The sequence below is a fragment of the Bufo bufo genome, chromosome 2 (genome assembly GCF_905171765.1).
Source record: "Bufo bufo chromosome 2, aBufBuf1.1, whole genome shotgun sequence".
Taxonomy (NCBI): Eukaryota; Metazoa; Chordata; class Amphibia; order Anura; family Bufonidae; genus Bufo; species Bufo bufo.
Genome location: NC_053390.1, coordinates 224,202,413 through 224,274,501, shown reverse-complemented (window position 1 = coordinate 224,274,501; position 72,089 = coordinate 224,202,413).

Genomic DNA, 72,089 nt, shown 5'->3' with positions numbered 1-72,089 from the left:
TTCCATCTGTACACATGATTCCTCCTTGCTTCTTGCTTGTGGTCCAATGAGTCATTGGCCCACAAGCGACTTAAGCAGGGAAAAATCATGTCTTCAGATGGAAAAAAATGACGAATATTTTTAAAAAAAACAAATATATAGCACTATATTGAATATAGTGTTATATATTCGGTTTTTAGAATATTCGTCATTTTTTTCCATCTGAAGTGAACACTAAACACTGTTCACTTCAGATGGAAAAAAATGCCGAATATTCTAAAAATCAAATATATAGCACTATATTCCATATAGTGCTATGTATTCGTTTTTTAGAATATGAACAATGTTCACATGGAAAAAAATGACAAATATTCCAAAAAACTAATATATACTGGTCAAGGTGGTGGAGGATTATAGAATGGCTGGGTATCATATTGCCATTATTGGAAGAAATTGAAGAGAAGCCTCAAACCCCTGTAGCCTCAGTTACCAAATGGATTGGCTGGTGCCAGGACACATCAGATAACACTCAATGTTAGGCCTCATGCACACGGCCGTTGTTTGGGTCCACATCCGAGCCGCTATTTTGGTGATTCGGATGCGGACCCATTCACTTCAATGGGGCCGCAAAAGACGCAGACAGCACTCCGTGTGCTGTCCACATCCGTTGCTCCGTTCCGCGGCACCACAAAAAAAATATAACATGTCCTATTCTTGCCCGCTCTTTGCGGACAAGAATAGGCATTTATATTGACGGCCGCCCTTTCCGTTCCGTTCCGCAAATTGCGGAAGGCACACTGGCAGCTTCCGTTGTTTGCGGACCACAAAAAACGGAACGGTCGTGTGCATGAGGCCTTAACCATAGTTAACACAGAGCACAAATTTTAAGAAAACCCATGATTTTTAACAAAATTGTAACATTTTTGCATTTCAGATGTCCAAAGCCTTTAAAAGTCCATCTGTGGCACTACAAAAAGTATCAATGTATCTAAGGCCTCTTTCACTCGGGCGTTGCGGGAAAATGTGCGGGTGCGTTGCGGGAACAACCGCGATTTTTCCGCGCGAGTGCAAAACATTGTAATGCGTTTTGCACTCGCGTGAGAAAAATCACGCATGTTTGGTACCCAAACCCGAACTTCTTCACAGAAGTTCGGGCTTGGGATCGGTGTTCTGTAGATTGTATTATTTCCCCTTATAACATAGTTATAAGGGAAAATAATAGCATTCTGAATACAGAATGCAAAGTAAAATAGCGCTGGAGGGGTTAAAAAAATAATAATAATAATTTAACTCACCTTAGTCCACTTGATAGCGCAGCCCGGCATCTCCTTCTGTATTCTTTCTTCAGGACCTGGGTAATGGACCTTTGATGACGTCACTCCAGTCATCACATGGTACGTCACCATGGTAAAAGATCATGTGACGTACCATGTGATGACCGGAGTGACGTCATCAAAGGTCCTGTAATTAATGCTCACCACAGGTCCTATTCAACAAAGGAGACAGAAGGAGATGCCGGGCCGCGATCAAGTGGACTAAGGTGAGTTAAATTATTATTATTATTTTTTTAACCCCTCCAGCGCTGTTTTACTATGCATTCTGTATTCAGAATGCTATTATTTTCCCTTATAACCATGTTATAAGGGAAAATAATAATGATCGGGTCTCTATCCCGATCGTCTCCTAGCAACCGTTCGTGAAAATCGCACCGCATCCGCACTTGCTTGTGGATGCTTGCGATTTTCACGCAACCCCATTCACTTCGATGGGGTCTGCGATTTTCACGCAACGCACAAGTGATGCGTGAAAATCACCGCTCATGTGAACAGCCCCATAGAAATGAATGGGTCGGTATTCAGTGCGGGTGCAATGCGTTCACCTCACGCATCGCATCAGCGCGGAATACTCGTGTGAAAGGGGCCTAAGGGTATGTTTACTTGTGGTAGATTTGTTGCAAGAAGTTAGTGTCAGGATGGTGTCACACATAGAGGTGTTTTGTGGTTTTCGGTGGAATTTGTTGGATGGCAATTCTTGTATAATTTTTAAGCAAAAAGAAAAAAAAAACACCTATGGCATGAGAAATAGTAAGCACAGGACAAACAGGTATTTTTTGTGACTCTTTTTATTTATTTATTTTTAAATTCCAAAATGCTCTGAGTCAGGTGTTTTTTCCTCCTCATTGTCTGGCATTAGAGATGAATGAATCAATTCCATAGAATCACAATTCAACCCAACTTTTTGGAAAAAATCTGATTCTACAGAATCAGAACATGAGTTAACATCATGCTATATTTTCCTGTTGCTCTGCTCCATTAGAGGAGTATGGAGACCAGGTTTCTGTCCACAGCTTTCCAGGTTGATTTAAGCACTTTTGAGTGAGGTCGGACATATTTAGGCTTTTTTGCGGCAGCCCAGTCTAAGTGCTGCACGGGTCCCCTGTGCAGTGGGCAGCGGAAAACCCAGCTCTCACATGAGAACCGCTGCCCTGCTATAACAGGCAGGAGTGTAGGAGTGCCGATCCTGGCTGTTTAACACTTTACATGCCGCTGGCAATAGCACCCATCACATGTAAAGTGTTGACAGAGGGAGTGGACTCCCTCTGTCTCCCATCGGCACCCCGCAAATGTGATTGCGGGGTGCCGATGTGTGTGAAGGCTAGCAGGGGTCTGATGTAGGCCCCAGACCAGCCTTCAGTAATTTCCAGCAGTCTGCGACACTCTCTGGCGCAGCCTGCCGGTCAATGTTAGAATAGCATTGCCATTAAAATGCAATGCACTATAGAGATAGTGCATTGCATTTTAAAAGCAATCAAAATACTGTCTGTTATAGTCCTCTTGTGGAACTATTAAGTGGTAAAAAAAAAAAAAAAACGCTTTTTTCCATTCCATATGTTTGGTATTGTCACATCCGTAACGACCCGGACTATATAAATATCACATAAATTATCCCCTACGGTGAACGTCATAAAAAAAATTAATAAAAAAAAACGGAATTGCTAATTTATTCTTAGTTGCCACCAAAAAGCGATCAAAAAGCGCCTTTTACTCCAAAATGATACCAATGAAAAACACAAGTCGTCCTGCAAAAATCAAGCCCTCAGACAATTCCATAAAAATAAAAAAATTATGGGTCTTGGGAAGCGGCAATGCAAAAACATTTTTTTCTTAAAAAAAAGGGGTTTTATTGCAAAAAAGTAGTAAATGTAAAAAGAAAATTATATGTATTTGGTATCACTGTAATTGTACTGACCCATAGAATAAAGATATTATGTTATTTATACCGAAAAATTAACGCTGTAAAATTTATAACGTAAAAACGCAGTGGCAGTATTGCTGTTTTTCCCATCTCTCTCCCAGAAAGAGTTAGTTAAAAGTTAATCAGAAAGATGTGTACCCCAAAATGGTGCCATTAAAAACAACAACTTGTTCCACAAAAAACAAGCCCTCATAAAGCTATATAGATGGAAAAATAAAAAAGTTATAGCTCTTGGAACGCGACGATGAAAAAAGGAAGAAAAACACTTGGTCAGTAAGGCCCAAAAGAGGCTGGTCACTAAGGGGTTAAGTAGAAAGTGTAATTTTAGAGCAAGATATAACACAACAATCCATAACAATACAATAAATAATATTTACAGATACCCCAAGTCTGGGGTACTGCATTATACATTTAAAAAGTTTACAAATCGGATCCTGTTACCATATAATTTTTTTTCCCCTGTTAGATATGTAATCAACAATAACTTTCTATAGTCTGAGGCTACTTTTACACTAGTCTTTTACTGGATCCGGCAGGGTTCAGCAAAAATGCTTTTGTTACTGATATTACAACCATCTGCATTCGTTATGAACGGATCCGGTTGTATTATCTTTAACATACCCAAGACGGATCCGTCACGAATGCCATTGAAAGTCAACGGGGGACTGATATGTTTTCTATTGTGTTAGATTGTGTCAGAGAAAAATAATCCGTCCCCGTTGACCTGCATTGTGGGTCATGACAGGTCCGTCTTGCTCCGCATCCGAGGATGGAAAGCAAACCGCAGCATTTTGGAGCATTCTGTTATGTTCAGTTGCGTTTTGTCCCCATTGACAATGAATGGGGTCAAAACTGAAGCGTTCTTTTCCGGTATTGAGACCCTATGATGGTTTTCAATACCGGAAAATAGAAACACTAGTGTGAAATTAGCCTTTTTAATCATTCATATTTTAACTAGTGAAATTCTTGCATGAAACCTTTTCTGTCTTGGATAATTTTAGTTCACATGCTTTGAGATAAGTCTTTAATCTTGGAAATACATGTACGAAATCCAAGGTGGTTCCAGAGCAATTCTGCATCTCTGTATAACTCATTTATAGGTGTGAAAAATGACACAGCAGCTTACATAAAAGAACGACCACATTAAATTCAGATCTAACTCCATGACAACGATGACATATTCTCCATCTCACTTAAACTTTAAAGTCTTAAAAAAAAAATTCTTACATAATGATCCCTATTACACACCCCTTCCTTCAGATGTTGTATTTATGACTAGTTCTATTGTCTTCGAAACACCATATAACTGTCAGCAGCTGATATTACAATCAATATTAAATGTATAAACCCTCATTACACACTGACTTTATTGCAAATTGGACTACAACATTAATAAAACATGGAATCTAAGTGCAAGAATTAATTCAGCTGAAGAGCTATTTGGAGTTGTCAGCTAATTAGTAATGCTTCTTCTCAACAGCAATGATTTAACTCTGCTTCCAAGTGATAGATCACTGCCAGGAACCTTGGATCAATAGTGTGCATCTTCAGCGCTAGCAGGGAATGTGGAAGGTGCTTAATTTGCTTACAGTACGTTATAGTGAGTCTTGAATAAATGTTTATGCAAAGTTGTGCTTGAATACACAATGTATGAGGTGTGAAAGACCACAGTGAATGCAATTTGCATGTCGTTTTCTTAGACATCCCATATAATAAACTGTACCATGCATTCTGTAAAAGTAGATCTAATGAAAAAGTTAAAGTGGTTTTGTTCCAAATTGAACGGAGACCACACAGCGCTTGCACAGCATCCTGTTCATTCACTGCTATGGGAGTTCTGAAAATAGCAGATCCAACATACTTGGCTATCTTCAAATTTCTTACAACAGTGAATGGAGGATAGCCATTAGAGATGAGTGAAGTTTAAAAAAATTTGATTCTGCTGCTTTGTCGAATTCCACTAAGAAACTCGCTTTGTGACTACTTCATTGCGAAGCACAATTCTTTGTAAGTACCAGCCACAATGACAGGGAACGGTGATTGGGCCACCCCTGTCATTGAACCCCTCAGATGCTGCGTTTATCTTTGATCTCAGCATCTGAGAATAATAGTGAGGGCTTTCAGGGGTTAATCCGTAAAAAAATTTTTTATCACCTTATCCATTTGAGTGCAAAGAGGCCGCTGCAGCCATCTTGATTGAAGACACAGCATACGTCACAGTGCATGAGATTTCGCGCAGGATTTTCAAATGGATGAGTTGATAGTATTTTTTTAATTTTTTTTTGCCATTTCAGGGAAAATTTATTGATTGAATCGAAGTCCACTTTGGATACTTTGATTTGCTCAGCACTAGTGGTCATGCATGCAAGGCTTGCTCATACTTTACATCGGGGTCCTTTTCTGGAGATAGGGGTGGGTCCCAGAGGTGGGATCTGCACCTATCTGACATTTATGGCATATCTTGGCAACATGCCAAAAATGTCCCATATAGGACAACAACCTCTTTAAAAGTGATGCAGCATCTGGAGTCAAAAGGATTAACCTTAAACTTCCTCAGAGCTATTCCAAATACTTTTTACTCCGGACATGCCTGGTTTGTTAAATAAGCATATTCCCCATTAAATAGCAATTCCGGAGCATCTTAAAAATTTTACATTGTGCTATTCCTCAGTTATTCCGCCTTTAAAATAAATTCATAACTAGGTGCTACCATCCCCTTTGCCAAAGAAGTGTTTTCATACAAACTTTGGAACTGTCAGTACTGATTGGACAGTGTCAGAGTGTAGAGGGATGCACTCCCAACTAGCTTCTAGTTGTCAATTTATAAAAAAAATATGGAGGAAGAACAGCATAATGCCGAGTTCTAAGAAAAGATGCTCAACAATAGTTATTATATGGGGATTACAGGTACGATATTTTCTGAAACAGATATGTAAGTACAGCTGACAAATCCACTTTAAAGGGGTTCTCTGGTCCTTAGGTTAGGTCATCATTATCAGATTGGCAGGGATCTGGCTTCTGGACCACCAATGATCAGCTGTTGAAGGTAGTGTTGAGCAAAGCATTTGAAGTGGAAGTTTAGGAAAGCTTGGATTTGCAACAAATTCAACTTTCCTTGCGCTTCGTGGTTGGTAACGAATCAAGTTTTCGTAAATTAGCAGTTGCACATGTTACAAAGCAAAACTAAGTGTAGAGAAGACAAGCCGGGAATGCAAGATCACACATAATGCTGTGCACCCAGCCAATCCGCAGACAGCCATCCTCTGTGATGTCACAGCCGTATAAAAGCTTCATCTTTCATGGTCTCCGCCATTGTCCTTTGAGCTGAGCATAGGGAGAGACATGGCAAGCGCTCATGCACTAAGGACAGTGTTGCTGAATAGTGATGGCCTCGCGGTTCGCCCGGCGGTCGGTTCAGCCGAACTTTGACCCATGACACATCCATCAGGTGGGACAGGACAGCCAGTTGAGATGTTTCAGCACATGGACACATCCCCAACCCTATAACAGAACCCAATCTGGCAGCTATTTTACATTATGTGTTTTGCCAGAATAGGGAGAGGTTGCATTTTGGAGCAGAGACAGGCTGTTAGGGACAACAAATCTAGCTAATAGGGCCACAAAAGTCCTTTTAAGGACTGGTATTGTTGTGCTATCGATAGGTGTGATACACAGAGGGGTGTGATATACTTATAATATACTTTCTAACCACCACCATAGCCCCTCCACGTGTGGTCCCCGCTGTTGCTGCCTACTCTGAGATCTCTAATGTCAGTGGTGGTGAAGGTGACGATGATGACGTGTCGATGGACGTCACATGGGTGTCCACAAGAGAGAAAGAGGAGGGGAATTCAGAGGGAGAGACGGAGCAGCAGATAGGGAGGAGAAGGAGAAGAAGCAGGCAGAACTCGCAGTGCACAGGAGGCAAAAAGCAGACTGCAAACGTATCTGGAGCGAGCCATCCACCATGCACGGTCACATCTTATGCTCCCAGGATGCCGGCACATGGCTCCACAGTGCGGGCTTTTTTTAACGTGTCAGCTGCTGACAATAGTGTTGCCATCTGTAGCCTGTGCTGTCAACGCATAAGTCGCGGTAAGCCCAACACTCACCTAGGACGACTGCCTTAAGAAGGCACCTGGCCTCCCATCACCGAGCCCAGTGGGAGCAATGCCGCCAGAACCCACAAAGCCACACAACCGGCACTCCAAGTCCTGCCTCTTCTCCTTTTCCTTCTTCTCTCTCCTCCCATTTGTCCTCCACTCCACCTTCCACCATGTGTTCGTCGCTTTCATCTGGCACAAGGCAGGCATTTGTGGGCCAAATGTTCGAGCCTAAAAAAATGATGACGCCGGATAATCCTCTTGCCTAACGGTTGACCGCTGGCTTGTCAGAACTAGCCTGCCAACTACTGCCATATAAATTTGTGGACTCGGAGACCTTTAGAAAATTTGTGGCCATTGGCACACCACAATGGAAATTCCCCGGAAGTAAATATTTCTCCCAGAAGGGCATTCCTGAACTATATGGCCACGTTCAGCGGCAATTTAATATATCTCTGGCACACAGTGTCAGTGCCAAGATACATCTGACCACAGACACGTCTAGAAAACACGGGCAGGGAAGGTACATAACTTTTACTGCCCACTGGGTGAACCTTCTTCCGACGGCCATCAAGCATGTAACCCGTGACACCCGTGTGGATTTGGTGTTACTGCCATGGATTGCGTGCAGGCCTCTTCTTTTCCTTCTCCTACTCCATCCTCCGTCTCCTCCTCGGCTGACTTCTCCTTTTCCACTACTACCGTCTCTTCCGCTGCACCCCTCAAGCTCCCCAGAACCTATTCGACGCGCTAGTTGAGACGTTGTCATGCTGTGCTGCGGCTGTTGTGCCTGGAAGCAAAGAGCCACACCGGTCCTGCACTGCTTTCAGCTCTGTGGTCACAGGCCGATCAGTGGCTAACCCGGCTCAATTTGACAGTTGGTGAAGTGGTGTGCGACAACGGTGCCAATCTGCTGAGCGCACCGAAACAGGGCAAAATGACACACGTTCTGAACTTAATCTTGCAGCGATTCGTTGCCAAATACCCCGGGGTCCAGGACGTCTTTCGGCAAGCCAGGAAAATCTCTGGCCATTTTAGAAGATCTTACACGGCCATGGCTCACTTTGCTGACGTTCAGCGGCAACACCACCTCCCCGTCAGACGTCTGATTTGTGACTGCCCGACGTGATGGAACTCTACCTTGTATATGCTTGATAGGCTGCTCCAGCAGAAACATGCTGTTAACGACTACCTGTACGAACTCTGCGGCAGGACAGGTTCTAGGGAACTTGGTTTCTTTTCACAGCGCCAGTGGCTGCTCATGCGCGACTCATGCAGATTTCTGAGGCCATTTGATGAGATAACCAAACTGATCAGTCGCAGCCAGGGGGCCATCAGTGACATTGTATCTTATTCCTTCTTTCTAGAGCGTGCATTGCGTTGTGTCATTGATCAAGGCGTCGAAAAGCAGGAGCTGGAAGATGAGGAAGTTGCAATGCTGAATGAATTCCTGGAGGGGCTACTCCATCTGAGAAAAGTTAGCAAGAGTCTGAAGAGGAGTCAGAGGAGGATGGTGGCTGGGGGAAGGAGGAGCAAGAAGAGAAGGCTTTGAGGGGGACTTTAAACTCTTCGGGGATCCCTGGTGTTGTCCGTGGCTGGGGGGAGGAGACCGAGGATTACATTCTCCTGGGCGATGAGCAGGAGCCAGGATGCTCCACTGCTTCCAATTTAGTGAAAATGGGGGCCTTCATGCTCCAGTGTTTGAAGAGTGACCCCCCGTATAAAAAGCATAAAGATCAAGGACCTGTACTGTGTGGCAACGTACTTAGACCCCCAGTACAAATACAAAATGGCGGACATGTTACCAGCATCACCGAGGGCTGTCAGAATGCAGCATTTCCAGGCCTTTCTGCGAGAGATGCTGCATTCTGCTGTTGCGGGCGCTGGCAGAGGAATTTCCACCCACAGCGAAACAGGTGCGGGTACCAACCCTACCGCGCCTGCAAAAATAGGGCGGTTTGAAGATGTGTTGGTCACTTTGGATATTAGATCATTCTTGCAGCCAATATATTGACAGCTGCCCTCCGGATCCAGCCTTATGGAATGCCTAGACGACAGGTATCCGACTACATTGGGTTAACGGCCGATGTGGATGCTCTGAGAAACGAGAAACCCCTTGACTACTGGGTGTGCAGGCTTGACCTGTGGCCAGAGCTGGCACATTTTGCCATGGAACTCTTGGCTTTCCCCTTGTCGAGTGTCCTGTCCGAAAGTACGTTCATCACAGCAGGGGGATAGTGACCGATAAGCTCACTCATCTAGCTCACGACAGGCATGGATCTCGGAGGAATTCAACACCTGTGATGACCACGTGTAATTGAAATTCCTCATGCCAGCCTACACTTATGCGCCACCACCCAGAACAGAGAATGGTCTTTGCCTTATGTATATACAGCGACATAAAAGGCATGTTATGTCAGGTGAATGCCTAATTTTTGGGGCCTGTACTGGCCGACAGTTATGTGTTTATCTTGTGACCGCCTAATGTACCTCCAGCCACAAAATCCAAAGTTCTTTGCTGTCAGGTGAATGTCTATTGCTTAATTTTGGGGCCTGTACTGGCCGACAGTCACACCCTTGTCTCACTCCTCTGCCTCTCATTATAGTGGTGTATGAACCGCATTCACCATATTGACCTTCTAATGTCACAGGGTCATGTGACTGTGCCCCCCACCCCGTACTGTGCCCCTCACCCAGTACTGTGCCCCCTTATACCCTACATTGTGCCTTCTTACCACACCCTGTGCAGTGCCCCTAATCATTCCCTGTACTGTGCCCTCTAATACCTTTTATCCGGTCACGGTATGGCAGTGTTATCCGGTCACTGTACAGAGGTGTTATCGGGTCAATGTATGGCGGTGGTATCCAATAACTCGATGGTTATAACTGTATCCCTTTCCCTGCCCACGCCATCCTTTTTTAGACCTGGCATGAGCGTGAAAAATATGCAGATTGCGGTGCTAAGGACCTTTGCGCCACAAATGACCACCTAATTGTATTATTCGGGGGTAGGGCTAATATCTTTATATTATATTCCGTAGATTCTAGTGTATTATACTGTGCCCTGTATTTCTCAGTAGAAAATGATCCTTGGAAGACACAGTCCTCATCCCTGACCACCAGGACCAGGTAGCGCTCTGTCAGTACATGGCGGCCTTCACGCTCCGCTGTGTATTGGTGCTTATTCTGACACTAGGGCTGGTTTCACATCCTATTTTTGCCACCCATTTAATGCATACCAAAAATTTATGCATTAACAGATGCCTCAGACTGATGCCGTATAGTAGCGTCCGTTTCACCATACAGTTCCATGGTAGAATTTTTTTTTACATTAACGTATGCATTTTTTAAATGGACTCTGCAGGATACAAAAATGTGGAGTGCTGCACATCTGTATACATCAAACCGATAAGAAATAAAAATTTTCTAGGCTCCAGCAGGGCACATTTTTGGGAGTTTCCCTTGAAGACGCATAAAAATGGCCCCTGATTAAAATACCAATTTTTTGTGGGAATTTTTGCCAATGATCCCCCTCTGGAATATCACTGTCCATGTTGTGGGACTATTTGTGTACTTCTAGTAAGTGTTTGCTGACTGCAAATATGACCAGAAGGTGTTTCAGGTTCGCCTGCTATTAAAGTGAATAGGGCCCACCGCAAATCACTATTGCTGAATATGATTAATAGAAGAATGCAATACCAATAAGATGGAAGCCTGTATTATTCCAGCACCAGCGTGCCAACCAATACCCTCCAGTCTGTACCCTTTAGGGGGCCAGGTCTTAATGATGACTATCCTCATCTTTTGCTGGCTTTACTTCTTCCCCATCATCCTTCAAAGTCTCCAGGTCCTAGAAAAGTCAGCAAGATGCAGAGCGAGGAGCAGCTGGATGTTCCTGATGACATATTCTCATCGATATTAGATGATGTGGAAAAGGAGGAAAAGCAGATGACAGAAGAAGGGTTCCCACCTGTAGGGCAGGAGAGCACTGGGGTTGGAGAAGTAGGTAGGCCAGCATATTGTGCCCCCACCTAACCAGCCAAACTCCATACCAGCAACAGCCCCTGTTTAAAGGTGTCGCACGGCCATTAACAATGAAAAAGGACTATACAATCTTCATCATTAAGTGAATCACTTCACTGCAGCATGACCGCAACCTGCAACACGTTTGGCCGTACCCTAAGGCAGAGTGGCCTGGGTATACCTAATTTATACTGATTCATTACAAATTCATTCCTAACAAATCAAATTTCTTGGGGAACTTTGGCGAAGCTGCAAAATCACATTTTTTAAAACTTCGCTCATCTCTCTAGTTGCAGGTGCCAAATGCAGGCACTACTGTGTAGTGACTGGGCCTGGGTACTGCACCACTGCTCTCATTCAAGTGAAGGGGTGCCTGCTTCTAGCGCTGGAACTCCTGCAAACAATTGATAGACTTTTCAAAATTCCGCCACAAATAGCATGGAAAACTACTCCTAAGTTTACACAGTGTAAGATGGGAATTTCTCTTAAGGGTAAGGCTACTTTCACACTAGCGTTCGGAGCGGATCCGTCTGATGTTTCATCAGACGGATCCGCTCCGATAATGCAGACGTTCGCATCCGTTCAGAACGGATGCGTCTGCATTAAAACTTTGAAAATTTTCTAAGTGTGAAAGTTGTCTGAGCGGATCCGTTCAGACTTTACATTGAAAGTCAATGGGGAACGGATCCGCTTGAAGATTGAGCCATATTGTGTCATCTTCAAGCGGATCCGTCCCCATTGACTTCCATTATAAGTCTGGACGGATCCGCTCGCCTCCGCACGGCCAGGCGGACACCCGAACGCTGGCAGGTGGATGCATTCTCAGTGGATCCGCCTCCACTGAGAATGCATTGGGGCCAGACGGATGCGTTCGGGGCCGCTCGTGAGCCCCTTCAAACGGTGCGCACGAGTGGACACCCGAACGCTAGTGTGAAAGTAGCCTAATATATGAAGTCAGTGTTTCTTTAATTTGTGTTGGCGTACTGTACTTTGTACCAAATTTATGAAATGTCACATGTTCTTTGTTAAATTTCACTTTTGTCTGGAATCGCTACTCCAGATTTTCTATGCCAACTCCCTAATGGAGTGAGTTTGTGTGTTTTGTTTGTGACTTTTAAAAAAAGTCTCAGTCATAAATCCAGAGTGAAGCTCATTAACAACTAACCATGCCCACTTTCCCAACCACTTTTCAAAACTAGAGTGGTGTAAAAATGCAAATACATAAGGGGCAAAAGGCTTTGTAGCAAATTGTACTGCACTTGGTGACATATCTCACTACTTAGATCAGACCAAATAATCAGTTCCCGGACCTCTTTATTTATCCCGCACAAAGATGACACTACGAATCATACACACACTGCATGTACATACAACTTGCAACATACCACTAGCAGGCATCTCAAAGCTCTCCAAGTGCCTCCAGTGCTCTCCCACATCATTATCAATAAGGGCTCATGCACAAGAACATATTTGTATTCCGTTTCCGTTTTTTTTTTTTTTTTTTACAGGTCCGTATATGGAACCATTTATTTCAATGGGGCTTGAAAAAAAAAAACTTAAATCACTCTGTGTGCATTCCGTGTCCGTATGTCTACATGTCCATTCTCCCCCAAAAAAGAACGTGTCCTATTGTTTCCCGTTTTACGGACAAGGACAGGCATTGTTACATTGGATCCGCAAAAAGTAACACGGACCTCACACGGATGTCATCCATTTTTTTTGGTGGATCTGTGTTTTGTGGACCGCAAAATACATATGGTCACGTGCATAAGCCCTAAAGCTGGGGAAACACAATAACAGGAGCATGGATGTTGCATTATATCATTTTATGTAATGTGTGTCTATAGAGTTGAGATGTGGCATGCGACCTGCGGCAACTGATACTCGACCGTCACAAAAAAATCCAACGCTGTTTAAATGTGTAAACTTGGCACATAGACCGCAGTGTGAGTTGCCAATGACTGCCACTTGCCTGCAACCTTTCTGCGATTTAGATTTTTCACTGTCATCGTCACTTTTCTAAATGGGGGCATGGCAGCGGTGGGGAAGTGGCCAGACGCCACGACAATTTTATCTCCCTTAACAATTTTCTGGCATAACTGAAGGCAGAAATCTATGGCAACTCTGAGCTGTCATCGATTTTTGGTTAGGCACATTGACTGCAGGAGGGTGCGCCTAATTTATGGTCAGGTGTGCACCTTGTCATAAATTAGGTGCATCATCGGGCCATGCAGGGGATATCAAGGCAGACTCAAAAAGCATCAGTCTTGATAAAGCTCCCTCAATGTTTGCTTCTACCTCTCAACTAATTTTACACTTTGCCTCTTGTTCTCATATTCAGTTTAACAATGCTTCTCTCCTAAACCTTATTTAAAGGGAATCTGTCACCAGCAACTTCTCTATCTGTTTTAGAGACGCATATGGAGTAATTCATCAAACTGTTCTAAAGTAGAACATAGCAACCAATCACATTCCACCTTTCATTTTCCAAAGGTGCTGTCCAAAATGAAAGGTGGAATCTGACCGGTTGCTATGGGCAACTAAACCAGTTCAACTTTACGCCAGTTTGATAAATGACCCAAATAGTTGTGGTTAACCTGATTAAAATGGCATTTTATTTCTGTTGATCTGAGGCTCCATTCCCAAGTTATGATATTTTATCTTAATATGCAAATTAGACCTTTGGTGCAAGGAGGGCATCATCTTTGCTCTTATTGCACCCAAGCTCCAGTCCTTTCTATGGCTAGCCCCTCCCTGGCTGCTTTGATTGACAGGGCCAAGGTTGATCTCTAGAAATAACTGAAGGGTTGGAAAAGACCCTTATTTTAAAATTGAACTTACTTGCTGTGAAGACATTTGCCATGAGCTGGCACAGAATTTGCAGCAAAATGGATATGAACAGGTTGCACAGATCCAAAACTTAAGGGACCATTGAGGTAAATCTTGTCATTCACACGACCGTATGTGTTTTGTGGTCTGCAAATTACAGATCCGCAAAATGGACAAAAATAGGACATGTTCTATTTTGTTTGCGGGGCCACAGAACAGACATACGGATGCGGATAGCACGCTGTGTGCTGTCCGCTTTTCTTGCGGATCCATTGAAATGAATGGGTCTGCATCCTATCCGCAGAAAAAAAAAGGAACAGACACAGAAACACGTTTCACGGACACGTTCGTGTGAATGTAGTCTTAGAAATATTTCTGCTGGGGCGAATATCTCAGTTACAGAGCCCCAAAGTGTACTATATCATGACGCAGGCAGTCCATGCGGCCTCTATGCAATGACCAGTATTGAGGTTTTAGACTGAGTCATTATCTCTAATTTGCCTGGTAGAATCCAATTTTATGCCACATCAATCCACTGAAAAATATTCAGTTACCAAATACCATTACCATGACTATTTTTTTTAGCAGAGAGTGTAACAGTAAACCTAAATCAGTTTTTTTTTTACACTTGAGTAGTCACAAGTAGGATAATTCCAAATTCTGCAATCAATTTCTATTTATCCACATTGACATTATAATACTATAAAGCATGCTTTCATATGCATAGCCTGCAAGAATTGTAAGAGCCAATAGGTTAATTTATTTCTAACAGCCAGAATGTGCAGATGATAATTGAATGTAAATTACTTCCACTGACTGATTTTTAAGAATTCTTTTTTTCTTGTGCATGCGGACAGTTGAGTGATGTATATCTCTCATGCATAATTAAATATAATCACAACAGCTTTGTTTGCAAATGATAAGAAACGAGCACTTTCTGCACTTCAGAACAACCACACTGAACCTGACCAGGCATACGGTACCTCAAATCTGGGCATTTGCAGTTGTTCATTTTGAGGCACAACTCTTCCACCTATAGACTGAACATTTGCTTTTATCTATTCTGGAGGTACTATCTCTCCCTACGGAGAGTGTCTAATTGGTATAAAGAGTCGTGTAGGATAGGCAATGCTTCTCTGGGAAAAATGTATACAAATTAGTTCACCTTATGCCTTAGGCTTCGTTCACATCACCGTTCGGCCTTTCCGTTCTCCTGCTCTGTTTAGGAAAGGACGGAGAAGGCACATAACTGAGCCAAACGGAGCCCTTAGGACCCCATAAACTATAATGGGGTCCGTTATGTTTCCGCTCAGAAGATGATTTTGAAGCGGAGACAAAAGTCCTGCATGCACAACTTTTGTCTCCGCTCCAAAATCATCTTCTAAGCGGAAACATAACGTACCCCAATTATAGTCTATGGGGTCCTAAGGGCTCCGTTTGGCTCAGTTATGTGCCTTCTCCGTCCTTTCCTAAACGGAGCAGGAGAACGGAAAGCCCGAACGGTGATGTGAACGAAGCCTTAATGTCACCAGATGTAAGGTAACTATCCTGTAAGTCAATGATTGACCTTTTAACCCCTTCACTACTGAGCCACTTTTCACCTTAAATCCCAGGCCAATTTTTGCAAATCTGACCAGTGTCACTTTATGTGGTAATAACTATAAAACACTTTTACTTATCCAGGCCATTCTGAGACTGTTTTCTCATCACATATTGTACTTCCTGACAGTGGTAAAATTGAGTCAAAAAATATCATTTTTATTTAAAAAAATTAATTAACAAACAATTTGGGAAAATTAGCAAATTTCCAAATTTCTATTTCTCTACTTTTATAATAGATAGTAATAACTCCATAAATAGTTACTACTTTACATTCCCCATATGTCTACTTCATGTTTGGATCATTTTGTGAAAGCCATTTTATTTTTTAGGGACGTTAGAAGGCTTAGGCCCTTTTCACACGAGCAAGTTTTTCGTGCGGATGCGTTGCGGGAGGTGAACGCATTGCATCCGCACGGAATCCTGACCCATTCATTTCTATGGGGCTGTTCACATGAGCTGTGATTTTCACGCATCACTTGTGCGTTGCATGAAAATCGCAGCATGCTCCTCTTTGTGTGTTTTTCACGTAACGCAAGCCCCATAGAAATTAATGGGGTTGCGTGAAAATCGCAAGCATCCGCAAGCAAGTGCGGATGCGGTGCCATTTTCACACATCGTTGCTAGGAGACGATCGGGATGGAGACCCGATCATTATTATTTTCCCTTATAACATGGTTATAAGGGAAAATAATAGCATTCTGAATACAGAATGCATAGTAAAACAGCGCTGAAGGGGTTAAAAAAAAATAAAAATCATTTAACTCACCTTAATCCACTTGATCGCGATGCCGGCATCTCCTTCTGTCCCCTTTACTGAATAGGACCTGTGGTGAGCATTAATTATAGGTGATTATACCATGTGATGACCGGAGTGACGTCATCAAAGGTCCTTTACCTATAATTAATGCTCACCACAGGTCCTATTCAGTAAAGGGGACAGAAGGAGATGCCGGGCCGCGATCAATTGGTGAGTTAAATGATTTATTTTTATTTTTTTAACCCCTCCAGCGCTGTTTTACTATGCATTCTGTATTCAGAATGCTATTATTTTCCCTTATAACCATGTTATAAGGGAAAATAATACAATCTACAGAACACCGATCCCAAGCCCGAACTTCTGTGAAGAAGTTCGGGTTTGGGTACCAAACATGTGCGATTTTTCTCACGCGAGTGCAAAACGCATTACAATGCTTTGTACTCGTGCGGAAAAATCGCGGGTGTCCCGCAACGCACCCGCAAATTTTCCCGCAACGCCCGTGTGAAAGGGGCCTTAGAAGTTTAGAAGCAAATCTTGGAATGTTTCAGAAAAATTCCAAAACCCACTTTTTAAGGACCAGTTTCAGGTCTGATGTCACTTTGTGAGGCTTACATAATAGAAACCACCCAAAAATGACCCCATTTTAGAAACTACACCCCTCAAGGTATTCAAAACAGAATTTTCAAACTTTGCTAACCCTTTAGGTGTTCCACAAGAATTAATGGAAAATTAATTTTACTTTTTTGGAAGATTTTCCATTTTAATCAATTTATTTCTACTAACAAACAAAGGGTTAACAGCCAAACAAAACTCTATTTATTGACCTGAATCTGTACTTTACAGGAACACCCCATATGTGGTCGTCAACTGCTGTACGGGCACACGGCATTGCGCAGAAGGAAAGGAACGCCATATGGTTTTTGGAAAGCAGATTTCACTGGGATAATTTTAAGCTGCCGTGTCACATTTGAAGACCCCCTGATGCACCCCTAGAGTAGAAACTCCCAAAAAATGACCCCATTTTGGAAACAACGGGATAATGTGGCAGTGTTGTTGGTACTATTTTAGGGTACACATGTTTTTGGGTTGCTCTATACTACACTTTTTGTGAGGCAAGGTAACAAAAAAATAGCTGTTTTGGCACCGTTTTTTATTTTTTGTTATTTACAGTGTTCATCTGACAGGTTAGATCATGTGCTATTTTTATAGAGCAGATTGTTACAGATGCGACAATACAAAATTTTTCAGTTTCAGTTTTGCATAATAAAGCATTTTTGCAAAAAAAGATTTTTTAGTGTCTCCATAGTCTGAGAGCCATATTTATTTTTATTTTTTGGGCGATTGTTTTTGGTAGGGGCTCATTTTTTGCGGGATGAGGTGACGCTTAGATTGGTACTATTTTGGGGGCATGCACATTTTTGATCGCTTGGTGTTACACTTTTAGTGATGTAAGGTGACAAAAAATTTTCTTTTTTAGCACAGTTTTTATTTTATTTTTTTGACGGTGTTCATCTGAGGGGGTTAGGTCTTGTGATATTTTTATAGAGCCAGTCGATACGGATGCGGTGATACATAATATGGCTTTTTTTTTTTTTCAATTTTTTACAATTTTTTTTACTTTATTTTGGGAAAAGGACACTTTTTTTTTTACTTGAAACTTACTTTTTTTTTTTACTTTATTTTTTTAAACTTTTTTTTCCACTATTTTTTGTCCCACTCTGGAACTTCAACTTTTGGGGGGTCTGATCCCCTTTACAGTGCATTACAATACTTCTGTCTTGTAATGCATTGGCTGTGAATGTATTACTCAGTGTAACACTTAGGCTCAATTCACACCTGAGCGTTTTACAGCGCGTTCCTACGCGCTGTAAAACGCTCAACAAGGAGAAACCAATGCTTCCCTATGGGAATGGTTCTCACCTGGGCGTTTTACAGCGCGTACGATCGCGCTGTAAAACGCCCGACGCTCACACAAGTTCGGTAGCGTTTTTTTGGGCGCTTGTCGCGCGTTCCCGTACATAGACTTTCGGGAACGCGCGACACTGTGTGCACACTTGTCTCTGTATGCGCGCTTGTAAACGCCCGTACAATCGCGCATACAGAGCGCTCGTTTCAGAACGCTCAGGTGTGAACTGAGCCTTAGGCTGGGTTCACACTTGAGCGTTTTACAGCGCGTTCAAACGCGCTGTAAAACGCTCAACACATGAAAACCAATGCTTCCCTATGGCCCTGGTTCTCACTTGAGCGTTTTACAGCGCTGAAAAACGCGCTGTAAAACGCCCTACGCTCAAACAAGTACTTGAGCTTCTTTGGGGCGTTTTGACGCGCGTTTGTGGCCATAGGACATTGCAGTCAATCACACAAACGCGCGTCAAACGCGCGTTTACTATTGCAAAAAACGCTCGTCAAAAACGCGCGTCAAAAACGCGCGTCAAAAACGCGCGTTAAACGCGCATATCAAAGACGCTCAGGTCTGAACCCAGCCTTAGTGTAAGTGTGACACTAAGGCTCAATTCACACCTGAGCGTTCTGAAAGGAGCGCTCTGTATGCGCGATTGTACGGACGTTTACAAGCGCGCATACAGAGACAAGCGTGCACACAGTGTCGCGCGTTCCCGAAAGTCTATAGTACGGGAACGCGCGACAAGCGCCCAAAAAAACGCTACAGAACTTGTGTGAGCGTCGGGCGTTTTACAGCGCGATCGTACGCGCTGTAAAACGCCCAGGTGAGAACCATTCCCATAGGGAAGCATTGGTTTCTCCTTGTTGAGCGTTTTACAGCGCGTAGGAACGCGCTGTAAAACGCTCAGGTGTGAATTGAGCCTTACAGCCTGCTTGCCTGTGAGATCCAGGGGGCTGGATCTCACAGGCTCTCCCGCAATGCAGCCACGATGCCTAGGGAAGGCGTCGGACTGTCTTCCCTGCCATGGGGTCCCCGTCACAGCAGCGCGAGGACCCCATTGACACTGGCACCTGTGAGGATACCGCACATGCTGTGGTCAGTGCTGGCCACTGCCGTGCAAGGGTTAATGTGCCGGCATCAGTTTTTTCACCGATGCCGGTGCATACAGCAAAGGTCCGGCTATCAGTGACAGCTGGACCCCTGCCTCTGATCGGGCGGGCGCAGCTCCTTCACCTGCCTGATTAGCGCGCCATACCTGTACTGCGCTGGGATTTCTGTCCCGCATTTCTGCGCCATACATGTAAGGCGCTGGTATCCTATGGGTTAAACAGATCTTTAGACATAACTTGGATCATAGATAAGCCAGTACCTTATCTGCAGACAGTTTTTTCGAGGTGTATGCCCCTCACCAGTGTAAAGCAGATAAAACTGGCTAAAGGCCTCTCAGACAGTTAATCAATTTTCTCTGTTCTGCGTTGATGAGGGGCAACACCCCGAAACTGTCTGCAGATAAGGTACTAGCTTAGCTATAAGTTACGTATGTCTTAAAGGGGTTTTCTAAGACTTTTTAACTGATGACCTACATAACCTCTGGATAGGTCATAAGTATCTGAGCAGTGGGGGTCCAATGCCCAGGACCCTCACTGATCAGCTGTTTGAGAAGGCCCCGACACTCTTGTAAACACCACAACCTTCACAGAGCTTACCAAGCACAGTGCTGCACCTAGGCCACGTGACCGATTAATGTGATGTAACTGGCATAGGGCAAGCTGCAAAAAGGCCATCAATTAAACAGTCTTGGAAAACTCATTTAAGGCTTCTTTTTACACTAGTGCTAGCCTTGTCCGGCAGGCTGTTCTGGCAGAGGAACAGCCTGCCGGATCTGTACTAACACTTGCACACTTGCACACTATAATGGGGACTGACGGGAGATGTGGCTGCAGAATGGCAAACATGCCGAGAGGCGGCCATACAAAAACGCAGCATGCTGTGTGTAGTCGGGGAGGTATTTTTTTCCCTCTAAAATGAAAAAAATTGGCTTCTATGTCATGAAGGTTTTTCCCCGCATAAGCTTTTCAGTATAACAGGCTGAACTGTATGGACATGTTTCCTTTTTTTCAGCCTCACAAATTATGTTACTATGTTTGTTCACCTTTTGCTTAATGCACAGATCCTCCTCACTCATTTTGACCATCCTTCATTACAATGAAATACATTCATATATTGTAGGTATGGTCCTCATCGGCCTTATAATCTGGAGGAGATTGGAGGGGGTTCTACTAAAGTGGAATAGTGGCAAATACGATTTCCGAGTTAAATTACTTCCATTGATAAAGAAAAATAAAATCTGACATATACAGTTGCAAGAAAAAGTATGTGAACCCTTTAGAATGATATGGATTTCTGCACAAATTGGTCATAAAATGAGATCTGGAAAAAGTATGTGAACCCCTAGACTAATGATATCTCCAAGAGCTAATTGGAGTGAGGTGTCAGCCAACTGGAGTCCAATCAATGAGATGAGATTGGAGGTGTTGGTTACAGCTGCCCTGCCCTATAAAAAACACACACCAGTTCTGGGTTTGCTTTTCACAAGAAGCATTGCCTGATATGAATAATGCCTCGCACAAAAGAGCTCTCAGAAGACCTACAATTAAGAATTGTTGACTTGCATGAAGCTGGAAAGGATTATAAAAGTATCTCCAAAAGCCTTGCTGTTCATCAGTCCATGGTAAGACAAATTGTCTATAAATGGAGAAAGTTTAGCACTGCTGCTACTCTCCCTAGGAGTGGCCGTCCTGTAAAGATGTCTGCAAGAGCACAGCGCAGACTGCTCAATGAGGTGAAGAAGAATCCTAGAGTGTCAGCTAAAGACTTACAAAAGTCTCTGGCATATGCTAACATCCCTGTTAGCGAATCTACGATATGTAAAACACTAAACAAGGATGGATTTCATGGGAGGATACCACAGAGGAAGCCACTGCTGTCCAAAAAAAACATTGCTGCACATTTACAGTTTGCACAAGAGCACCTGGATGTTCCACAGCAGTACTGGAAAAATATTCTGTGGACAGATGAAACCAAAGTTGAGTTGTTTGGAAGAAACACACAACACTATGTGTGGAGAAAAAGAGGCACAGCACACCAACATCAAAACCTCATCCCAACTGTGAAGTATGGTGGTGGGGGCATCATGGTTTGGGGCTGCTTTGCTGCGTCAGGGCCTGGATGGATTGCTATCATCGAAGGAAAAATGAATTCCCAAGTTTATCAAGACATTTTGCAGGAGAACAAGGCCATCTGTGCACCAGCTGAAGCTCAACAGAAGATGGGTTTTGCAACAGGACAACGACCCAAAGCATAGAAGTAAATCAACAACAGAATGGCTTAAACAGAAGAAAATACGCCTTCTGGAGTGGCCAAGTCAGAGTCCTGACCTCAACCCGATTGAGATGCTGTGGCATGACCTCAAGAAAGCGATTCACACCAGACATCCCAAGAATTTTGCTGAACTGAAACAGTTCTGTAAAGAGGAATGGACAAGAATTACTCCTGACCGTTGTGCACGTCTGATCTGCAGCTACAGGAAATGTTTGGTTGAAGTTATTGCTGCCAAAGGAGGTTCAAGCAGTTATTAAATCCAAGGGTTCACATACTTTTTTCACCTGCACTGTGAATGTTTACATGGTGTGTTCAATAAAAACATGGTAACATTTAATTATTTGTGTGCTATTAGTTTAAGCAGACTGTGATTGTCTATTGTTGTGACTTAGATGAAGATCAGATCACATTTTATGACCAATTTGTGCAGAAATCCATAATATTCCAAAAGGATCACATACTTTTTCTTGCAACTGTATCAGGAAATGTATTAAATACAAGAATAGGTTTACCAACGGTGAAATCAGAGGTGACTTGACAATTTAACAAAAAAATCCGGGAGTGCGCACATCCTGAATGATCCGAGGCTTCAACAGATATGGTCCTATGGAGACCCTGCCTGTGGTAGGTCTCCATAGGATTATAGTGAAATTTTCATAGACTCCAATGCTAATGCAGTGGAGTCTGAGAGAATTTGTTCAAGTTCCCTAACAGAAAAAATAAATTCAAATCACCCACTTTTCCCCAAAATCAAAATAAAAGTAGATAAACAATAAAGAAAATAAACATCATGTGCATCACCACATAAGAAAATCGTTGTACCATTAAAATATAAAAATATTTATCCTATTCAGCAAACAAAATAATTTAAGAAATCATTTTTTGCCGTGTTTTGGGATAAAAAGTGATCAAAAAGTCATACACAGCACACAATAGCATCAATGAAAAGTAAAGATTGTGAGCGCCATGCAAAACGTGAGCCCTCACACAGGTTCGTAGACATAAATAAAAAAAAGTTATATGGGTCAGAATATGGCGATGAAAAGATAAAAATTATTTTTTTTCAAATTTTTTATATATTTTTTTTCACAAAAAAAACTATACAAACATGGTATCACTGAAATCATACTCATGTAGGGAATAAAGGTAAGGCTACTTTCACACTAGCGTTCGGAGCGGATCCGTCTGATGTTTCATCAGACGGATCCGCTCCGATAATGCAGACGTTCGCATCCGTTCAGAACGGATGCGTCTGCATTAAAACGTAGAAAATTTTCTAAGTGTGAAAGTTGTCTGAGCGGATCCGTTCAGACTTTACATTGAAAGTCAATGGGGAACGGATCCGCTTGAAGATTGAGCCATATTGTGTCATCTTCAAGCGGATCCGTCCCCATTGACTTACATTGTAAGTGTGGACGGATCCGCTCGCCTCCGCACGGCCAGGCGGACACCCGAACGCTGCAAGCAGCGTTCAGGTGTCCGCTCACTGAGCGGAGTGGAGGCTGAACGCTGGCAGGCGGATGCATTCTCAGTGGATCCGCCTCCACTGAGAATGCATTGGGGCCAGACGGATGCGTTCGGGGCCGCTCGTGAGCCCCTTCAAACGGTGCGCACGAGCGGACACCCGAACGCTAGTGTGAAAGTAGCCTAACAGGTCAGTTTTACTGCATAGGGAATGCCGTAAAAAACAAAACCCATAAAACTGAGGCAAAATGAATTTTTTTTCCAATTCCACCCCATTTGGATTTTTTTCCAGCTTCCCACTACATCATATGCGATATTAAATAGTGTGATCAGAAAGTGAATGTGAGTGGAAAAATAAATAAGGTTATGACCCTGGGAAGACAGGGAGTGAAAAACTAAATCGCAACAATGAAAAATCCTTAAGGGTGAAAGGGTTAATTGTACCTGTTCATTACAGAAAAAGTGTTGCAGTTTTGGTACCATTTATAATAAAGGAGTTCAGTGCATTTTATTGCATCAATACCAGGGTGTTCGTAGAAGAGGATGTTGTGCATCTGTTAATTACTGAAAAAAGCTGTTGTAATTTTGCTACTCTTTAATAATCTGTGTAAGGCTGCGTTCACACGGGCGAGTATTCCGCGCGGGTGCAATGCGGTAGGTGAACGTATTCCACCCGCACTGAATCCTGACCCATTCATTTCTATGGGGCTGTTCAGATGAGCGGTGATTTTCACGCGTCACTTGTGCGTTGCGTGAAAATCGCAGCATGCACTATATTCAGCGTTTTTCACGCAACGCAGGCCCCATAGAAGTGAATGGGGTTGCGTGAAAATCGCAAGCATCCGCAAGCAAGTGCGGATGCTGTGCGATTTTCACGCATGGTTGCTAGGTGACAGTCTATTCACTGTATTATTTTCCCTTATAACATGGTTATAAGGGAAAATAATAGCATTCTGAAAACAGAATGCATAGTAAGTGATCAGTTGAGGGTTAAAAAAAATAAAAAAAATTAACTCACCTTCTCCGTTTGTTCGCGTAAGTCCCGGTCTCTTCTTTACTTCTCAAAAGATGAACTATGGGCTAAAGGACCTTTGGTGACGTAAGATCACATGCTCCAATCACACGGTCCATCACCGCGGTGATGGACCGTGTGATTGGAGCATGTGATCTGACGTCACCAAAGGTCCTTTAGCCCATAGTTTATCTTTTAAAGAACTAAAGACCGGGAGAACTACGCAAACAACAGGAGAAGGTGAGTTAATTTTTATTTATTTTTTTAACCCTCAACTGATCACCTACTAAGCATTCTGTTTTCAGAATGCTATTATTTTCCCTTATAACCATGTTATAAGGGAAAATAATAACATCTACACAACACCGAACCCAAACCTGAACTTCTGTGAAGAAGTTCGGGTCTGGGTACCACAGTCGGTTTTTTATCACGCGCGTGCAAAACACATTGCACACGCACGATAAAAACTGAACATCGGAACGCAATCGCAGTCAAAACTGACTGCAATTGCATTCCTACTCGCGCGGGTTTGCCGCAACACACCAGGACGCATCCGGAACTAATCCGGACACGCTCGTGTGAACGCAGCCTAAGGCTACTTTCACACTTGCGGCAGGACGGATCCGACAGGCTGTTCACCCTGTCGGATCCGTCCTTCTGCTATTTCGCCGTGCCGCCGGACCGCCGCTCCGTCCCCGAGGACTATAATGGGGACGGGGCGGAGCTCCGACGCAGCACGGCAGTGCACGGCGAAAGGCCGCCGGACTAAAAGTACTGCATGTCCGACTTTTTAGTCCGGCGGCCTCTCACCGCGAACTGCCGTACTGTGCCGTAGCTCCACCCCCGTCCCCATTATAGTCAATGGGGATGGAGGCACGGCGAAATAGCGGAAGGACGGATCCGACAGGGTGAACAGTCTGTCGGATCCGTCCTGCCGCAAGTGTGAAAGTACCCTAACAGACCTGTGACTTGTCATTGGTTAAATAGGCCTCATAATAAAAAGTCTGTAAAACTATAGTGGAAACCTCATCATGCATGAATAAGAATGAGGGTGGCTGTAGTAGTGCAAGCAAAAGCAGCAGGAAAGTTGGCACCATATGTCCAGCCAGTAGTAGTAGCAGCAGAAAGTCACAGCTATCCCTCATTCTGACACTGTGAATTTGAGCCATAGGTCAAAGCATTCCTCCTGCTCCTCTTTGCGGCCCCAGAGAGGCTTTTCACTTACATCGCCTCTGTGTTCACTGCCCCCTCATAGTGGAGCCTTATTTTTCCCAAGAAAAGGCAACAACACCCCATGTGCTATTGATAGACTACATGTTAATGAGCTGTTTGAGAACAGGAGGAGGTTACATCGGAGGAGGGGTTACATCAGAGGAGGGTGAGAGCCGCAGCGGCAATAAAGAGCAGAAGCAACATGTGGCCAAAACAACGAATGAGGCATGGATTTGTGAGGATTTTCACATACTGTACCCCCTGCTGAGGCTGATAAATATGTCCGCCATTACTGACGGTGGATATTTATTGCTGGTGTGATGATCGATTAACATCGTGTTTCATACTGTACAGCTGCTGCTGCCACCACAGCTATTACTCCTTCTACTGCCTCTACTAGTTGATGACAAAGCGAGCTTCGGATCCTAGATCCAAAGTTGCTTTGTTCAAAACTTTGGATTATTGCAGTTCGGTGATCCGTCTCCATACAGCATTACAATGTATGGCCTCTGATGAGGAGACATCAGTTATTCTCAAAGTCTCATGAGACTTTGGTGAATAACTTCAGTATTTGATTTTTATAGTGGAAAACCACTTTTAAACTTGTATCCGAACTCGCTTCGGTTCCGAGGAAGCAGCTTGCTTCGCTCATCACTAGCCTCTACCATTACTCCTACACAGACACACATCTGTTCTCTTGCCACTACTACTACTATCCATGTTGTGCTGCTACTGCTGCCACTACTATTGCTGCCACCATTACCCCTACATAGCTTACCTCTTTCACATCCAAACTGTACTGATGCTGCTCCCAAAAAAGGGAGAATTTTTGGAGGCTTGTTCAGAACAAACAGTTTCTTTTGAAAATTTTTTTTTGTGTATAAACAGGGACAGTTATCTGTCCCTGTTAATTTTTAGATGCTTGCTACTGATTCTTCTCACACTACATTGTGTGTGTATAAACATGGTCAAGCATCTGCCCCCTTTAAAGGCATAATTTTTGGACCACTTGTTCAGCACAAGCCACAGTTTTTTTCTGATAACGTGTGTTTTTAAACACTATCTTCCCCCAATAAGGGACCATTTTTAGAATGTATTTTATTTTAAAAAGCATAACAAATGCGAAGGCGCAGTGTGTTTTTAGGCTTGCTGTTTAACACTGTAAACCATGCATTTACCCATAGCTATATATGTCATTGCCACTCTGACATTATTTACTATTGCTTTCATTGCTTAAAAGGGAGGAAGTCCTAAGAGACCTCAGAGTGTCCTACACCAATTTTAAAGCCAATTAAAGCACTTTTCATTTGGGTAGAATGGATATATTCACTAGAGATGAGAGAATCGAAGCTGACGAAAAATTTAATTTGCAACGAATGCGAATTTCCTCACGCTACAAATGGCAGCTACAATGGTGGCTACACGTGTGAGGACATGGGGCAGTGAACTCTGGGAGGGTGGGCTGACCCATAATGCCATGCATGCAGCCAATCAGCAGCCAGTCAGCCCTATGATATCACAGCCTTATAAATACGACGGCCATCTTAGAGTTAGACATTTTCAAGCTTTCTGAGTGCGGGGACAGACGTGAGAAGGCGCTAGGAACAGCAATTGGAGAAACCTGATTATGAAAAAAAAAACTGAAAAAATGATTTATAAGTGCAGGGAAAGGATAGGGAGGAATTATTTCACAGCATCTTAGTGCAGGGAGAGATGTCAGAAAGCGCTAGTAACAGTGCCATAAAAGCGATTTACAAGTGCAGAGAAAGGATAGGGAGGAATCATTTCACAGCATCTTAGTGCAGGGAGAGACGTCAGAAGGCGCTAGGGACACTGCTAGAAAAGCAATTTACAAGTGCAGGGAAAGATTATTTTGGGATCCAAATAGACATCATACATCTCTGTCATTCCAGCAATTTGTTCTTTGGGTGCAAGTGCTATGTTGAAAAGCCTTTAGTGGCTTATATCTTTTCAAACAAGAAAAATATATACGCAGTTCATTTCTGCAGTTATATGTGTTGAAAGTGTACAGAAATATACGCACTTCACTGGTGGCAAAGGCGTTTAGTGGCCTATTTCAGTACAGAAAGAAAAATATATATGCATTTCACTGATGCACTTATTTGTGGCAAAAGCATTTAGTGGCCTGTTTCATTATAGAAAGAAAAAAATATACGCACTTCACTGGTGCACTTATTTGTGGCAAAAGCATTTAGTGGCCTATTTCAGTACAGCACACTTCACTGGTGCATTTATTTCTGCTGAAAGGGTTTACTGGCCTATTTCAGTACAAAAAGAAAAATATATTCTCAGTTCACGTCGTCGGTTATATGTGTTGAAAGCATGGCTGGGAGTCAGCAGGGTGGCAGCAGTGGGAGGTCGGGGGCCAAATGTGCCTACCTACCCGGGAAGTAGTGGTGCAGGAGTTCACAGAAGTAGCGGCGGTAGCAGTAAGTCAGTGCGGTGGTTATATGTATTATTTAGCATTTCAGTACAAAAAGAAAAATACATTCTCAGTTCAAGTCATCGTCAGCGGTTATATGTGTTGAAAGCGTTTAGTGCCCTATTTCCGTGCAAAAATAAAAATAAATTCTCAGTTCACGTTTGCGGCGGTTATGTGTTTTGAAAGCGTTTAGTGGCCTATTTCAATAGAAAAAGACAAATATATTCTCAGTTCACGTCGGCAGCGGTTATATGTCATAAAATCTTTATTGAAGTTTTTCGGTCGAAAAACGAATTTTATTCAGCGGTCAGGGCTGCGGTTATATGCGGTAAAATCTCCATGATGTCTCCATGATAAATTTGCAGTGTGGCTTCTACACACTTTCAAAATAATCCTTCAGTGGGGCAATAGATCCCGGTTGATCGGGATGCTCCATAACCTTCCCAGGAGCTGCTGTTCAGAGCAGCGATTCATTTCTGAGACATTCGTATAGTGCGGGGGGGGTATCCGAAGACCCTCTCCATCTCCGCTCTCCGTTATATGTGGTTATAAAACATCCATCTGCTATGCTTTGATCTCATCCCTGCGGTACACATGCGCTACTTAGTGCTGTTTTCTGCAAAAGTAGCAGAGATGAGATCAAAGCATAGTAGCTGGATGTGTGATTAATTTCTTATCTTTTTTTATATATACATAGAGATTCTATCCCTGGATCAGCACTCCTTCCATTCGGCCAGGTTATTTTAATTAGCAAGGTATTTTGCAGGAGGGGTTAAATTAACCTACCATGCTCTCAGTTGGGGTTCCTGAGAGCTTCAGGTAAGGTGAGCTTTGACAATTGTTCACATGGTGTGGTGCTGCACGGGGGCCACTGTGCTGCTTTTCTGCCGCCGCCTGCCGGATTGGCGCCACAGCGTTGGTGGTCGCCGTGCAGCTCATAGAGGCAACCTTGGCGTGGTGAGTGGGCTTATGCCTTTTGATCAAAATGTACACTAATGCCTTATTTAGCATGTAGCATAGGAGGCGGTACATATGCGCTACTTAGCACTGTCTTCTGCAAAAGTAGCATGGATGAGATCAAAGCATAGTAGCTGGATGTGCGATTCATTTCTTTTCTTTTTTATATCGGTAAAATATTTGTTGACGTACAGTATTTAGGTGGAAAAAAGAATTTTAATCAGCGTTCAGCGCAGCAGTTTTACAGCAAGACACGGAGGCTCCTATTGCTATCTCCTTCTTTACTGTCCACCAATAGCAGCAAAGAAAAGTTTACATAACAGAACGTAACCATAGTAACATATACACCCTCCCCTCACAGTCCTTATAACAGACAGCTCCTCCTATAGATCCTCCTCTTTCTTTGCTGCTGCCACCAAGATAAGTACACGTTTTTTACAGCTCCTTTTGTTTCAAGCTGATTGTGTTTTTTCACTTCATTAGCTGGTATTTAGAGTTTGTTCCGCTTTGCTGCGCGCTCCCTGTAGCGCTATTGTACTATTGTTATTCCCCTGTGCTGCTCTCTCCACCCTGTGGGCAGCCTTTTCTCCTGGTACTGTTATTCTCATTGCTTCTTGGCATTCCCTCTTCTCCTATTTTATTCCACATTTAGCGGTGTATCGCTTTCCCGGCGTATCGCTTCCCGCGTTCTTTCCTTTGGCGTTCTCCGGTGGCAGCGAGATCTCGCGAGATCTCGCGAGATCTCGGCGGCCATCTTTTTCCCCTCTCTCTGGCCGCTCCCGCCTATTCTCGCGGGATTTCGGCGGCCATTTTAATTTCCTTTGGTTTCTTCCCGCCGGGTCTCGCGAGACTTCGGCGGCCTTTTTTATTTCGCCACATGTTTCCTGTGATCCGGTCGCCTCTCTGCTGCGATCCTCATACCGGGTGACTAACCCAGTTCATTAGTTCTCTCTGCCATTATCCCCTATAGTTAGGCTCCCACCGGTCCCATTTATTTAGACTCCCACCTGTCCCTTAGGGGGTTAGATATATTTTATCAGATTATATTACTATTTGCTGACGCCATGCCTCGCTCAGACCCACAACCTGAGGCTACCTCCCCATCATCCCCTGGGAGGGATCCTCATGTTGGGGAGGATGCCCAGGCAGTAGCGCTGCAGCGCTCTGTCTCAGCTGCGATTACTGCCGCAATGGACTCTATGTCCTCTGTGCTGTCTCTGACAATAGCACAGGCACTGGCTGCCCACCCTGTCTGAGGGTCCTTACAGCCCGCTGTTCCAACAGCTCAGCCATCTCCTGTTATGAATCTTCCTGTTTCACAGGAACAATTGACTGGTGCGCCTTCGGCCACCGATGAACACGTGCGTAGATCACGTAAAAGAGCCTTTCCGCGCCAGGCAGAATGGGCGCGGCCTTGGAAATGCGCTAGAGCACAACTAATAAATGACTCTGATGCCGATATTGGCTCAGATGAGGAGGCCTTTGCTGACGCCAGTATTGACTCGGAGGAAGAGACGCCTTTGCTACCCAATGCCCCTGTTTGCCCCACTCCTTCAACTTCTCAAGTTAAGGATTCCTCTTCCGCAGTCACTCCGGCATCTTCCCTTGTAGACCCTTTGGGAGAGTCCATGTTCGATCCGGACGCCCTCCACCATCCCATATCGGCGGAGTGGCTCGTAGGACCATGTGGTCAGATATCTGGAACATTGGGTTCGCCGCCCCCTTAGCAAGGAGGTGCGCAGTAAGATGAAGGTGGAATGCCCTAGGCCTATAGTGCCCAATAAGGTATGTGACACCCCTGTGGTATTCCCCAAAGTCACGCAATTTCTTGCCAAGTCCAGCTGGAATCCCCGTAAAGGGTTAGATTCCGCTTTGCGTAGCTGCCAGGATGAACTCCTGGACGTGTTCGGACCTCTGGCCAAATTATTTGAACTGGCTGAGAACGCCAGATCAGATGGATCTGCTATAGACCCAGAGGAGATGAGGGGCTGGGTCCAGAGAGCGATCTGTATCGATGGTATTGCCAATTCCTCTCTGGCGATCGAACGGCGCAAGGCCATTCTGTTTAAAATCGATCCTAAACTGGCCAACCTGGCCCTGACCGAGGCCGGCGCAGATGCCCAAGGTCACTTATTTGGCGACTCGTTCATAAAGGACTTGAGTCGATTTGTGGGAGCGTCTACTGCCCTAGATAATGCCCAATCCTCCATTAGGAGAGTCTTCCAGGGGCGGGTCTCCACCAGGGCCGGCAGTAATAGGGGCCACCTGTCCGGCCGTTCCAACTTTCAGGCCCGCAGCTTGGGCAGAGGCTCCTTCCATCAACGTTCTTCCTTCCAGGAACAGAGGTTTCCGTCCCCCTTCTTCCCTGCCAGAGGCAGACAGTGGTGTGGCAGGCCCCACAGAGAGAATCCGGCTTCAAGACACCCTTTCGGTAAGTCCTCCCCCGATGGGGGCTTCTTCGGATCATTGCATAGGGGGCAGACTCCTTCATTTTTCCCCCGCTTGGGCGGCAATACCATCCGACCCTTGGGTTTTATCCGCAATAGAGGGTTTCCACGTGGAACTCGTGGGCTCTCCGGACCTTTCCCCCCCCACTCCCACCTCCCTTCTGTCTCGCCCCGACTCCGCACTGGTAGATCTAGAACTCATGTCCCTCTACCACAAGCGGGCGATCGAGCGGGCTCCACCATCCCTGTGTGGGGTCATCAGCTCTATTTTTCTGGTCCAGAAGAAAGGGGGTCAGATGCGCCCAGTCATCAATCTGCGAGCTCTGAATGCGATTGTCCGCTATCGCCATTTCAAGATGGAGGGCATCCATCTGCTCCGAGATCTTCTCATGCCGAGAGACTTGTTAGTGAAGTTAGACCTCAAGGATGCTTACTTGACGGTCCCCATTTCCGTCCCATCCAGAGATTTGCTAAGTTTTCTGTGGAAGGGGGAGATTTGGCGGTTCTCATGTCTCCCGTTCGGCCTTTCCTCGGCACCTTGGTGTTTCATGAAGCTAATGCGGCCGGTCGTGGCCTGGCTCCGCAGTCGTGGAGTCCGCCTTAAAATATACCTGGACGACATTCTCCTCATGCACCAGTCTGCCGCGACCCTGCTGGATCACCTTCGCTGGACGACGGATCTTCTCTTCCGTCTCGGTTTTCTCATCAATCACGAGAAGTCGTGCTTGGTGTCATCGCAGAGGATGGAGTTCCTGGGATTTACCGTGGACTCAGTGTCGGAGTCCCTTTCCCTGCCCGCGACAAAACTGCACTCCATATGCAAGGAACTCAGACATACCCTCTCCATGCCTCAGTTGTCTCTACGCCATCTGGCCAGGATCATAGGCCTCCTCGCATCTTCGATCCAAGCTGTGTTTCCGGCCCCTTTGCACTACATGGCCCTTCAGCGCTTAAGGATAGCGCACCTACGCTCTGGCACTGCGTTCGCAGACTCTCTGACCCTGGACCCGGAATCACAGGAGGTGGATCGACAACTTGGAAGCATGAAACGGCAAGGCGATTTTCGGTTTCCAACCCAAATTCACTGTCGAGTCGGATGCGAGCCTTCACGGCTGGTGTGCGCACTGCAACGGAATCTCCACGGGGGGACGGTGGTCCGCGGACGAGGCACGCCTTCATATTAATGCGTTGGAACTTCTGGCCGGTTCATTCACCGTTCGGAGTTTCACCAACGGGATTGCTTAGGCGTGCATCCGTTTACAGACGGACAATGTCTCTGCTGTGCGTTACATCAACTGGTTGGGAGGGACGCGCTTGGCAACCTTGGCTCGCCTAGCAAAGGATTTCTGGTCGTTCTGTCTCTCCAGGGAGGTCATGGTTCAGGCAGAATTTCTCCCGGGACTTCACAACAGTCGGGCAGATTGTAGCTCACGCTACCTTACGGACGACAGCGACTGGATGCTGGCACCAGAGGCCTTTTCCGCGTTATCCAAGACCTGGGGTCAGTTTGCCATAGATCTATTTGCTTCGCGTCTCAATACTCAGCTTCCCCGCTTTTTCAGCTGGCCCCCGGATTCGGCGGCGGAGGCAGTGGACGCGTTTCTTCAACCATGGTCCTAGTCTCTGATGTATGCATTCCCTCCGTTTGCGATGATACCGAGGATGTTGTTACACACTCGTCGTTAGTCAGCTGAGTTGGTGGTGGTGGTTCCCGTCTCTCCTAGGACTCCTGATAGACGTTCCTCTTCTTCTTTCGCATCGTGTGGATCTCCTCCAGGACCCTCAGGGACTTCACCGCCCGCTCCTCGCGTGCCGGATCTCAGGACACCCGGAGAAGTCGACGGCATTTCAGACGCGACTAGACGCCTTTTGGACAATGCATGGGCTCCCAGCACCAGAAAATCTTATCAGGCAGCCTGGCGATCTTGGACTGGCTGGTGCGTGGATCAGGACTTGGATCCTGTTTCGGCCCCTGTAACCCATCTCTTGCAGTTTCTTACCTCCCTTTTTGAGGCAGGTAAGGCTTATCGGACTATTAATTTATCCCGTTTGTCTATTTCTTCTACGCATCAGGGTTTTGATGGTATTCCCGCTGGTCAGCACCCTTCTGTATGTCGTTTGCTTCGCGGCTCCCGCATGTCTCAACCTCCCCGTCCCCGTTTTACTACGACTTGGGATGCATCTTCTGTTTTGTCCTTCCTCTCCAATTGGCCAGACAATCCGGATCTCTCGTTACGGCAGTTATCTGGTTCTCTTTTGTCTCATATCCTGTAAACGGGTCTTGGATGTTCGGGCTCTTGACCACGATGCCAGATCATTTACTCCTGAAGGGGTCACCTTCAACATCTCCAGGCGTACTAAGACCAACATTAGGTCAGTATCTTATCCATCTTTTCCATCTTCGCCAGCTCTTTTTCCGGTGACTTGTTTGAAGGAGTACGAATCCCGGACGCGTGCTTACCGATCGTCTTCGGTCCCTCAGCTCTTTCTGTCTATTCAGCATCCGTTCGGTCCTGTGTCCAGCCCCACTCTTGCTCGCTGGATGAAGTGGGTGATGTCCTTAGCAGGAGTAGATACATCCATTTTTACCGCTCATTCCGCTAGGGGCACATCCGCTACTTCCTTAGCCGTTTCGGGGGCACGGTTGGAAGATATTCTGCGTCTTGCCTCCACATTTGTTTTCATCTATTATTGCTCAACTTTAAACTTAGCAATAGGAGCCTCCGTGTCTTGCTGTAAAACTACATGATTTTCCTAGTCTATGACGTAAAGTCATGGTTTTATTAAATACACGGAGGCGAGTATTGCCCGCCCTGTTGTTTCCCTCCCTTGTGGATTATATTATATTAGAGTTTTCTGTGGTTATAAGTTCTGATTGCATGTTGGTTTGCCTAGTTTGTCTCTTATGATTCTTCTAGTAGGATCTCGTATGACATGCACTGTTTTTTCCTGCCCATTATTTAATCTGGCAATATATTGTCTATTTCCTTTTCAGGTGGAAGTTGAATCTCTTCGTGCTTCAGTTGCTCTTTTCAAGTTGGGGCCATGTTGGCTTTCGTTGAAGAGATTCAAGTGGATCTGAGCTGATCGTTTTCGTTAACCACCTCAGCCCCCAGTGCTTAAACACCCTGAAAGACCAGGCCACTTTTTACACTTCTGACCTACACTACTTTCACCATTTATTGCTCGGTCATGCAACTTACCACCCAAATGAATTTTACCTCCTTTTCTTCTCACTAATAGAGCTTTCATTTGGTGGTATTTCATTGCTGCTGACATTTTTACTTTTTTTGTTATTAATCGAAATTTAACGATTTTTTTGCAAAAAAATGACATTTTTCACTTTCAGTTGTAAAATTTTGCAAAAAAAACGACATCCATATAGAAATTTTGCTCTAAATTTATAGTTCTACATGTCTTTGATAAAAAAAAAATGTTTGGGTAAAAAAAAAATGGTTTGGGTAAAAGTTATAGCGTTTACAAACTATGGTACAAAAATGTGAATTTCCGCTTTTTGAAGCAGCTCTGACTTTCTGAGCACCTGTCATGTTTCCTGAGGTTCTATAATGCCCAGACAGTACAAACACCCCACAAATGACCCCATTTCTGAAAGTACACACCCTAAGGTATTCACTGATGGGCATAGTGAGTTCATAGAACTTTTTATTTTTTGTCACAAGTTAGCGGAAAATTATGATTTTTTTTTTTTTTTTTTTTTCTTACAAAGTCTCATATTCCACTAACTTGTGACAAAAAATAAAAAGTTCTATGAACTCACTATGCCCATCAGCGAATACCTTGGGGTCTCTTCTTTCCAAAATGGGGTCACTTGTGGGGAAGTTATACTGCCCTGGCATTCTAGGGGCCCAAATGTGTGGTAAGGAGTTTGAAATCAAATTCTGTAAAAAATGACCAGTGAAATCCGAAAGGTGCTCTTTGGAATATGGGCCCCTTTGCCCACCTAGGCTGCAAAAAAGTGTCACACATCTGGTATCTCCGTACTCAGGAGAAGGTGGGGAATGTGTTTTGGGGTGTCATTTTATATATACCCATGCTGGGTGAGAGAAATATCTTGGCAAAAGACAACTTTTCCCATTTTTTTATACAAAGTTGTCATTTGACCAAGATATTTATCTCACCCAGCATGGGTATATGTAAAAAGACACCCCAAAACACATTCCTCAACTTCTCCTGAGTACGGGGATACCAGATGTGTGACACTTTTTTGCAGCCTAGGTGGGCAAAGGGGCCCATATTCCAAAGAGCACCTTTCGGATTTCACTCCTCATTTTTTCCTGAATTTGATTTCAAACTCCTTACCACACATTTGGGCCCCTAGAATACCAGGGCAGTATAACTACCCCACAAGTGACCCCATTTTGGAAAGAAGACACCCCAAGGTATTCCGTGAGGGGCATGGCGAGTTCCTAGAATTTTTTATTTTTTGTCACAAGTTAGTGGAAAATGATGATTTTTTTTTTTATTTTTTTTTTTCATACAAAGTCTCATATTCCACAAACTTGTGACAAAAAATAAAAACTTCCATGAACTCACTATGCCCATCAGCGAATACCTTGGGGTCTCTTCTTTCCAAAATGGGGTCACTTGTGGGGTAGTTATACTGCCCTGGCATTCTAGGGGCCCAAATGTGTGGTAAGTAGGTAAATGACCTGTGAAATCCGAAAGGTGCTCTTTGGAATGTGGGCCCCTTTGCCCACCTAGGCTGCAAAAAAGTGTCACACATCTGGTATCTCTGTATTCAGGAGAAGTTGAGGAATGTGTTTTGGGGTGTCTTTTTACATATACCCATGCTGGGTGAGATAAATATCTTGGTCAAATGCCAACTTTGTATAAAAAAATGGGAAAAGTTGTCTTTTGCCAAGATATTTCTCTCACCCAGCATGGGTATATGTAAAATGACACCCCAAAACACATTCCCCAACTTCTCCCGATTACGGAGATACCAGATGTGTGACACTTTTTTGCAGCCTAGGTGGGCAAAGGGGCCCATATTCAAAAGAGCACCTTTCGGATTTCACAGGTCATTTTTTACAGAATTTGATTTCAAACTCCTTACCACACATTTGGGCCCCTAGAATGCCAGGGCAGTATAACTACCCCACAAGTGACCCCATTTTGGAAAGAAGAGACCCCAAGGTATTCGCTGATGGGCATAGTGAGTTCATGGAACTTTTTATTTTTTGTCACAAGTTAGTGGAATATGAGACTTTGTATGAAAAAAAAAAAAAAAAAAAAATCATCATTTTCCACTAACTTGTGACAAAAAATAAAAAATTCTAGGAACTCGCCATGCCCCTCACGGAATACCTTGGGGTGTCTTCTTTCCAAAATGGGGTCACTTGTGGGGTAGTTATACTGCCCTGGCATTTTCCAGGGGCCCTAATGTGTGGTAAGTAGGTAAATGACCTGTGAAATCCTAAAGGTGCTCTTTGGAATATGGGCCCCTTTGCCCACCTAGGCTGCAAAAAAGTGTCACACATGTGGTATCGCCGTATTCAGGAGAAGTTGGGGAATGTGTTTTGGGGTGTCATTTTACATATACCCATGCTGGGTGAGAGAAATATCTTGGCAAAAGACAACTTTTCCCATTTTTTTATACAAAGTTGGCATTTGACCAAGATATTTCTCTCACCCAGCATGGGTATATGTAAAATGACACCCCAAAACACATTCCCCAACTTCTCCTGAGTACGGCGATACCAGATGTGTGACACTTTTTTGCAGCCTAGATGCGCAAAGGTGCCCAAATTCCTTTTAGGAGGGCATTTTTAGACATTTGGATACCAGACTTCTTCTCACGCTTTGGGGCCCCTAGAATGCCAGAGCAGTATAAATACCCCACATGTGACCCCATTTTGGAAAGAAGACACCCCAAGGTATTCAATGAGGGGCATGGCGAGTTCATAGAAATTTTTTTTTTTTGGCACAAGTTAGCGGAAATTGATATTTTTAATTTTTTTCTCACAAAGTCTCCCGTTCCGCTAACTTGGGACAAAAATTTCAATCTTTCATGGACTCAATATGCCCCTCACGGAATACCTGGGGGTGTCTTCTTTCCGAAATGGGGTCACATGTGGGGTATTTATACTGCCCTGGCATTCTAGGGGCCCTAAAGCGTGAGAAGAAGTCTGGAATATAAATGTCTAAAAAATTTTACGCATTTGGATTCCGTGAGGGGTATGGTGAGTTCATGTGAGATTTTATTTTTTGACACAAGTTAGTGGAATATGAGACTTTGTAAGAAAAAAAAAAAAAATTCTGCTAACTTGGGCCAAAAAAATATCTGAATGGAGCCTTACAGAGGGGTGATCAATGACAGAGGGGTGATCAATGACAGGGGGGTGATCAATGACAGGGGGGGTGATCAATGACAGGGGGGTTGATCAATGACAGGGGGGTGATCAGGGAGTCTATATGGGGTGATCACCACAGTCATTGATCACGCCCCTGTAAGGCTTCATTCAGACGTCCGGATGCGTTTTGCGGATCCGATCCATCTATCAGTGCATCCGTAAAAATCATGCGGACATCTGAATGGAGCTTTACAGGGGGGTAATCAATGACAGGGGGGTGATCAGGGAGTCTATATGGGGTGATCACCACAGTCATTGATCACTCCCCTGTAAGGCTTCATTCAGACGTCCGGATGCGTTTTGCGGATCCGATCCATCTATCAGTGGATCCGTAAAAATCATGCGGACATCTGAATGGAGCTTTACAGGGGGGTGATCAATGACAGGGGGGTGATCAGGGAGTCTATATGGGGTGATCACCACAGTCATTGATCATGCCCCTGTAAGGCTTCATTCAGACGTCCGGATGCGTTTTGCGGATCGGATCCATCTATCAGTGCATCCGTAAAAATCATGCGGACATCTGAATGGAGCTTTACAGGGGGGTGATCAATGACAGGGGGGTGATCAGGGAGTCTATATGGGGTGATCACCACAGTCATTGATCACGCCCCTGTAAGGCTTCATTCAGACGTCCGGATGCGTTTTGCGGATCGGATCCATCTATCAGTGCATCCGTAAAAATCATGCGGACATCTGAATGGAGCTTTACAGGGGGGTGATCAGGGAGTCTATATGGGGTGATCACCACAGTCATTGATCATGCCCCTGTAAGGCTTCATTCAGACGTCCGGATGCGTTTTGCGGATCGGATCCATCTATCAGTGCATCCGTAAAAATCATGCGGACATCTGAATGGAGCTTTACAGGGGGTTGATCAATGACAGGGGTGTAATCAATGACAGGGGGGGTGATCAGGGAGTCTATATGGGGTGATAACCACAGTCATTGATCACGCCCCTGTAAGGCTTCATTCAGACGTCCGGATGCGTTTTGCGGATCCGATCCATCTATCAGTGGATCCGTAAAAATCATGCGGACATCTGAATGGAGCTTTACAGGGGGGTAATCAATGACAGGGGGGTGATCAATGACAGGGGGGTGATCAGGGAGTCTATATGGGGTGATCAGGGGTGATCAGGGGCTAATAAGGGGTTAATAAGTGACGGGGGGGGGGGGTGTAGTGTAGTGTAGTGGTGCTTGGTGGGACTTTACTGAGCTACCTGTGTCCTCTGGTGGTCGATCCAAACAAAGGGGACCACCAGAGGACCAGGTAGCAGGTATATTAGACGCTGTTATCAAAACAGCGTCTAATATACCTGTTAGGGGTTAAAAAAAACACATCTCCAGCCTGCCAGCGAACGATCGCCGCTGGCAGGCTGGAGATCAACTCTCTTACCTTCCGTTCCTGTGAGCGCGCGCGCCTGTGTGCGCGCGTTCACAGGAAATCTCGCCCATCGCGAGATGACGCATATATGCGTGACTCTGCGCAGGGCTGCCACCTCCGGAACGCGATCCTGCGTTAGGCGGTCCGGAGGTGGTTAAAGATGTTCAAGTGGATCTGAGCTGATCGTTCCCAGGTTCAAGGTTCCAGTCTCGGTTTCGGTTGTTTCCGGTCATGGTGTCAGGCTCGTAAAGAAAAAGGAGGATCTATAGGAGGAGCTGTCTGTTCTAAGGACTGTGAGGGGAGGGTGTATATGTTACTATGGTTACGTTCTGTTATGTAAACTTTTCTTTGCTGCTATTGGTGGACAGTAAAGAAGGATATAGCAATACTCGCCACTGTGTCTATAATAAAACCATGACTTTACGTCATAGACTAGGAAAATCATGTACCGTATTTTTCGCCCCATAAGACGCACTTTTTCTCCCCCCAAAATGGGGGAAAATGCCCCTGCGTCTTATGGGGCGAATGCTGGCAGTTTTACATCGCAAGCTGCGATGTATGAGCGAGCGGGGACTTGGGGAGGGACTGGGAGGAGGAGCTGGGGGCCGGCAATAGCGGCGGGGCGGTGCAGTCAGTGTACTATAGCCCCACCCCGCCGATCCGGTATACTAATATAAGATGTCTTATTCAATTAATAGTTATTAAACATGCCCCCTCACTCCTAATAGTACCTTACATCCCAACAGCTTCAGTAGAATGCCGGCAGGCAGGCCGGGCGGGCGGCAGCGTAACTCCCTAATGTCACGTGCCTGCGCCGTCTACTTTATGAATGAAGCAGGCGGCACAGGCAAGTGACGTCAGTGAGTGACGCGCCGGCCGCACGCCCTGCCTGTCTGCATTGTACTGAAGCGGTTAGGATGTAAGGTACTATTAGGAGTGAGGGGGCATGTTTAATAACTATTAATTGAATAAGACATCTTATATTTGTATACTGGAGCGGCGGCGGGGGGGGGGGGGGGCTGTGGATGACATTTTTATGGGGGACATCTGTGAATGGAACAGTTATGCGCTGGGAGGGTCTGTGGATGGCACTGTTATGGGCTGGGGGGGTCTGTGGATGGCACTGTTATTGGCTAGGTGGTCTGTGGATGGCACATATATAACAGTGCCACCCACAGTTCCCCCCTCTAACAGTGCCATCCACAGATCCCCCCTGTAACAGTGCCAGCCACAGATCCCCCTGTAACAGTGCAAGCCACAGATCCCCCATAACAGTGTCTGTCACAGATCCCCCCCCCATAACAGTGTCCATCATCCACAGATCCCCCCATAACAGTGTCCGGCATCCACAGATCCCCCCATAACAGTGTCCGTCATCCACAGATTTCCCCATAACAGTGTCCGTCATCCACAGATCCCCCATAACAGTGTCCGTCATCCACAGATCCCCCCATAACAGTGTCCGTCATCCACAGATCCCCCATAACAGTGTCCGTCATATACAGATCCCCCCATAACAGTGTCCGTCATCCACAGATCCCCTCATAACAGTGTCCATCATCCACTGATCCCCCCATAACAGTGTCCGTCATCCACAGATCCCCAGTAATAGTGCCATCCACAGACCACCATTAGTTCCAAACCCACCAAACACACAGCACACCTTTTGGTTAAAAATATTTTTTTTCTTATTTTCCTCCCCAAAAACCTAGGTGCGTCTTATGGGCTGGTGCGTCTTATAGGGCGAAAAATACGGTAGTTATATGCGGTAACATCTTTATTGACGTATTTTGGTCGAAAAACTAATTTTATTCAGCGTTCAGCACTGCGGTTATATGTGGTAAAATCTCCATGATGTCTCCATGATAAATCTGCAGCATAGGCACCCCATGTGGCTTCTACACACTTTCAAAATAATCCTTCAGCGGGGCGAATAGATTCCGGATGACCGGGAAGCTCCATGACCTTCCCAGGAGCTGTTGTCGGGAGCAGTGATTCATTTTTGAGACGACCGTATAATGCGGGGAATATCCGATGACCTTCTTCATCTCCGTTATACGTGGTAAAATCTTTATTAACGTATTTCAGTCGAAGTTATAAGAGGTAAAACCTTTTGGGACATATTTCGGTTGAAATTTTTTTTTATTCAGCGCTCAATGCTGCAGTTATATGCGGTAAAATCTCTATTGACGTATTTTGTTCGAAATACAATATTAATTCAGCAGTCAGAGCTGCGCTTATATGCGGTAAAATCTTTATTGGCGTATTTCGGTCGAAAAACTAATTTTCTTCAGCGTTCGGCGCAGCAGTTATATGCGATAAAATCTTTATTGACGTATTTCAGTTGAAGTTATATGTGGTAAAACCTTTTGGGATGTATTTCGGTCGAAAAACTAATTTTGTTCAGCGCTGCGGTTATATGCGATAAAATCTTTATTGACTTATTTCGGTCGAAAAACTAAATTTCTTCAGCGTTCGGCGCAGCAGTTATATGCGATAAAATCTTTATTGACTTATTTCAGACGAAAAACAAATTTAATTCAGCGTTAAGTGCTGCAGTTATATACGGTAAAATCTTTATTGACGTATTTCGGTCGAAAAAACAACTTTTATTCAGCGTTCACGCTGCAGTTATATGCTGTAAAATCTCCATGATGTCTCCATGATAAATCTGCAGCGGGGGGCCCCATGTGGCTTCTACACACTTTCAAAATAATCCTTCAGCGGGGCGAATAGATCACGGATGACCAGGGTGCTCCATGACCTTCCCAGAAGCTGCTGTTAGGAGCAGTGGTTCATTTCTGAGACGTCCGTATAGTGCAAGGGGTATCCGAAGACCCTCTCCATCTCCGTGCTCCGTTACATGTGGTAAAATCTTTATTGACGTATTTCGTCAAAGTTATCAAATAGGTAGTAAAACCTCTTGGGACGTATTTCGGTCGAAAAACAAAATGTATTCAGCGGTCAGCGCTGCGGTTATATGCGGTAAAATCTTTAATGACGTATTTCGGTCGAAAAACTAATTTTATTCAGCGTTCAGTGGTTATAAAATCTCCATGATGTCTCCATTAAAAATCTGCAGCGTGGGGGCCCCGGGTGGTTTGTACACACTTTCAAAATAATCCTTCAGCGGGGCGAATAGATGCCGCATGACTGGGATGCTCCATGACCTTCCCAGGAGCTGTTGTCAGGAGCAGAGTTTCATTTGTGAGACATCCGTATAGTGCGGGGAGTATCCGAAGACCCTCTCCATCTCCGTTATATGTGGTAAATTCTTTTGGGACGTATTTTGGTCGAAAAACAAATTTTATTCAGCGTTCAGCGCTGTGGTTATATGCGGTAAAATCTTTAGTGACGTATCTTGATGAACTTCACTACTCTTCCTGGCTCAAAGCTATCTTGACGCTTTGTCTTCCCATTGTCTGTAGCTACTAGAGGCCTGTTCATGCCAGGCAGGTTCCCGCAGAAGTATCTGGTTCGATGAGCAGCCTCTACCGCACTTACATCAATCTTGACAGGATTCGTATCCCGGTGGAGAAAAATAGTTTTTTGGAATGCTTTCTCTATCGTAACCACGTCGTTGAATAAACAGACTGGCGGATTCTCTCCTGTCATAGGCAACACTTAATTTTAATTATTACATTTATTAAATATTGAATATTAAATTGAACCAAATTGATTAAAATTATAAGAAAATTAACTTAAATTCACCAATATGTTATCCCAATCTTTGAGGGAAATTCACGGACAATCAATTTGCCAAGCCTTTTGTGATGGAGAACGTGTATTATTAAATCATGTTTTGAGCAACATTTTATATAGTTGAGAAATTTTAACCTTCTGTTCAATATTCCTGATAAATGAAAAGACGAAGCGGCCACTCTGTGGCCTCCTCATGTTCCTTCCACCTCCACAATCTCTCGTCGTCGTGCCACTCTCTGGCCCCCTCATGCTGCTGCCACCTCCACAATCTCTTGTCATTGTGCCACCCTGTGGCCTCTTCCTGATGCTGCTGCTGCCCCCTCCAGACTCTGTCATTGTGCCACTCGATGGCCTTCTCCTGATGCTGCTGATGCCGCCACCATCAGACTCTGTCATTTGTTGATCGCGCTGCCTTCTGAGTGCAAAAGTTCCAATCCCAGACCCTCTTTTTTCTCCAATGTTCAGGTTGATTTCACTTTGTAGCCACATAAACGGTTACCAGAGGCTAGGTGCACTGACGTACACCTGGACCCTAGATTGAAGTATTAGTACAAATAGTGAAGTTCCACCAGGTATTTATCGCAATCAGCAGGTTTTATTCTACTTACAAAAAGGTCTAAAATCTCAGTCATAAAAACAAGTCTTTTCATCACAGATCCACCCGACCCGGGTTTCGCCAGTCCAGCTTCGTCAGGGGCGATGATGTCATGCCCCACAGGTGCAGTATTTATTGAGTCACAACCCCTTTTGAGGGCCGCCCACTAATATACATATTTCTATGTTATTTTCTCCTTTTAGATGTTCACATAGTATAATAACTGACAACAGGTTTCAAAGCCTTATCCGGCTTGAAACATACTGATATAGAATAGCAAAATAACATAAATATAAATGAACAGAGCATACAATACAAAACAACTTCCTCCCTCCATTCTCATTCATAAATGCGGGATTGTCAACACCCGAATCACATGATTCCCCTTGAGCCAATAACAGCCCACCACAATAGCTTCATTCATAGTCGAGCATCCAAGGACAGCAGCAACACACCACCTGATAACATAATACTACAAGGAAGGAATTCCACTATCCTGCATGGATCCACCACGATAGCGGCACCCTCCCATGGCTCCCTTTTTACTCTACTAGACACGGTTTTAAATCGAACTCTACATTGAGCCCTGCTGGTTTTAAGGTCCCCAATTTATATATCCAACTGACCTCCTTCCGATTTATACTGGCGACAGGATCCCCTCCCCGCCAGTTCTTCTCAACTTTTTCCAGACCACTAAACCTCAAGCCCGCCGGATTCTTACCATGCGCCAGCTTGAAGTGTAGTGGAACACTGTGGTCCTCCTTACCTTTCCTAATGTTCCCTATGTGCTCCTGCAGTCGAGTCTTCAATTTACGGAGGGTTCTGCCCACATATTGGAGCCCACAAGGGCACTCCAGCATGTAGACTACCCCCATGGTTTCACATGACATTTCTCCTCTAATCTTATATGTCTGCCCTCCTCTCAACTGAATATCCTGCTGTTTTTTTTTCTTTTTGCCCTCCTTGGTGCGGTTTCTGCAGACACTGATGAAAAGACTTGTTTTTATGACTGAGATTTTAGACCTTTTTGTAAGTAGAATAAAACCTGCTGATTGCGATAAATACCTGGTGGAACTTCACTATTTGTACTAATACTTCCCTCTAGGGTGCAGGTGTACGTGAGTGCACCTAGCCTCTGGTAACCATTTGTGTGGCTACAAAGTGAAATCAACCTGAACATTGGAGAAAAAAGAGGGTCTGGGATTGGAACTTTTGCACTCAGAAGGCAGCGTGATCAACAAATTTGTGGACATTTTAACTGTGAAGCGACCTATACTCATGTCGCTTGGTGGATCTGCAGCGCCGATAAATACACCAAAATTGGAGATTGTTTTTATATTGTTTATTAGACTCTGTCATTGTGCCACTCGGTGGCCTCCTCATACTTCTGCCACCTCCACACTCTGTCATTGTGCCACTCGGTGGCCTTCTCCTGATGCTGCTACTGCTGCTGTCGCCACCTCCAGACTCTGTCATTGTGCCACTCAGTGGCCTTCTGATGCTGCCGCCACCTCCACACTGTCATTGTGCCTCTCTGTGGTCTCCTCATGCTGCCACCACCTCCAGACTCTGTCATTGTGCCACTATGTGGCCTCCTGATGCTGCTGCAACATCCAGACCATGTCATTTGGCCACTCTGTGGTCTCCTCATGCTGGTACCACCCTCCCCACTTCATGACTTGGACACTATTTTGCCTTTCGGCCTGGATTACATCATCATTTGTTTGACCCTTCTGATCTGTCAGAAGAAAGGAATAATGAGACGCACAATGGATCCTGTCTGTGTAGCAGCTGTAAGGCCTGTATGGTCCCATCAGAATTGGATTATGATTTGGTAGCCAAAAGCAGGAGTGGGTACAAAACACAGAAGACATGCAAATATTCCATTCACGTTTCAGTTCTGTTTTAGATCCAGTCCTGTTTTTTTTTTTGGCATTAGCAATACTGATGTATTATTGAGCAAATGCTGACCGAGTGAAGGCGGATGCTCCACCGACAGGATCCATTTTTTGTGGGTTATTGTTCTGACAGATCAGAGAAAGGGCAAATTAATCAGTGACGTCAACACAAACTTACTGCTGACACCCTCTCCACTCTGTCGGGGGGCTCTACTTGTATAAGAAGCTGCTTGATTTAATTGTAAATAGATGGTAAAGGCAAAGTTTGCTGGTGTGTTGTCATCAGCGTCTTCATTATGTTTACTTCAGGACCCACGAAGACGTAATTCGGTCCATACAGCAAAAGGAGGTCTACAATCACCCATCAATTTTCCCGAAAAAAACATTTTAGAATTTTTTTTGTTTTTTTTTACCAATGAAAGGATAATGGAATTCAGTTCATACAGAACAAAGTCTACAATCACTCATCAATTTCCCCCCCAAAAAAGCCTGTTTAAGAAAAAAAAATTCACCACTATAAAATTCGGTCCATACCGCAAAAAGGGCTTCACCACGTAACTGCACCGATGAACCGCAATTAGGCCCAATTTTTTTTCTATTTTTACACTACTCAAAAGGCTTTTCAACAGATAAGTGCAACGCTAGACGGCGAATATATTTTTATTTTGACACTATTCGTTTAATAGAACAGGTTCTGATAACATCTATGTGGAATCAGCTGGCGACGGTGTAAACCTTAACATCGACCTGTAAGGTTGAGTTCATACTTGAGTTATTTGGTAAGTTCTGGCCCCGTGACTGCCCTAATAAGTGAAGTGTGCAGTGATTCTAAGAGCGACTCTTGTCATCTGCATGTCATACGGACTCACAGTATTATTTCACTACCAAAGCAGACTCCCTATGCATGTTACTACAAGGCACAGTGTTCTACACCACTAGAAAGGCTCTCAGCAGCCAGGAAATAGCCTTTTTTTTTAACGTAATTCGCTGCAAATATTTTTCCCGCAAAATTCAGCGAACCCGCAAATCAAATTTTTAAAACAATCGCTCATCTCTAATATTCACACATGGCAGATTTTCTAAATTTCCTTGAGTACCCGTTTCATTTGAAAAGGGCTTGCAGAAATAAATGTGCTTGCCACCTAAATAACATTCAGATTAAGGCCTCTTTCACATGACCATTTTTTTTTTTCAGTTTACGGGCCGTTCTTTGCGTTCTGTATACGGAACCATTCATTTCAATGGTTCCGCAAAAAAAAACAAATCTACTCCGTATGCATTCCGTTTCTGTATTTCCGTTTTTCCATTCTGTTGAAAGATAGAACATGTCCTGTTATTGCCCGCAAATCACATTCCGTGGCTCCATTCAAGTCAACGGGACCGCAAAAAAAAACGGAACACATACAGAAATGCATCCGTATATCCATTCCATTTTTGCGGAACCATCTATTGAAATTTTATGCCCAGCCCAATTTTTTCTATGTATATACTGTATACTGTATATGCCATACGGAAAAACCAAACGGAACATAAACGGAACCAAAAAACGGAACAACGGATCTGTGAAAAATGGAGCGCAAAACACTGAAAAAGCCATACGGTTGTGTGAAAGAGGCCTAATAGAACTGATTTGGGTTGCAGAAATTTCTGCAACAAATCTGTTGTTTCAAGCAGTTTGACCATGAAATTCAATTTTTCACTTGCAAAATTTGAATATACCCCAATATTTAATGTTCAATCCATTGCATCAACTCTTCTTCGCGTACTGAAGGTTCAAATGTAATCCTACCTTTGTGTGTAATACTGACAAAAGGAACTGGACTACAATTAAAACCTTTAGCAATATCATGTGCAAACTGCACTGCATTCCTATGAGCTCAGTTAAACTATCAAAGTGTGGACCTCAGTGCACCTCATATGATATGTTTTCTGAAATTTCCTATTCTGGCTTTGTTCATAATAACTATGGGATATGAAAATGTAAATTATTAAATCCTACACTGTTTCCATTAGGAAGACAAGCAATTAAACAGCTCTCTGGTTTTCTGAGGCGCATAAAAGCTTTTCCATTATATTATTAACCACACATTAAGTAGCTCTGCAAGCCCTCAACATAAGAAATTAAATGCAGCAGTAAAAAGGAACAAGGTTGGCTGTGTTTGGCATCCTTAACTCTTAGCAAATACAGTGCATTGGGTCAGATCAAAGTGATAGCATTAATATTTATTTTTACATATGGAACATTGATTAGTAATCAGCCTAATGGCGTATTAAGATAAATTACTTTATTAAGGTCAACTTCGCGAACCAAAAAATTTTACATGAAGAACATCATAGAAGTAATACCGAAGATGCATAAATGAACATCACTTTATCTTCCTATTGTGCCATTGTTTTCAAGTCCAGTTTAATTGAATTGTCTTTTTTAACTAGTCCAGGATAAGAAACAATGGTTGCTTTCTTGCATAAACATTGCTACACTGGTTTATTGGTTAGCTGTGGAATTGTAGCTTAGTCCCATTTACTCTGAAGGAACTGGGCCACAAGAAAGACACAACCTATTGACATGTGTAGTGCAGTTCTTCTAAGAAAGCAGCCATGTTTTATAATCCTGAACACACTTTTTAAGGATAATTTAATGCTTACATTTGACTTTTCTAAACAATCCAGTCTGATGTATGGCCAAATGTATGCATTTGTATGGTTGCATGCGGCCATGGAATGGATCCAAACCACTCTGTGCACCTTAGCTCCCTCTCTTTCCTCTATCATCCCTTTCTTCTCCCTCTTGATTGACAAAACATGGCAAGATGAATACAAGAACCTAGCCCTGTCAATCAAGAGGGAAAGGGAGGGGCTGGCAAAGTGGCTTGGGTCCACTCTCGGTGCACTTATTTGCTCATTTGCAAATGGATTAAAAGTACTTTTTCTCCAGAATGAACGGATGGATCATTACATAATCGTTACATTCAGCTGAACAAGCCCTACAAAGTATTGTTGCTAGTTTAAAGGGAACCTGTCACCGGGATTTTGTGTATAGAGCTGAGGACATGGGTTGCTAGATGGCCGCTAGCACATCCGCAATACCCAGTCCACATAGCTCTGTGTGCTTTTATTGTGTAAAAAAAAGATATGATACATATGCAAATTAACCTGAGATGAGTCCTGTCCCTGACTCATCTCAGGGACAGGACTCATCTCAGGTTAATTTGCATATGTATCAAATCGTTTTTTTTCCACAATAAAAGCACACAGAGCTATGGGAACTGGGTATTGCGGATGTGCTAGCGGCCATCTAGCAACCCATGTCCTCACCTCTATACACAAAATCCTGGTGACAGATTCCCTTTAAAGGGAATCTGACACCTATGAAACACCACCCAAACTGGATTAAGCGGTCAATAGTGTAAGTGACACTGAGTCCAGTTATGTAATTTTTAGCTTTATCCTCACTACTTACTCATAGCAGTAAAATGCAGTGAGACAACTCCTGTGCCCATAGACATAATGGAGAGGACTCAAGGAGGAGTCTTATTTATGCATTTTAGTGCTAGTTCGTTGGAGAACAGTGTTGGAATGCAAGTGAGTATGAAGATAAAATTACATAACCAGACTCGGCATCACTTACACTATCCTGTTTACTGTAGTTTTAGGTGTTTTGAAGCTGACAGATTACTGTAACAAGGAATTTCCTGGCAACAGACTCCCAGACTTTGAAGTCTTTGGCATGTGGGCACAAAAGTTGAAAGACAGTTTAGCCTTATCTAGATTTATATTTCTTAGAGATTTGGTCTAAAATCCTTTATAAAATCCTTATAACTCGCTATTACAAAGGAAAGCAGAGTTGTACAAGTTTAATTTGTGATTGTTGGAAGCTGCTTACACCGAAAATACCCATAGTGAAGGATTTAAGGGATTTTAGTCTCTTAGTGTGTTACTCAGCATGTATTTAAATGTGCTATAAACCTCTTCTGAGACCAGCTGGCAATATATAATAAAATGCCAATAGTGCAAAATGGCCTACAATGTTCAAACAGCTATGCCATACTACATTTCTTGGTGCAAAACTCTGAGCTTTATTCACATTACCACCTGTTTTCTGCATTTCATTCCTTCAGTCAGGTGCATAAACTCCTAGCATAGCCCTGGACTTGAAGCCATCTCCAACAACTAACTCGGGCTTCATGGTTGGAGCCTCTCTAAAATGTTCTCTCCCAGGCCCTTATCTGCATTAGTGTCTGTGACCATGACAGATCTCTTAGGATGCTAGACTCCATGGTCACTAAGGCAATAATGCAATTTTATTGACAGATGAAGACTAGAGGGCATCCTTCAAACCTGAAGGAGACATCACAATAGGAACATGGCTACAATCCTGTTATTTGACATAATGTATCCACATTAAGTAGAATGATATAGAAGCACTGACCATAGGCTTTAACAATACACTGTATCCCTACATATTATGAAATCAAGACGTATGTTTTATAATACTGTTATCCAAATGAAATCTTTAAACTTTTTAAGGACCAAGTTTCTCGTGATACAAATTCAACACATCACAAAACCCATGATAGCTACTAGAGATGAGCGAATCAAAGCTGACAAAGTGGAATTCGTTCCGAATTTCAGGAAAAATTTGATTCGCACTGAAGGCGAATTTCCTCACGTTTCATGGTAATAAATCACATTTTTTCCTAAAATGGCTGCTGCACGTGTGAGGACATGGAGAAAGGAACTCTGGGAAGGCGGGATCACCCATAATGCTATGCATGCAGCCAATCAGCAGCCAGCCAGCCCTGTGATGTCATAGCCCTATAAATAGCGGCAGCCATCTTAGATTCTGCCATTTACCAGTGTACTTAGTGCAGGGAGAGACATCTGCAGGTGCTAGGGAAAGTGATAGGAAAGACTTGATTGTGGAGAAAAACGATTTATAAGTGTAGGGAAAGGATAGGGAGGAATCATTCCCCAGCATTTGTGTAGAACAGGGTTCAGTAGGGGAGGTTAATTGGGTAATAGGAACAATCCTATTACACCTTGATGCACTGACTGGGTGTAACGGGATTCCGAAGGTGCACTTTGGTCCCCCATTAGCCGCAGACCTGCTGCTTAGCTTTGAGAGCGAGGATCTGTGTTTGACCTCGTTCCCAGGGCGGCTTTACTAGATGGGTGGCTCACTCGGTGCTCGACTGGTTGGTCTGTCGGTCATGTGACGCTGGCCACGTCACGTGAAATAGGTTTAAATATGGATTATTCACATATAATCACTCACATAAATCTTTGAAGTCGTATTTTAGTGATCTGGATAATTTAAAACTTAGCTTTTAATATAGCTCTTATAAGATAAATGAGATTTTTTGTTCCTCAAAATGAAAGGTAAGAGGTAGGTAGTCGTAGATTGCTCGCAGTGTCCTATGATATAGCAGGACTTGTACTGAGGGCAATACTATAATGTCCACAAAGGCAAGAAGTGAAATAACTGATGTATTCCAAGCATGATGTTTCCAAGTCTAGACGATAAGGGTGGTGCACATCAGTAATCAAGCCACAGGTGGTCGGGTTTGGCACATGTAAGCGCCAATATCCGACACATGAGGTGGACATATGACAAATATTCAACAACAAAAAAAAAAACTATATACACAACGACAAACACAACACAAAAATGACATGGATGTTTGGATATCCGTGTTACATATTGTACACTAGTACATCCACAAAAATTAAGTGCACGGCGGCACCGCTTGAGAAAAAGACACACCACCAGGTGTCCTACCGTACAGGTTTGAAGTACTCCAGGCACCTGTGTTCTTGAGTCTTTATCAGGCAGGGTGGTCCTTTTCCGGCAGTTGGAGGGTATTTGGAGGGAAGGGAAGCAGTATTTTTCCTTTTCTACCACTAGTTGGCCCTCACAGCCCTACAATAAGCCTCCAAAAGCTAGCCACGGGGTGTCCCACTATTTGGGCCCCCGTCCGGAACCTAGCCCTGGAATTGTGGTCCCTAAAGAAGGCCCTACAAGGATCCCTACATGCACGTTTCTGGGGTAGGGGGAAGAACCCCTCCCCTCATCAGGGGATATAATTTCTAAGGGCCGAAAAAAACAGAAAGAGGGTCACCAGAAATGGTGGCTCTCCTATATAATAAAGCGCACAGGTGGATGTGCGACCGGCAGCGGGAATGAAAGAGAGGGGACAGATAAAGTAAAGTTCCCTCCCTTTTGTCACTGAAGTGGAGCGCACAGATGGGTGCACAGCCGCAGTGAAGATAGAGAAGGGGGACAGATACAAACACCCCTTATCCTCTTGTAGTGCACAGGTTGGTGCCGCAGGCATATGTCTTACCTGATCTGGAAGTGTACGCGTCCTCTCTTTTAAGGGTTCGCGCCGGGATATCGGCGCGTCGCACGCCATGGTGACGTCAGCCCTTCCCCTAGTACGGCGGCAGGCAGTGATGACGTTTTGCCCTTACTTTGCGTATCATGCCCATACGCCGAATGGGCGCTGGGCATGCGCAGTAGTGCGCGCACATTGTATTTCCAATAGCATCGTGTTAATGCCTGAAATGATGTGTCCAGGCCACGATGTGCAAAGATAGTTATTGGATTCCAGTATACAGCCTCCATAGGTCAATATTTATATCTATGTTATGTCAGCAAACCATCGTACTGGTGACTTCACTCACATAATGGGGCTGCAATCAAAAAGGTGCTGTTGTTTTATTTGCATGTCGTCAATCAGACACTATTACTAGCGACATGCAAAAAAAGAAAGATAAAGTATACATCGGGCGTCGGACAAATTGATGTATGTTGTACAGGCGCACAATATAAGCCTACAAATATAAAAATACAGACAGAGAATAGAAATATATATTTTCTCCTTGCCCATATATACGGGCATGTTGATATATAAGCTCCGTATAGAGGTGGATCTGTGGGCAGCGGAACATGTGTCCAACAGATTCACTCAGCAACCCTGGTGTGGGTATACAGCATACCCTGATATGGGTATATAGCATAGATTATTTAGTGGTATTTTTTGCGGTCTTGTTAATTTTATTTTTCAACAGTAGTCAGCAAGAAGTGACACCTGGTAGTTAGTAGGTATTGAATGCCTTATCTCCCAGGTAGCCGAGATTTAATAAGGCAGGGTGAGGTAATTTTAGGTATTTATTTTAATACACTCTGTATGAGGGACAGAGACCTTGAGGGGGTATTCTTAAAGGAAGCAGCCAAAGTGGAGAGACTCATTCAAACCTTTGGGGGATACCGTGTCCAGTTGGAAAGTCCAACGTGCTTCTCGTTGAAGCAGGAGACGGTCCCAATCGCCACCACGTATTGGTGGTGGGATTTTGTCAATTCCGATGGCTCTGATGCAGTTCGAGTCTCCACCATGGTGTTCATTAACATGTCGGGCCACTGGGGTGTCGCGTTCATTCGTGATGTCGCCCAGATGTTCTCCTAGGCGTCTACGCAACTCCCTCTTGGTTTTGCCGACGTATTCGAGTCCGCACACGCATGTGATCTTGTAGATGACACCGCGTGTGCGGCAATTGATAAAACCCTTGATAGTAAAGGACTTATCTAAATTCGAGCTGTAGAAGGTCTTACTGCTCTGTAGGATTTTGCAGGCTACACAGCCACTACACCTATAGCAGCCATTGATCTTGCGATCCAGCCACGTCGCTGCTTGGGTCGCCGGGGTGTAGTGGCTGTGCACCAGCATATCTTTTAGGCTGCTCCCTCTCCTGAAGGTAATTTGTGGGTAATCGAAGATGACTTTGTTGATCTCAGGGTCCATCAATAGGACAGGCCAGTGTTTCCGGAGGACATCCCTAATTTGTCCTGACGCGTCATCGTAGGTCGCAATAAGGCGGATCTTCTTTTCCGTCTCCTCCTTTCTAATTTTAGGTACTAGGAGGTCGGGGCGACTTGCTGTTAATGCAGTTTGATAGGCTTGTTTGAGAACCTTATTGGGATATCCCCTGTCCAAAAACCGATTTTGTAAGGCCTTAGCCTGGTCGACGAACTCTGACCTGCTGGAACAGTTGCGTCTGAGGCGCAAATACTGACTCTTTGGAATCCCTCTTTTTTGGGAGAAGGGATGGCCGCTGTCCCAGTGCAGGACAGAGTTCGTCGACGTCGGCTTCCTGTATATAGTGGTATCGAGTTCATTAGAGCCCCCCCTAGATATCTTAATGTCCAGGAATGCCAAACTGTCAGAGTTGGCCTCAGAGGTAAAACGTAGTCCCACTGTGTTAGTGTTGAGTCCACTATAAATACAGGCAGCCTGCTGGCCACAGGTTGCCTGTTAATTTAGGTTCCACCTGTGATTTTGTCTTTCCTGGCGTACTTACCTTCTGCTGAATTCCTGACCATTCTCTGCCTGCTCCTTGTGTACTTTGCTGCTCTCCTGGTAATCTGACCCCGGCCTCCTCCTGACGATCCTCTGCTGACTCCTTTGGTACTTCACGTCTCTCCTGGTATTTATGACCTCGGCTTCTACTGACTATTCTCTGCTTGCTCCATTTGTACTTTGTAGCTTTCCTTGTATTGACTCGGTCCGTTCACGTTCTGCTGTTTGTCTGTCTGTCATCCCTGCACTTATTCTAAGCTAGGGATTGCCGTCCAGTTGTCCCCTGTCATTAGGACTTGCGAGGCAAGTAGGCAGGGCCAGGGGTAAGGGTGGAGCGCAGTGGTCACTTCCCTCCCCCCTGTGTATGTGTGTACGCCACCGTTACACTGGGGATGTAAATTGCCATTATACAGCTCTGTCATTCCAGCAATCCATTCTTGTTATTGGGGTGCAAGTGCTATTTGATACAGCCATTAAATACTTGATTGTGGTGAGAAAACGATTTATAAGTGCAGGGAAAGAATAGGGAGGAATCATTCCACAGCATTTATGTAGAGCAGGGTTCAGTAGGGGAGGTTACTGACTGGGTAATAGGAACAATCCTGTTACCCCTTGCTGCACTGACTGGGGATCAAAATTGCCATTATAAAGCTTTGTCATTCCAGTAAACTGTTCTTGTTATTGGGGTGCAAGTGCTGTTTAATACAGCCTTTAACAGGGTTTATTACAAGGAAATATTTCTACAGTACGTCTTATTTGCACAATAGTGTCAAAATAAAAATATATTCGCCGTCTAGCGTTGCACTTATTTGTTGAAAAGCCTTTTGAGTAAAAAAAATTGGGCCTAATTGCGGTTCATCGGTGCAGTTACGTGGTGAAGCCCTTTTTGCAGTATGGACCGAATTACATAGTGGTGAATTTTTTTTTCTTAAACAGGCTTTTTTTGGGGGGGGGGGAATTGATGAGTGATTGTAGACTTTGTTCTGTATGAACTGAATTCCATTATTCTTTCATTGGTAAAAAACAAAAAAATTCTAAAATGTTTTTTTTTTTCGGGAAAATTGATGGGTGATTGTAGACCTCCTTTTGCTGTATGGATCGAATTACGTCATCGTAGGTCCTGAAGTAAAGATAATGAAGACGCTGATGACAACACACCAGCAGACTTTGCCTTTACCATCTATTTACAATTAAATCAAGCAGCTTCAGTAAGTTGAAAACATTCATGTGTTTTTATCTGCTCCATTTGAATTCGATCTCCACAGCACACAAGACATTACAGGAGAGCCTCTGCTTTGGAGTCCAAGTCCAGTTTCTTAAGATCAGGTGTTCCATCAGAATTATGTGTAACATTCTAGCTCCCTGTGCAAAGCCATAACAAAAGGACTCCGTAGGAAAAATATAAATATATTTGTCGTTCAGCGTTGTACTTACAGATGAAACTCGAAAAATTTTAATATTGTGCAAAAGTCCATTTATTTCAGTAATGCAAATTAAAAGGAATTGCATTAATGCAGCTTAAAAATAGAGTTTTGTGAAAAGGTTCAATATTCTAGGCTCAAAGTGTCACACTGAGCAAAGGGTACCTCAAAATTCAGACTTTGGGGTTTCATAAGCTATAAGCCATAATCATCCAAATTATACAAAATAAAGGCTTTAAATATCTCGCTTTGCATGTAATGAGTCTATCTCATATGTTAGTTTCACCTTTTAAGTGGCATTACTTACAATTGAAATTAAAAAGGTAGTCATGGCATCTCTGGCATACAGTGTTGGGGCAAGGGTCCATCTGACCACTGATACCTGGTCTGCAAAGCACGGTCAGGGCAGGTATATCACTTACACTGCGCATTGGGTCAACCTGCTGACGGCTGACAAGCATGGAATGCGTGGCTCTGCAGCGGAGTGGGTGACACCGCCACGACTTGCAGGCAGGCCTACTGCCACCTCCTCTACTCCTCCTACTCCATCCTCTTCGATAACCTCCTCGGCTGAGTCCTCTTCTGCTGCGGCGTCTGGCTGCACATCAACTGAATCCCCCCAGCTCCCCAGGGGCTATTCCACATCCCGGATACGACAGTGTCACGCTGTCTTGGGGTTGACTTGCCTTAAAGCAGAGAGCCACACCAGACCAGCACTCCTGTCCGCCCTGAACGCACAGGTGGATCAGTGGCTGACCCCGCACCAACTGGAGATCGGCAAAGTGGTGTGTGACAATAGAAGCAATTTGTTGGCGGCATTGAATTTTGGCAAGTTGTCACATGTGCCGTGCATGGCACATGTGTTGAATCTCATCGTACAACACTTTGTGTCTAAGTACCCAGGCTTACAGGACGTCCTTAAGCAGGCCAGGAAGGTGTGTGGCCATTTCGGACGTTCCTACACGGCCATGGTGCACTTTTCAGATATCCAGCGGCGAAACAACATGCCAGTGAGGCGCTTGATTTGTGACAGCCCAACACGTTGGAATTCAACACTCCTAATGTTCGACCGCCTGCTCCAACAAGAAAAAGCCGTCAACGAGTATTTGTATGACCGGGGTGCTAGGACAGCCTCTGCGGAGCTGGGAATTTTTTGGGCACGTTACTGGACGCTCATGCGCAATGCCTGTAGGCTCATGCGTCCTTTTGAGGAGGTGACAAACCTAGTCAGTCGCACCGAAGGCACCATCAGCGACCTTATCCCATTTGTTTTCTTCCTGGAGCGTGCCCTGCGAAGAGTGCTGGATCAGGCCGTAGATGAGCGTGAAGAGGAAGAGTTGTGGTCACCATCACCACCAGAAACAGCCTTATCAGCATCGCTTGCCGGACCTGCGGCAACGCTGCAAGAGGAGTATGAGGAAGAGGAGTCAGAGGAGGAATGTGGCTTTGAGGGGGAAGACCAACAACAGCAGGCATCCCAGGGTGCTCATTGTTGTCACCTATCTGGGACCCGTGGTGTTGTACGTGGCTGGGGGGAAGAACAGACCGTCAATGACATCAGTGAGGACGAGGAACGGGAAATGAGTAGCTCGGCATCCAACCTTGTGCAAATGGGGTCTTTCATGCTGTCATGTTTGTTGAGGGACCCTCGTATAAAAAGGATGAAGGAGAACGACCTGTACTGGGTGGCCACGCTACTAGACCCCCGGTATAAGCAGAAAGTGGCGGAAATGTTACCAAATTACCGAAAGTTGGAAAGGATGCAGCAGTTCAAAACCAAACTAAAAAATATACTTTACATAGCTTATAAGGGGGATGTCACAGCACAACGGGAATCTAACAGGGGAAGAGGTGAAAGTATTCCTCCTCCTCCAACGACCACGCCGGCAAGGACAGGATGCTTTACAGACATGTTGTTGATGGAGATGCAGAGCTTTTTCAGTCCTACACATCGCCACAGCCCTTTGGGATCCAGCCTTAGAGAACGACTCGACCAACAGGTAGCAGACTACCTCGCCTTAACTGCAGATATCGACACTCTGAGGAGCGATGGACCCCTTGACTACTGGGTGTGCAGGCTTGACCTGTAGCCTGAGCTATCCCAGTTTGCGATAGAACTTCTGGCCTGCCCCGCTTCAAGTGTCCTGTCAGAAAGGACCTTCAGTGCAGCAGGAGGCATTGTCACTGACAAGAGAAGTCGCCTCGGTCTAAAAACTGTTGATTACCTCACCTTCATTAAGATGAATGAGGCATGGATCCCGAAGGGACTGACAGTGGGGGATACGTTTGACTAACAAAAGGCCTGATGACATGCCTTGGCCTCAAAATGGTCCCCACGCTGCTGTAATTAATGTCTGCATACCGGATGACTTTCGTGAATTCTCCGCCACCAACTAGGGTTCAAGCTGCAATGTTTTAGTCACCATTCTGCCTGGAAAACATCAATATTTCCAGCCGCTGCTACAACAGCGGCTGCAACAATACCATTATTTTTCAGGCATGTGTACATGCCTAATTTATCTGGCCTCTGGTGCTGCACTGTCGCTGCAAAAACAAAACAAAAAAAAAGGCACATACATGTGTCAATTCCCCTTCGTGATCGTTACCTTGTCGTGGTGAAGGGGCTTGCGTATCACAATGAAGCGATCATCACCTCTATGAGTGTGTTGGCAATTTTGCCACACCCGAGATGATAAGGCCGTTGCTTCATTATGATCAGACCAAAAGCGATCGGCTGGATAATTTTTCATAGAAAAAACATTAATTTTCTTTTTTTTTTCTTCTTTTTTTAAAGTTGTATGGGTTTTTAATACATAAAATAAAAAAATCATAATAAAGTCTCTTAATAGTTTTTTTTAGAAATAATGCAGACAATTTAAAAAATCACCATCAATTCCAATACAAAGCAAGTACAGAGCTTAGAACTAAATTATTTCAGGATGTCGTAATGGTTCGTTAATTCGACAATGGTTAATCAATTTGACACACGTCCCTGGATAGGGGACGTAACAGGGATTAAACTGATAGGAATAGTACTAGTTAAGACACCACTCATATAGGGTGTCACAGCACATTGCTCTGTGCACGCGCAGTGCCCCAACTTGGGAGTAAGAGGACCTACCAAGCTTCTTTTTTCATCTCCCGGTTCCTAAAATCAATTCAGTTAGGTGTATCAGAGTTTGGTCTGTCACTGTGAAGGCAGTCGAAGGTACCCGGCCTAAATTATTTTTTCACAAAAGGAAATCCCTGATATGGGACGTAACAGGGATTAAACTGATAGGAATAGTACTAGTTAAGACACCACTCATATAGGGTGTCACAGCACATTGCTCTGTGCACACGCAGTGCCCCAACTTGGGAGTAAGAGGACCGACCAAGCTGCTTTTGCCATCTCCCGGTTCCTAAAATCAATTCAGTTAGGTGTATCAGAGTTTGGTCTGTCACTGTGAAGGCAGTCGAAGGTACCCGGCCTAAATTTTTTTTTCACAAAAGGCAATCCCTGATATGGGACGTAACAGGGATTAAACTGATGAATATAGTACTACAGAAAATACCACTCATATCGGGTGTGACAGTAAATTGCACGGCGCAGACGCAGTGAACGTGGATTAAAACAAAGGGGAGGGAGCCAGCGTTTTTTAACCATCTCCCCGTTCGAAAAATCTATTCAATAAATGGACCCCAGATTGGGGATGTAACAGGGATTAAACTGATGAGAAGAGAACTACAGAAAATACCACTCATGACAGTAAATTGCACGGCGCAGACGCAGTGACAATGGATTAAAACAAAGGGGAGGGAGCTAGCATTTTTTAACCATCTCCCCGTTCGAAAAATCAATTCAATAAATGGACCCCAGATTGGGGATGTAACAGGGATTAAACTGATGAGAATAGTACTACAGAAAATACCACTCATATCGGGTGTGACAGTAAATTGCACGGCGCAGATGCAGTGACCGTGGATTAAAACAAAGGGGAGGGAGCCAGCCTTTTTTTAACCATCTTCCCGTTCGAAAAATCAATTCAATAAATGGACCCAAGATCGGGGACGTAACAGGGATTAAACTGATGAGAATAGTACTACAAAAAATACCAGTCATATCGGGTGTGACAGTAAATTGCATGACCGTGGATTCAAACAAAGGAGAGGGAGGGGGGAACTTTGAAGACCTGGGTCTTATTTTGGCTGAAAGGGTGGTCATCTCTGCTCTTTATCCTGATTTGGAGGCAGAGGTTCAGGCAGCCAAGGCAGAGGTTCCTGATCTTTGTCCCCCTGGGAGGTTGTTTGTGCCTCTCGCTTTACGACACAAGGTTTTTAAGGAGCACCACGATACTGTCCTTGCTGGGCACCCGGGGAGTAGAGCCACAGTGTATCTCATTGCTCGGAGATTCTGGTGGCCGGCTCTTCGTAAGACGGTTGAGGGTTTTGTGGCAGCCTGCGAGACCTGCGCTCGTGCCAAGGTCCCTCATTCACACCCATTCCTTCCTGTCCTTGGACGCATCTGTCCATGGACTTCATTACGGACCTGCCTCGTTCCTCGGAGAAGACTGTGATTCTGGTAGTAGTGGACCGTTTTAGCAAAATGGCGCATTTCATTCCCTTTCCTGGGTTACCCAATGCTAAGACGCTGGCGCAAGCGTTTGTTGATCACATTGTTAAATATCATGGCATTCCTTCAGACATCGTTTCTGATAGGGGCACGCAATTTGTTTCCAGATTCTGGAAGGCCTTCTGTTCTCGCTTCAGGGTTCGGTTGTCGTTCTCTTCTGCTTTTCACCCGCAGTCGAATGGTCAGACCGAACGCATCAATCAGAATCTGGAGACATATCTGCGCTGTTTTGTGGCGGAGAATCAGGAGGATTGGTGTTTTTTTTTGTCCCTTGCTGAGTTTGCTTTAAATAATTATTACCAAACATAAAGATTTTTCCGGATAACTTGTCACAATAGTTTTTAGAGTAAATTAGAATAGAAATAGTGACTTTTAAAAATACCTTTAATTATGATAAAGTGAGTATAGGTATGTATATACCAACATAGTGTACTACAATTTATACAAAAATTTCTTTGAAAGGGGAATAGTGGCCCCCAAAAGAAAAAACATTAATTGATAACGGGATACACAACACAGATTCAGGAAAACGGACAAAGGTCTAGTGGGAGGCAGGGCAGACACACTTACCCTAAATGCCCTATAGACTGCTATAGTCCCCCGGCAGGGACTGGATAGCATTAGGTTCGGGGACAGGGAGCCTCCACCATCAGGGGGTCACCCTGGGCTAAGCAGTCTATAGGGCATTTAGGGTAATTGTGTCTGCCCTGCCTCCCACTAGACCTTTGTCCGTTTTCCTGAACCTGTGTTGGGTATCCCGTCACCAATGAATGTTTTTTCTTTTGGGGGCCACTACTCCCCTTTCAAAGAAATTTTTGTATAAATTGTAGTACACTATGTTGGTATATACATACCTATACCCTCTTTATCATAATTAAAGGTATTTTTAAAAGTCACTATTTCTATTCTAATTTGCTTTAAATAACCGTCGCCAGGAGTCCTCTGATAAATCACCATTTTTTGGTGCATATGGGTTTCATCCGCAGTTTGGGACATTCTCTGGAGAGGGGTCTTCTGGTTTACCTGATGAGGGGAGATTTTCCTTGTCTTTGTCATTTATTTGGCAAAAGATTCAGGGTAATCTGAAGAGGATTAGTGAGAGATATAAGCGTGTGGCGGATAGTAGATGTGTGCCTGGTCCGGACCTGAATGTGGGTGATCTGGTGTGGTTGTCTACAAAGAATATCAAACTGAAGGTTCCCTCCTGGAAGTTGGGTCCTAAGTTTATTGGGCCTTACAAGATCTTGTCCGTCATCAATCCCGTTGCCTTCCGTTTTGATCTGCCTCAGACTTGGAAGATCCATAATGTTTTTCACAGGTCCCTATTAAAACCTTATGTCCAACCCACTGTACCCTCCTCTTTGCCTCCTCCACCGATTGTTGTTGATGGTAATCTTGAATTTCAGGTCTCTAGGATTGTGGATTCTCGCATTATCCGCGGTTCTCTCCAGTACCTCGTTCATTGGGAGGGTTATGGTCCTGAGGAGAGGATGTGGGTCCCAGTGGTGGACATTAAGGCCACTCGTCTCATCAGGACTTTCCATAGGTCTCATCCTGAGAAGGTGGGCTCTGGGTGTCCGGAGTCCACCCGTAGACGGAGGGGTACTGTCACCGCCAGTTCTGTGAGAAGGTCTGTTAGACGTTCTTCTCTACTTATTGCTTGAGGTTCTTTGTTTTGGTTTCACTTTGTCATCTCCTTTCCTTCTCCCAGCTGTCACCTACTTACACTAAGTGTCTCCCTTTATATTCCCTCCCATACTGCCTCACTTTGCGGTTTATACTTCTTCCTGGATGAGTTGTTCACTGCTGGAGGCTCCTACTGCTGATTCCTCAGATAAGTCCTTTTCCTTTATTTGTGTTTCCTTACTAGCTTGATTCTAGGTGACCCTGGCTCCGTCTGTATTAAGTGCAGGGAGCCGGTGGTCGTGTCCCCTCACTATTATAGGGTTTTCAGGTGTCACACAGTATAAGGTACGTGGGCATGCAATCGTCTACCATAAAGACCTTTGCATGGGCATAGCAGTCAGGGAGAGCTCTAGGGGTTTTATAGGGCTCACCCATATGCTCCTTAGTTTGTGATCAAGCCAGTCGGATGTTTATTTATAAGTTCCAGCTTTCTGCATCACCATCCATGACAAGACCTTTGTAGCCCAGAAATGAGCTGAGCTCCATCACCTGGCTGAGAGCTCTATAGGAAACCTGTTCTGGACAGGAAGGGAAGCTCTAAACCCGGACATACCCATATTTTCACCCAGGTAGCCCCCCTGATGTTACCATCGAGAGCATTTCATGCTCCGATGCGCACCCTTGCCCTGCTCTAGATCACGCAAGGCACAGGCTATTTTGTTTACAATAACACACTGCCGGGCGGAGGCTTCCGCCCGGCAGTGTGTTCGGTGACGTCACCGGCTCTGATGGGAATGCCGTTTTACTAGCTATGGCATCGCTAAAGCTTGCTCATCAGTGCCGGTGACATCACCGTGCTTCCTGGCAGCCCCATGGAGAGCAGGGCAAAGGAGAGCATCGGAGCATGAACTGCTCCAATGCTCAAGTCAGGGGGGCTGCCTGGGTGAAAATTGAGTTATTTCCGGGTTCAGCTCTGAACCCGGACAACCCCTTTACCCAAGTCCTCAGTAAACAATGTTTTGCTAAGGCAACCCATCTTTCCTGGATTTCTGATATCTCACCCAGCTTTCCTAGTTGAGATATCCACTTCCTGTAGTCTAGTACATTGTATATGAGAGAAACCTAGGCGAAATATAGCAATTTTTCTACTACTTTTCCAGTCACTGTCTCACACAGCATTCCTGGTATGTCTGCTTTAGTGAATTCTTTCAATATACAACTGGATACTGCCATTCCCCTTTCAATAGAGTATGACCCTCCTCAATCTGACACTATCCAGTCAGAGCACAGAACCATGTGGACAAGAAGGATGTCAACATCCATTTTTATTTTTACATTCTAGGAGCGATTTCAAGTGGAATATAAGTATTTACCAAACACCTTCTCTATGTTGGGTATGCAGAACTTTTAAATATTTTTACCTCTGAATTTATCTTAAGTTTTTATTGTAGATGATTGATTTGCTATTTATTTCATGACATTGTGTAGCTGATTTGGAGAATTAGTAGTTTGGCTTCTTATAACTTGGTGTAATGTGCAGGTTAAAAGCATATTTGTAGAGATTTTCCTGACAAAATGCAAGATTAAGATGGGCTTGCACTTAGGAGGATTAAGACTCTCTTGTCCTTTGATCTCTATCCTATTTTCGCAAAATTCTCTGAGGTCAGTGGCACAAGGGATTATCTCTAGACTAAACAATTACTGAGCTTCAGAGTTTCTGAGCATAGAGAGTGATCTGAGGCAGATATTCTGGATAGAGCCCCCCTCATTTTCACACTGGTAGTCAAAAGCTCTTAAAATAATTGGGCCTTTTGTATTCTCACCATTAAAGGGGTTATCTGAGTTATTTTTTAGTTCTTTCTATGTTCCTAACTAAGCAAATGTAACAACTTTCCAATTCACTCACTTTATCTCCGGTGGCTGGTTTCTCAGATTTCACTGAGGGTCACATGACCTGTGATGTCAGCTTCTCTCCCTGCTCTGATAAAGGTCGTTTACAAGCCTGTAAATGAAACGTCACTGTGCTGGCCACGCCCCCCTTCACTGCCGTTTACTCTCTGCTACGATTCTTAACCCCTTCAGCTGCACAGCTCTGCAGGCAGTGAGGAGACATGTGCTGGGCACATGATCTGACATACTAGAGAGAGCATTGCACAAGAAGGTAGGGGGAAGATTCTGTGTGTATTAGCAGTGTCATTATACAGGTGGGACATGTAGTTCTACACATACAACATGCTGCAGAGTCTCCCAGCACTCAGGGCAGCTCTTGTATTCACTCCCTTAGCAGTGTCATTATACAGCTGGGACTTGTAGTCCTACGCATACAACATGCTGCTGAGTCTCCCAGCAGGCAGGCATGTCACTCAGGGCAGCTCTTGTATTCACTCCCTTAGCAGAGCAGGGGGAGGGGCAGAGATTGTTTTTATTGCATGTAAACAAAGGGCCAGAAAAGAACCAGGGAAATGAGGAAATATATATATATATTTTTGCTTAAAACTTGCTTAGCTCAGTTATATATCAGATTTTCAGTGCTATATATTTTTTTTTTCATAACTTGGACAACTCCTTTAAGAGTATCTGATATATATAATTTTTTATTTTTTTTTGCTTATAATTCTTATTTTTTACAGTCATGAAGTTCTACGTTTTAATTGAATAACCAGTGTATGCTCAATGAAGATCTTAGATGTCCTCAGTTAATTTTATTTATAACATTTTCTGTGTGTATGTATTATGGATAATTTAAGCACGGCCATTACACAAGCTACACCCCTTATTCAGTATTTGGCCCAAACAGGTGTATGGCACCCCTCTATCAGTATTTGGTGGAAACAGGTATATAGCACCCCTCAATCAGTATTTTGTGGAAGCAGGTGAATCGCAGCCCTCAATCAGAATTTGGAAGAAGGTATATGGCACCCCTCAATCAGAATTTTGTGGAAGCAGATGTATTGCACCCCTCAATCAGTATTTGGCGGAAACTGGAATATGGCACCCCTCAATCAGTATTATATGGAAGTAGGTGTATTGGACCCCTCACTCAGTATTTGGTGGAAGAAGGTATATATCAATAGCACCCCTCCATCAGTATTTAGTGGAAGAAGGTGTATGACACCCCTCAATCAGAATTTGCCGGAGAATTGTGTATTCCACCCCTCAATCAGAATTTGGTGAAAGAAGTAATATATCAATATCACACTGCAATCAGAATTTAGTGGAAGAAGGTATATGGCACCTCTCTATCAGTATTTGGCGGAAACAGGTATATAGCACCCCTCAATCAGTATTTGGCAGAAACTGCTGTATGTCACCCCTCAATCAAGATTTGGCAGAAACAGGAATATAGCACCCCTCGATCAGTATTTGGAGGAAACAGGTGTATGGCACTCCTCAACCAGAATTTTGCGGAAACAGGTTTATTGCACTGCTCAATTAGTATTTGTTGGAAGAAGTTATATGGCACCCCTAAATCAGCATTTGGCAGAAACAGGTATATGGCACCCCTCAATCAGTATTTTTTGGAAGCAGTTGTGTTGCACTCCTCGATCAGAATTTGGTGGAAGAAGGTATATGGCACCCCTTAATTAGTACTTTTCGGAAACAAGTATATAGCACCCCTCAATCAGTATTTGGCGGAAACAGGTGTATGGCACCCTTCAATCAGTATTTTGTGGAAGAAGGTACATATGTAGCAGGGTTAATAGGCTAACTCTTAACTCAAATTTCTTAACTAATCACTTTATCTTGAAACAAAAGCCATTGAAAACCAATTAAAGGTGTTTGCTTAACGCATTTAATTTAGATAACACATCTCGTAAAACATGTGTGTTAACTCTACTACATCCGTATATAGCAATGCAACCCTCAATCAGTATTAACTGGAAGAAGATATGACACCCTCAATCAGTATTTGGCGGAAACAGGTATATGGCACCCCTCAATCACTATTTTGTGGAAGCAGGTGTATTGCACCCCTCAATCAATATTTGGTTGAAAAGGGTATATAGTAATAGCACCCCTCAATCAGTATTTAGAGGAAGAAGGTTTATGGTACCCGTCAATCAGTATTTGGTGGAAAAATGTTTATTGCACCCCTCAATTAGTATTTGTCGGAAACAGGTATATGGCACCCCTCAATCAGCATTTTGTGGAAGCAGGTGTATCGCAGCCTTCAATCAGTATTTGGCGGAAACTGGAATATGGCACCCTCAATCAGTATTATATGCAAGTAAGTGTATTGGACCCCTCAATCAGTATTTGGTGGAAGAAGGTATATAGCAATAGCACCCCTCAATCAGTATTTAGTGGAAGAAGGTATATGACATTCCTCAATCAGAATTCGGCGGAAAATTGTGTATCGCACCCCTCAATCAGAATTTGGTGAAAGGAGTAATATTTCAATAGCACACTTCAATCAGAATTTAGTGGAAAAAGGTATATGGCACCTCTCAATCAGTATTTGGCGGAAACAGCTATATGTCACCCCTTAATCAGGATTTGGCGGAAACAGGTGTATGGCACCCCTCAACCATAATTTGGCGGAAACAGGTATATGGCACCCCTCAATCAGTATCTTGCGGAAGCAGGTGTATTGAACCCCTCAATCAGTATTTGGTTGAAGAAGGTACAGATGTAGCAGGGTTAATACAGAAACTCTTAACTCAAATTTCTTAACTAATCGCTTTATCTTGAAACAAAAGCCATTGAAAACCAATTAAAGATGTTTGCTTAACGCATTTAGTTTAGATAACACATCTCATAAAGCATGTGTGTTAACTCTACCACATCTGTATATAGCAATAGCACCCATCAATCAGTATTTAGAGGAAGAAGGTATATGGCACCCCTCATTCAGTATTTGGTGGAAAAAGGTTTATTGCACCGCTCAATCAGTATTTGGTGGAAGAAGATATATAGCAATAGCACCCCTAAATCAGTATTTGGCGGAAAAAGGTGTATGGCACCCCTTAACCAGTATTTGGAGGAAACAGGTATATAGCAACCCTCATTCAGTATTTGTCGGAAACGGGAATAGGGCACCCCTCAATCAGTATTTTTTGGAAGCAGGTGTATTGCACCGCTCAATCAGTATTTGGTGGAAGAAGATTTATAGCAATAGCACCCCTCAATCAGTATTTAGTGGAAGAAGGTATATGGCACCCCTAAATCAGTATTTGGCGGAAAAAGGTATATAGCACCCCTCATTCAGTATTTGGCGGAAACAGGTATATGGCACCCCTCAATCAGTATTATGTGGAAGTAGGTGTATTGTACCCCTCAATCAGTATTTGGTGGAAGAAGGTATAAAGCAATAGCACCGCTCAATCAGTATTTTGAGGAAGAAGGTATATGACACCCCTCAATCAGAATTTGGTGGAAAATTGTGTATTGCACCCATCAATCAGAATTTGGTGAAAGAAGTAATTCAGCAATAGCACACCTCAATCAGAATTTAGTGGAAGAAGGTATATGGCACCTCTCAACCAGTATTTTTGCAGAAACAGGAATATGCCACTCCTCAATCAGTATTTTGTGGAAGTAGGTGTATTGCACCCCTCAATCAGTATTTGGTGGAAGAAGATATATAGCAATAGTGATGGACGAACATTGGCCGACATTCGCGTTCGCGCTCAAATGTTCGCGAACCGTGTGTTCGCAGCGGGCCCTATAAACTTGAATGGCAGGCGAACCTGAAAAACCTTTAGGTCCTATTTGCAGACACCAAATAATTACTAGAAGTGCCCAAATAGTCCCACAACATGGACAGTGACATACCAGATGTATTATTCAAATTTGCGATCTCCATTCATTATTTTTTTCAATGCAAAATATCGGCAATGTAATTTTCACGTAAGCGCATGTGCAAAATAGGCGCGGCCTTCTACAGCAACTGGTTTTCACCAGACTGAAGTTGGATGTGATCAGAAAAGATGGTTGGCAACAAGTTTTGCTACGTTGAGGAATAACTTCTCAATGTAAGTAATTTGACATTAAAGCAGTGTATTTGATTACATTTCACATGCATTTTAGAACAATCGCTGTATATGCAGATTGAGTGTTTAAAAAAAGCGAAATAGAAAAAGACGATTCCGGCACTTATTTTTCTTCCCATAAAATCTTCCTCTTTATTAAATCACATCATATGCGGGACAGTATCACAAACAAGCTGTTTACGCGTTTCGGGGGCCTTCTCCAACGACTGTTACGACTAAGGAGAAGGTCTCCGAAATGCGTAAACAGCTTGTTTGTGATACTGTCCCGCATATGATGTGATTTAAGAAAGAGGAAGATTTTATGGGAAGAAAAATAAGTGCCGGAATCGTCTTTTTCTATTTCACTTTGTCTACGTCCAGGAACTTGCTGGCTTGACTCCGTGCACACGGGATATTACATGCCGACCAGGTGAGCTGGATAACATTACCTATATACCTTTTAAAAAAGCGCCATTGTGAAAATGTCTAATGATGTGATTTTTTTTTTTTTTATCGCGGTACACACAAAGATATTAGTGATTGGTGCACTAAGTATTGTTGTGAGAACTTGCCAGTACAGGCCCCAAAAATTAGCCAATAGGCATTCATCTGACAGCACACAACTTTGTAGGATTATTGGGCTGGAGGGACATTAGGCGGTCACAGGATAAAAATGTAACTGTCGGCCAGTACAGGCCACAAAAATTAGGCATTCAAAAGGCCTTTTATGCCGCTGTATTTACCTAAGACAGGGACCATGATTTGTTCTGAGTGGTGGCGGATATTTGTGGGCTGTCATGAGGAAATTCAATCAAACGTGGTCAACTCGTCACATGTGTTGAATTCCTCTGAGATCCATGCCTCATTCATTTTGAGAAATGTGAAGTAGTCCACACTGTCATGAGCTAGGCGAGTGCGCTTATCGGTCACGATCCCCCCTGCTGCACTGAAAGTCCTTTCAGACCAGTAGAAATGATTGGTTCCAATAGTGTTTGTCCCTCTGTGTAGATGCGGTAATGCAGCAAAACTGCAAACAAATGCTGCACTACCTAAATGCACTATATAGAAAGTATATTATTGGTATATAACACCCCTGCTTCAATCAATTTTTTTTGTGGGGCAACGGGTAAATCACACCAGTAGAAATTATTGGTTCCAATAGCGTTTGTCACTCTGTGTAGATGCGGTAACGCAGCAAAACCAAAAGCAAATGCTGCACTACCCAAATGCACTATATAGAAAGTATATTACTTTTGCACTATAATATACTTTATATGTTATAAAGTATATTATAAGTATATTACACCCCTCAGTAAGTCACACCTATCGATAGCACACCTATGCCAGTCCTTAAAAGGACTTTTATGGCCCTATTAGCTAGCGTTTTGCTGTCCCTGCTCCACACAGCAACCTCTCCCTACACTGGCAAAAGACTGTATGTAAAATGGCAGCCAGATCAGGTTTATTTATAAGGTAGGGGGTATGTCCATGTGCTAAAACGTCTCAATTGGCTGTCCTGTCCAACCCGATGGATGTGTCATGAGTCAAAGTTCTTCACAATGTAAAAGAATATGGCAGGCGCGAATATCGCCATATGTTTGCATGTTCAGCAAAGTTCTCAGCAAAACGACCGCCAGGCGAACCGCAAGGCCATCTCTATATAGCAATAGCACCCATCAATCAGTATTTAGTAAAAGACGGTATATGGCACCTCTCAATCAGTATTTGGCGGAAACAGGTGTATGGTACCCCTCAATCAGTATTTTGTGGAAGCAGGTGTTTCTCAGCCCTCAATCAGTATTTGGTGGAAGAAGGTATTTGGCACCCATCAAACAGTATTTGGCAGAGACAGGTATATAGCACCCCTAAATCAGTATTTGGCGGAAACAGGTATATGGCACCTCTTAATCAGGATTTTGTGGAGAAAGTTATATGGCACCCTCAATCAGTATTTGGTTTAAACAGCTATATAGCAGTCCTCAATCAGTATTTGGCAGAAACAGGAATATGGCACCGCTTAATCAGTATTTTGAAGAAGTACTGTAGGTAGATTGCTCCCCTCAATCAGTATTTGGTGGAAGAAGGTATATAGCAATAGCACCCCTCAATCAGTATTTAGTGGAAGAAGGTATATGACACCCCTCAATCAGTATTTGGCGGAAAATGGTGTATTGCACTCCTCAATCATTATTTGGTGGAAGAAGGTATATTGCAATAGCACCCCTCAATCAGTATTTTGTGGAAGAAGGTATATGGTACCCCTTAATCTGTATTTGGCGGAAACAGGTATATGGCACCCCTCAATTATTATTTGGCGGAAACAGGTATATGGCACTCCTCAATCAGTATTTGGTGGAAAAATGTATATAGAAATAGAACACCTCAATCAATATTTTGTGGAAGAAGGTATATAGCACCCATCAATCATTTTTTGGTGGAAACTGTTAATTTGCACCCCTCAATCAGTATTTGGCGTAAACAAGTATATAGCACCTCTAAATCAGGATTTTGTGGAAAAGGTATATCGCAGCCCTTAACCAGTTTTTTTGGGGGCAACATGTATATCACACCCGTTGCAATTAGTTACTCCAATAGCGTTAAAAGGCTTTTGTGGCCCTATTAGCTAGCGTTTGGTGTCCCTAACTGTCCCTGCTCCAAAATGCAATCTTTCCCTACACTGGCAAAACACATAATGTAAAATGGCTGTCAGATCAGGTTCTGTTATAGGTTTGGGGGTGTGTCCATGTGCTGAAACGTCTCAATTGGCTGTCCTGTTCCACCTGATGGATGTGTCATGGGTCAAATTTCGGCGCTATGCAAAAAAATTATGCGCATGCGAATATAGCCATATGTTCGCATGTTCGGCGAATGAGCAAAATTCGCCGCAAAACGACCGCCGGGCGAGCTGCAAGGCCATCTCTAGTTATATGTTCTAAAGCCTGTTGCGTGTATTAGTGGCAAAAGTAAAATATATTTGCCGTTCAGCGGTGTAGTTATATGTTCTAAAGCCCTTTTTGTCATGTAATAGTGGCAAAATAAAAATACATTTTCTGTTCAACGGTGCAGTTATATGTTGTAAAGCCCTTTTTGCCGTGTATTATTGCGCCAAAAAAAATATATTTGCCGTTCAGCGGTGCAGTTATTTGTTGTAAAGCCCTTTTTGCCGTGTATTAGTGGCAAAAGAAAAATATATTTGCCGTTCAGCGGTGAATTGTGATTGTTATATTTCGTTTTTTGTGGTGTATTAATAGGAAGAATAATACGTCTTATTAGCCGGTCTGCAGTGAGCCAACATTGTTATACAGTTGGGGTGTATTAATGGGAAAGATAAGTATATGTTATAAGCCGTTCTGCTGTGAATTTACATTGTTATTTAGTGGTGAAATTTGTTTGATACATCCTTTTTTGGGAAAATTGATGGGTGATTGTGGACTTTTTTCTTTATGAACCGCATTCCGTCGATTAGCCATCCAGTGGTGAAATTTGTTTGTGATACAGCCTGTGGCGAAACTAACCTCGCCAGTGGGTTTTGGAGGGGCCTGGTTGCCAGCCTCTTGCCCCAGGATTATGGGCCCTCTCATCAGCCCATGCTAAACTAAAACCCCATGGCGATTTGACTGTGTTTGTGGCATCTGAGCGCTGTTTGGATATATTAAGCGCTCAGATCCAAGCCATCTGGGCATATGTTAAATGTCTATGTTACTGTAATGGTTGGGACATTGTATATTTAAATAGTGATGTCTGTCCTATTGTCCCCATATGTGTATTGGCGATTTCCCTTTGTCCTGAGAGATAATTGACTTACTCCTCGGTTGACATTGTGTATTCTCCTGCCTGTGATAATTACATCAACCCATTGTGTAAGGTAATTGTATTACAGGCAGAGGGGAGGATTTTGTGTGGGAGTGTTTTACTGTATTGTACGTGTTTATTGGTTGTTTTTTTAAAACCCTGTGGGTGGTACTAGTGTGTAACAATGTTATAGAACAGGGGTCTCCAAACTTTTCAACAGGAGGGCCACATTGAAGATTTTACAAGTATTCGGGGGCCGGAAAAAAAAATCAGTTATGTATTAAATTAAATGTATATATTTTACATGGATCGTTTTTGTAATCAGCATGATATGACTGAGAACAAAAGAGAAAAAACTTTAGCAAAACAACGCAAAGACACCCGTGTCCCTATCAGCGGTGTCCCCATCAGCACAAAAATGTCCCCATCAGCACAGCAATGTCCCCATCAGCACAGCAATGTCCCCATCAGCACAGCAATGTCCCCATCAGCACAGCAATGTCCCCATCAGCACAGCAATGTCAGCATCAGCACAGCAATGTCAGCATCAGCACAGCAATGTCAGCATCAGCACAGCAATGTCCCCATCAGCACAGCAATGTCCCCATCAGCACAGCAATGTCCCCATCAGCACAGCAATGTCCCCATCAGCACAGCAATGTCCCCATCAGCACAGCAATGTCAGCATCAGCACAGCAATGTCAGCATCAGCACAGCAATGTCAGCATCAGCACAACAATGTCCCCATCAGCACAGCAATGTCCCCATCAGCACAGCAATGTCCCCATCAGCACAGCAATGTCCCCATCAGCACAGCAATGTCCCCATCAGCACAGCAATGTCAGCATCAGCACAGCAATGTCAGCATCAGCACAGCAATGTCAGCATCAGCACAACAATGTCCCCATCAGCACAGCAATGTCCCCATCAGCACAGCAATGTCAGCATCAGCACAGCAATGTCAGCATCAGCACAGCAATGTCCCC